This window comes from Lepisma saccharinum, chromosome 18, assembly GCF_977018435.1.
Source record: "Lepisma saccharinum chromosome 18, izLepSacc3.1, whole genome shotgun sequence".
Lineage (NCBI taxonomy): Eukaryota > Metazoa > Arthropoda > Insecta > Zygentoma > Lepismatidae > Lepisma > Lepisma saccharinum.
In genome coordinates, this window is record NC_139246.1 from 17,614,046 (window position 1) to 17,681,715 (window position 67,670).

Consider the following 67,670-nt stretch of genomic DNA (forward strand, 5'->3'; position numbering starts at 1 on the left):
GATGTCACGTGGTCAACGGCTCAGGAAAAAGAATTCACCGTCGCTGCGAGACTTTGAAGGAGATAGAAGAGAGGAAAAGAAGAGGTGACGAGAGAACAGGATTTCCGAGTCACCGGTGTATCTGCGAACTACGTCGCAGAAAGGAAGAGTTGGGCGAAGCTTTGAAGAAGAGAGTGAAAGAGTGGCTTTCTTTGTTGGCAGACAGAAATTCCGTGTGGTGTTCTGGCTGTGATCGTCCATTGTTACTTAACTTAGAAGGTCATCCTTGTTTCCCTGTGGTTCCTCCCGAAGGTTTCGATTTTCGCAGACGGCTGTTCCCCGACGATCCTGAGGATATTCTGGCTGAACCTTTATCGCCGATACCGAGGACCCCGTCACCTACAGTATCTGATTTTGAGACTATTCTGGCTGAACCTTCATACCCGATGCCAAGGACCCTGTCACCTACAGAACCCGATTTAATTCGTTTTTACCTCGTATGAGAGTGTTTACTCACCACGATTGCTGGACTCGCACCGAGCCGTATGTTATCGATTACCTATCAGTGAATTCGAGATACAGAACATACAGAAAGTGGCCTATAGGATTATGCCAGACTCCGGAAGAATTAGTGACTGCAGGATTTTACTATTCAGGCTTTAGCGACAGGGTATTATGTTTTCATTGTTCGTACGGACTTTGCGATTGGACATCCAAAGATTGTCTTATTCTAGGACATTACATGTTGATACCCCAGTGTCCTTACATACAGAGTGTTGCGGCGTTACATCGTAACTCCAAGAGCTGCAAGTATTGTGACAGTATAGAGACTGTTGAGAAAACATCCGATAAACCTAGTGTGGATTCCGTGACAGTGTGCAAAATATGTTTTGAGAATCCATGCAGTGTTGTAATTCTTCCGTGTCGACATTTTGTTTCCTGCGGATTCTGTGTTTCCCAATTGGACAAGTGTGCCGTATGCCGGGGCAGCATTGAAGATACCTTAACTGTTTTCACCTGTTGAACAAAATGGAAGCTTGTTTTTTGGACGTTCAAGGTCTTCGCGGAGCAGGAGGAGAATTTGTGTGGAAAGAAGTGGGGATTTTAAAATTTCCTTTCGACAGCGCATTTGACTGTTTAGTGAAATCTCCATATGGTTTTCACTTGTTGAGTGAAAAGTATCGCCGGGTGAATTACTGGCTCCGTACCAACAAACACGGTCTGAACTGGGGAGATGGATGGCTACCGTATGAGAAATTAGGAGACGTTTTATATTTTATGCTTGTGAATCAGGAAGTGTACGTCAAAGGTATGGAGAAAATAAAATGGTTGGAAAAATTACTTGGAGAAAAACGTATGGGTAAAATATCTGTGCGTAACATCGAAGAACTTGAATGTCCAAAATTGGATAGTGTGAAAAAGACTACAGGAAAATGCAGAGAACATAGTAAATGTGAGAACGTGAAAAAAAATTGTGCAGTTGAAAATGTCTGGAAGATGTACAGTTTCTATTGTAATAAGTACGAGAAATAAAAGATTTTTTGAACATTTACAAATGTTTTATTTATAATTGTAGATATAGGTTAACAATATGATTCCATCACAATGTGAAATATATTTACATATGGACAATGGTAATTTTACACAATACATAAAAGTAACAATGGTTTATTTACAATATGAAATACAATGGATAGTTTACAACAGCAAATATATAACAGATGTTATTTACAATACCAATGTGTGTCCAAGATTGTTCTCAAGATATATTTCAATCATCAGTTCGTTGTACCAAAGTACATAAAAATAGTTCAATACATCGGGTACTTCTTTTTTTTCTGAAACCATATTCTTTTTTATACAATATACAAAAGCCTCCATTTCGGGTTGTAATTTATGATAACGTTCGTTCATTAATTTTTGCAGAGGTCTGAAAAGATTACACATAAATAAATGTAGTTCAGAGGCTGTGAAAATAAAAGCATCCGGTGAATGATGTTGATACATCGAGATGCAACGTTTCCCGAAAAAATTTACACCGCTAACGGTGATATTTCCAGTAACCAAATAATTGAATCGTCGACCAGTGTCGACGTAATTCAGTAAATCAGATTTTAAAGCGCACAGTTCTCTAATCTGTTTAGAATCGATGCGTACGGGTGATCTCCCCTGTTGCGAAAACTCCCACACCAAATTGAAAGGGGATTCCTTTTCGAATCCTATGGCTACGTACTTGTTTTTTTCCTTGTTTAGAAAATATGTGTTTGCAAGATAGAGATCTAAACATGCATCTACGTCATGTAGTTTAGGACACTCGATTTTGTCTGTGGAAAAACCAATTTCCCTACGTCTCTTTATGAAATCACAGTCCGTAGTCACATCCATTCCCTCGTCAGCCGTCTCGTTCTTGATAGTAACGGTTTCTAATTTAATAGGTTGCACACGTTTGCGAGGTTTACGTTTGGAAACATCATCCTTATGGGTCATGCGTGTCACAAGTTTGTAGTGTTTCTCCATTATAGAAGCCGCAGTAGGTTCCATGGTGTGTTCACTAGAACTGTCTCGATGGCACTGAGAGAAAGATACAGCAGCACACATTTTAAATAGATTTCTTCATGACACGAGCCTGGATCGTGTGGATAGAGCAACACGTTTGTTCCCCTCGGGGACACTTGGAATGTAGTAAACATTTGAAGATCTGACGAAAACGGTGCAGGATATATCCATCTTTACTGATACCTGGTGGAAATGTCTGGATGAAATCCTTGGTTGTAACGTGACGTGCTTTGTAATAAGCATACACGCAACAGTAATGACCGCATGTTGTGGCCAATATCCCCTGTAAGGGTATGTTGTTGTAAGTCCAGACCGAGGAATGACGGTTCAGGAAAGTTACGAATTCTGGATAGAAAGGATGAAATCCGTATGAATCGAAATATTCAGCCGTATTGTTTTTGCCAAAATAGAAGGCCACCCAGTGTGTACCCTGGAAGTTGGAAGTATCGGTGTTTGCGATTATCAAGGCAGGGGTAGGAAACGTCCGAGGTAAAAGATCTCTCGAGTAAACACCGTAGAAAATGTTCTTGGTGGAACAGTTTCGAGATAGAATCTCCCTGATCTGCGACGTGTTCATGCTGCCTTTGTTTTCGAAAACGGAAAATGAGAGTACAGCGTTCTGTTATTTCTATACTCTCAAGACGATATTCTTCTAATATTTGGGGGGACGGTTGCGTGTCAACAGGTTTGGCAGACAGTACTTCCAAAGAATCACTATTATAAATATCATCACAGGTTATCAGTTCGATGAGTTTTCCCATCTCACGTTACATATGTTTTCATATGTTTATAATAATATTTCTGTCTTTGGTTATTTCTATGCTTCCAGGGTTGTTGTCAAGTAGTTCGGGAAACGATTGTATGTTCACAGGTTTCGAAGTTGTCACTTTCGAAGAAACACTACTATGCTTGATAGTACGGGTTATCACTTTGGTGGGTTTTTCCATCACAAGCAGTATAATGTTTACATAAGAACTGTTTCGGTAACACTGTGAGTCAGAAACACAGGCAGACATATTTATGGAAAATTTTGTCTCACTGATGGAGGATGACACTTCTGTCTTTAGGTATATCCACTGCAGATTCAAATTCAGCATACAAAAGGCATGTTATATTTTCCGACAGCGGGGGAGAAAATTGCATCTCGGCTCCGATGATGCCTTGTTCCTGGAGACTGGTGTGCGTGTCGTTTCCTGAAGAGTCAGGCGTTATGTCGTAAATCAGAAAAAAAAACCGTTCTCGAACATTTTCCGTGTGATCTGGTGTCCGTAATTGGCGTGGTGAATGCCTGTACCGGAAAATAGAGTTTGATAGGCACGTGTTATCAATCCGCTGTTTCCTCCTGTGGTGATCCGTAAAGGTTCGGAAGGTACGAGTTCTCCATTTTTCACAAGATGGAAAGAAGATAGGTTAAAACTTCTAAAGTCGAACGGATTTTTCTTACTGTCTCCGAGAAAGCTGGCGGTGGATACCATAGCAAAAAGAACAACATTCGGAAAAGGACCTTGAAAAGCATTATCGATCGAAATCTGCTGCGTTCCGGCGACGTAAGAATAAGCTTTGATGACGCTTCTGGTGAACGGATAATGAGCAGGAGCGTAAGTGAGTGCTCTGTCTATGGCCAAACTGGTGGTGGGAGTAGGAATGATGTGATTTATTTCGAGAACAGCCTTTAAAATTTTTATTCTGACTGTAGGTGATGTCTGGTCTCCCCAGATGTAAAAAGCGTCACGTGATCTAGCTAGATCTATGCGTACTTCAACACCGTTGAGCAGGTATTTAGACTGGTGGAAGAAATCTATGTGAAGTTTTCCCATAAGGTCGACCACGGCTGTCACTTCCGTAGGATTTCCGGTCGTCGGAACATACTGGAAACATTTTTTCCTTGTGGTGAAACCTGTGTTGTCGGCAGTGATTTCATCTTGATGTTCAGGTGTGTCCAAATACCACAGGGCATTCGTGAGATGCGTGTTTGCGGCATCGCTTCCGTAATTGATAGCTGCTTCGAAGATCGCTTTATATGCGTAATTGTTATCGGCGGTTGTTACAGCAATGCCGTTGAGAGTCACTGTACATTGGGAAAAAAGTGAATGGAGAAGATAATTCACGACCCCGCAGTTTTTTGTGAGGGCATTTTCTGTTTCGGAAGCACTCATGGGACTTCCATCCTGTTTAACCATTTGCGTTTGCAGACGGAGATAGGCAGATGAAAGATCGAGAAAATCAGTTCCTGCCCCCGGTATGACAAATTGAATTATATTCTGATTATCGATGGAAGCGATAGGTTTGTAGGTGGCTGTGTACGTTTTTTCCACATTTTGCTGAATAGGTTTTTTCCGGAAGAGGTCGAACTGCGAGATCATGCACATGTTATCCTCCATCATTATCCAAAAATATCTTTTCCTGCGACCTTCTGTTTGATTTTTCTTTTACGTGTTCTCCTAGATTTTGCTGATGTTTTCCTTTGTTTTTTGGATGCTCGTTTTTTACGGATCGTAGATGTTCTAATACGGGTGGCTGAACGTTTTAACATCAACTGAGCAATTCTTGTTGCAGGTTTTGTTCTTATACCGGAACCTACCAGAGAGTCGATTTTCCGTTGTGCTTTACTTTGAAGATTTTGACCCGCTTCACGTACCCGTTGACGAACAATAGTTTTCGGAGTTTGTTGGGTTGTTGCAATATCAGTGATAATGTTAGCTCCTGCTTTTAAAGCTTCTCTTCCGATCGTTTTTGCACCGCTCCAGAGTAGAGGTTTCACCATTCTAAACAGTCCTGCGAAAAGTGACCCCAATCCTCTGCCTTTTTGATTTCTAGTTGAACGGTAGATGGGGCCAATTCCTCCACGGATTTGGTTACTGTAATATTCGGTCTGCGAATTCATGGTGATTCATTCGCTTTTCGACAAAGACTGAGAGAAATAGCTGTCTACTGTTTTTTAAAAGGACTTTGCTTTTCTACGAAAATGTAAAACAGCGATTGTGGGTACGGACCCAGTTCTCAAAGGTAAGAAATTTCCTTTTCTATCGTACAAAGCAATTTCTATTGTTTCGAAAGAGGCTTTATCCAGAGGAACGTAATGAATCGGGTCGAATGTTTGATGGGCTACGGGTACTGTGCAAGACGTAGTTGTGTCCGAACACTGTTTTCGGGTAAGACGCAAGAGACGTACCATTTCTCCCCCGACCAATTGTTGTTTCACCAGATCGGAGTAAATAAATATATATGGGTTTTTATCTACAACGCTATTGGACTGTGCGTGCGTAGAATAAATAGATTTCAATATGTCATATCGAAATTTAGCATAGTCATCAGTTTCGTTTATGGGTGTAACGGTATTTGTTGGAGCATCGTCAGGTTCAGGTTTCGGAACCCCTATCACGGATAGATGTTTGTACACGGCCTGTTTGAAGAAAAACCTGAGATGAGTAGGAACAGCTACATTAGCAGGGTCTGTTTTCAGGAAATAAATCAGATCCTCTATCGTATATGTTGTTGCAGGAAAATAAAATGGTTGTTCGTTAATATAGAGTGTGTTATCCGCACAAACAGTAGATCCAAATGTTCCCCATTGCGGTTCCGTCAAAAAATGCCAGAATTTCTCGAGAACGGATCTCCTTATTTCCAGGTCGTCGGGGAGAGATTCGATGATGGTAGAGATCAGGTCCTCAGCACTTGCATATGTTCGAACAGGAAGAGTTAACATTCCAGAATCAGTTTCCAAAACATTGTCGTATAGAGTTGAATAATGTAGTTCTGCCAATCCGACTTCCCACAATTCTGGAGACAGATCGATCCGTTTAGCAAGTTTTACTGTGAAATGGGTGAGTGTGTTGTCTGGAAAATATTCCTCCGATGCAGATGATAGGAGGTAAACGTAGAAATTATCGTCCATTCTCGCCGAACACAGAGGACTCACTGGATCGCAGTAACGTCATATTTTGATATAAATATGTTTTGGAAATTATTTTTCCGATAACTGTTTTACGGAAGATGCCTTGATCCATGAATCGAAACTAGGTGGATATCCGAGCCAACGAACCAGGTATTCCAATTTTTTTCCTTTTCCCCGGGTGTTCAAAATCTTATCAATTTTATACTCTTCTTCAGGATCCGAATAAACTTTCTGCAGTTCGTGTTTGTAAAATGTGCCTTTTACAGGTTCTTCATTTAAATCGTCTAATATGTATACAGGTACAGGTGTTCGCTGAACAAGGGCATGGATTTTGAAAAGTTCTCGTGACCACGATTGTTCGTATCCTTTCTCGAAATGTCCTTTGACGACAGAAATTCGTACAATATCACCTACATTAAGATCTGAAGACGGTTGCGAGACATGTTTGTCAGCTTTGTTAAGACGTTTCCACACAATGTAAACATTTGTCTCGTTGACATCTCGAGGGGCCATTCCTATGGAACTGTGGATTGCTGTATTGTAACCTTCGAGAAGTTGCGGCAAAATATCTACATAACGTCTTGTCTGTTTTGAGGTGAAATATTTCCACATCCGTTCTTTTAATGTTCTGTTGAAACGTTCCACTACACTCGCTTTCACAGGATAATTTGTTGCTGTCGAGAATTGTACATGTTCATTTTTTAAAAATTTCTGGAATGTAGAATTTGTAAATTCCGTTCCTTGGTCGGTCTGTAGTGTAACAGGTTTCCGTCTGTTTTCTTCGAAAATAGTTTTGAAAGCTTCGGTTACCGAATTGCTTGTTTTATTTTTTAGCGGTAATGCAAAGGCATATTTTGAAAATACGTCGATCACTGTCAGAAGATATTTGTATCCGTCGTTATGTTTTTGTATCGATGTCATGTCGTTGAGATCAGCTTCCCAAAGCATGTCTATGTTCCATACATTGTAATGATTTCGAGGAAACCTTTTTCTCGCAGATTTGTGGAGAGTGTAGGTTTCCTGATGCATCAGCCATTTTTTCACCGTATCGCGGGATATATTTTTATCCCGTACCGCTTTCCACAGACGATCTACAGATGAGAATGAAGCATGGTGTCGGGGATCGTAATATATTTTGGTGAGAATTTTATTGTGTTTCAACTTAGAGACTCCCATGACCGATCTCTCTGTCTACGGCTTTTTCTCAGAGGAACCAGTTTGTAAGCGTCAGGTGTTCTCAGAAAAGGTGTAGTTTTCCTGGAAACACGGACGGTCACTTTCTTTTTCTTCTTCTTCTGTCGATGAGACGGTCCAGGGCTTTCCGTTGGCGACGATGAGAAGTTCAACGTTTTCGGATCCGGAAGTGTTTTTTCCTGACGTTCGTCTATCAAATGTTGTGCCGTGGATTGGTACTCATCGATGATATTCTGTAACTGATGACGTGTATTACGGGGTAATGTCTCTGCCAGGTTCTGAGGAAAATACGTCGATTCTGGTGAAATAGTAGAAGAAGAACCGTCGTTATCTTGAACAATAGGAATCTGTAATGGTTCTTTGGATTTTCGACTCAGCCATAAATACTCGTCCAGTTCCTTTCTGTAAAGACGCCATTTTTGATCGTCTGATATATTTTTCATTTTTAGAATATCATTCATCTTCTTATCTAGAACGGATAATTTTTGAGTCACAGACAATTCGGAACCACGAATACGTGCTAACTGTTCCGGTGAAAGGACGATCATTTTTTTGTAAGAAGATGTCATTTCTCAATGAGGAATGAGAGTACCGAGAAGACCCGATAACAAGGAGCCTAGGAGTAAAGGTAGAAATCCTCCTTTCTGAACAAGAAGCTTTCTGCGTTTCTCGATGTTCACTTTCGGTTTCACTAGATTGCGTATGACCGACTTGTAAGGTGTCAGACGACGTTTTGCGGACGGTTTAATTTTCACGTTTCCTTTTAAAACGTTCAGGCAGCATTCGCTGATGAAACGTATTGTTTTTTTCGGAGCACTTTTCAATAATGATTTACGGATTTTGGGCGGCGAATTTTTCAACACGTGCAAGAAAGGTGAATGTTTCTTGAAAGAAGTCGAATGTCTATTCCTGTTAGAACGTGAGTTGGTACGTGTCTTCCTCGTTTTCCTCATCTCGATGTTTTAAACATTCCTGAGGAAGATATACAGTTGAGTAATTCTGGTTGAAAACGTCTGTCTGATAACGTAAAGGATCCGGTGTTGACTGTGAGAGATCGATATACAAATAACTGTAAGGTTGTGTGGTAGCATCTATATATACTTTTTCGAGTTCCTTCATGCGATGAGGATGAAGTTGTCGTGCAAAAACAGTGAATTGGTTCATATCTCGAGGATTTTTAAAAATAACAAAGTGCTTCACGTTCAACGAAATGTCCCTGCAATTTTTTCCTTGGTGGAAAAGATTCTGTGTTATAAACACCACCGAAATGTTTTTGTGATGGCTGCCTTTTGTGAAAAGGTCGGCGACTTTTTCCCCTTGTGCAACCATCATAAGATCATCCAGGATTATGAGTGTAGGAGTTTTTCCGTTCCACGACTGCCAATCGACGATACCTTTATGATATTGCACATCTCGAAGACTTTGTGGAATACTGTTCTCCTGATCGTAACACCATATGATTTTCTTGACGGATCCTTCTACAAGATGAACGATGGAATCGACCATATTTGTCACAAAAGTAGTTTTTCCGCTTCCTGATGCTCCGCAAACCATCATGGTGAAAGGATGAGAAAGTTTAGGAATCATGTTGAAGAAACGTCTTACAGATTCTGAAGAAAAATGAAGGTCTGGCAGTCTGCGAACACGTTTTATATCAGCCTACGAAGGGTTCGAACTCTGGACCGTTACAGACATATCTTAGTCTGCACAGTATCCGAAAGGAAACGATAAATGTTCATGGTCGAATTGGCGTTTCAACAATACTGGCTGAAACAGCTTTTTTTCATTTGTACTGATGACTTGGAACTGTTTTGTTCTTCTGATTCGGAAAATATTTTCGAGCATAACTTCAGGTTTCTCATTGTTTATCATGTCGCACATGGTATCGAAATTAATCAATTCTGATGTGGAAGTATTCAATGTAATCCCTTTGACTTTACAGATATACTGTGCTTCGGAGAACGGTTTTGTTATTTTCATGCTGTAACTTTTCGGTCCCGTTGAAACAAACTGTTCACAAACCGCATCGGTGCCGAAATCTGCCAATTCATCGGTGAGTTCTCCTAGTGCGTCACCTGTCTGGGGATGGTATTCCATTTCAGGACTATCTATGTAAATTACTGAATCTGTATCGCAATAACATACCCTGTCACCCAATTTTTCTAGAAGTTCATAAAGTTTCAGACGAGCATGACATGTTGTGAAGGCAGCGATAGGAACGTTTACTTTCCTGTTCTGACTGACAGCCTCTTCAACATATTTCCAGTTCACTAAAACGGTGTCCTGATTGATGAATACGACTCCTCCGATTACGATATTGGGGTCAGTCATTTTATCGAGGAAATCCTTCGATTCCTTGATGATGGTTGTCTGGGAAAGATTGTCCCGTTGGCAGAACTTGCCCCATAAAGAATTAAGGCAGAGTTTAGCCAGAGTACGTTTCCCGGGATTGACTTCGATACTGTTTTCTTCCAACAGAATACCCTCCTTATCGAAATATTCCTGTATGTATTTCTGCTTATCCTCGTCGTTCTGACACCATGAAGGCCACCCGCTCGCTTCCTGTTTTATTTTCAAGAAGGTGTTGACATAACCAGAAAAAAGTCCTCCAGTCTTTGTGACAGGGTCGTACATCGATGTTTCATACTTCCACACTTCCGACACTGACTGTACTTTGTAGCCTAAACTGCAAGCTTTACGCACCTCGGCTATGACCCAAGTTCCTGAAAGTATACGCTGATCATCGGAATGGCTGCATGTACCTTCACATTTTAATCTAAAAGCACATTCCTTGCACAATACAAACATCAGTTTTCCGTGCATTTTTGTAGGTAAAACAGGATGTAAAAGGGTTTTCGGTGGCAGAATAGTACATTTGATGAGACCCTCCATGTTCAAAACCTCATTTACCGGAGGAATAGAATTTCCTAGAAATATTGTAGGATGTCCGACAGGATAGGCACAGTATTTGTTCACATAAGGGTACAAACTTGTAAAATCGTTGTACTGCAATTTCTCGTTTTCCTTGATCTTGTAATAAGTCCTGACTGTTTCAACTCTTCCTCCATATAAGGCGTCTCGTGGATTTAAAGGAATGCAGCAGACAATAGGATGTGTCGATAGATATCTATTCAGTTCAGGATCTGCTTTCAATATTTTGTTGAAATCGCATTCCCACATAGTGACGACATGGTATTCTTCAGAACGTAAAGCCGCAAGTTTACGACATGTTGTCTCGTATCTGAAGGCTGCAGTGTTCAACATGTCACTGTGTTTCTGACTGTTACTATCCTGATCGGTTTCATCGTCATCTTTCGGATACATATCCCTGTTAACGGATATGCAACGTTGACAACCATGCCAGTAACAGCCCAGGGCCTCATACACTGTTTTCGTCTCCTCGTGATAACCGTCCACTCTGTAACGTCCTCCTATGACATATTTTTCACGAGTACGTCCGCCGTGAAGAAGTATTACATCATTCTGTTCTTCAACGTAGGTTAGCCATTTCAATGCAAACTTCGACATCTGATCTGCATGATGGTAACCTCCTTTAGGAATTATTCCTATAGTGTTAGCAGGCATAAATTTCTGTCTGTAAATTAGTGAACAGGCAGATGCTATTGTGAGGCAATCCTTGAAAATGTCTATTTTGCATATGTCTAGGAAATTCTGTCTCAGCTTTAGACATCCTTGTCTCAACAGGGTAACATCCTTGATGCAGTATTGGAGAAGTTGGTTTCTGTTGTTGAAAGGTATATTTCGCATGCATTCGACGTCATACCAAGACATGAAACGGTGTTGATCTTCAACTGTTTTCATGTATTCATAACCGTATGCAGAAGGAGGAGGCATCGGTCCAATGTAATTTCTGTTTTTGTAGGTGTTCCACAAATGCGGATAATATCCTTTCTGAACAGGCAAACCGAAAAGTTTCGAAAAGCCTGCAAGATTTGTCTGAACGTAGTTGAGGCTGTCCACAAAATGAAGATTTTGGTATGTCATGCTGATGATTTTGGTACCATCTAAGATGACACGAGGTTTCATTTCTCTCTCCAACATTCTCCGTAATAAAAATGTACAATCGTAACCTCGTGCATTATGTGCACAGATGGTTATGTCGGAAAACTTATGCTGCAATTCCAAATAGGATAGGAATGTGTCTACAGGGTCATCCCAGAATATAAACTCTCTTGTTCCACAAACAGAACACTGAACTGTTAAATCTTCTTTTTTGTAACATGCGTGACAGGCCGTCTGCACCACAATAAGATTTGGAACGTGAAGAAAAGTTTTTTCTTTCTCAAGATAAGGAATGTCAGTGTAGCATTCAAAGTCGTAAAACACAAATAGAAATTTTGAGTTCTGTTTAGGTTTTGGTATAGACATGTAACAAAAATGATTTACAGGTTTCACACAATTGCATACCGTACAATATTTCATGTTGCATCTATGTACTTTCTCATATCTATTGTTCGTGAGAATAATTCTGAAACATCGGGGACACTGTTGGATTTCGCTGCAGACAGTACCGTTTCGGAACGGTGTAGAAACATGATTTGTGAAGCAGTTCTCATTTTTGAAAATTCTGTTACATGTTTGACATTCTACGAACACCCTGTTCAGGCACACACGGTGGAGTTGAACGGCACATAGAACATAACTGTTTACACAGATGGTTATGAGCTTTTTGAAATATGAGTTCGTTACACCCGCGACATTCTTGTTTTGCCGCAAATGCTCCAACACGGTTCACTATCACATCATAATGCTGTCTCAGGTTATCGTAGAGAAGATATATAAATTTGGAAGCGTTTTCAACCTGTCCTTCAAACAAAACATCTTTAACGTCACGAAGATTGTTGTATACAATAATTTTATATTCTGGGAGAACTTGCTGAAATTTTCTCAGTTCGGGAATTCCACTTCCGACACACGTATTGTCTGTCAGATCTACATCTGCTTTTCGCATAATTTCGAAAACAGGTTTGAGAAGATTTCTGTTTTTTCTGTATTGAGTATAGGAAGGATCGTTATCAGCATAGGCTTTCCCTATGACCAGCGCTTCAGCTAAACAGAGTGGTTTTTTTCTATTTGGCACACCGACGATACTTCTTTTTCGAGTGCTTAACATATAATTAGGTAAACAATATGTTCGATTACCCCCACCACCTCCAACAGGTATATTGACATGGTCTGCTCGTAAAATTAAACGATCTGTAGCAGTGAAGGTTTTCGCACTTTGTAGTATTTTGTACATAATCTTCCACACCATATCACTATGCAACTGATCACATCTATGCCACCCGATGTAAATATCTTTCACAGTTGGGTCAGATATGTTAGACAAAGTTAAACCTATTTTGTCTTCATTCTTGGTGTCTTTTTTAACGTAGATGAGAAGATTTTCAACACCTTCGCGAATCCAAGTGTGAGGATCGACATTTTCTGGTGGGTGTGAGAAACTGAATTCAACACGTCGTCCCTTGGAACGGAATTTAGGATATTCACGTTCTTGAATGTTATGTAATGTTATATTCCCTATCTGTTCACGAGACACTGAAGCACGTTTCCTTTTCTTACCTTTCCCATTTGATGGCTGTTCTGCTGGGGGGTCCGGTCTCCATGACGGTCCTGGCAAAGGCTCCGGGTGTGATCTGGATGCAGCGTTTGTAGAAGTTCCTGTGTCGGATGCCTGCGTCTCATTGGTGACTCGGGATACAGGATCAGGTGTCGACGGGGCTGCTGGGGGGACCGGTCTCCATGACGGTCCTGCCAAAGGCTCCGGGTGTGATCTGGATGCAGCGTTTGTAGAAGTTCCTGTGTCGGATGCCTGCGTCTCATTGGTGACTCGGGATACAGGATCAGGTGTCGACGGGGGGCCTGGGGACTCTTCGGGAATACCTGTCCATCCTCCTCCTGAAAGATCGGGTGCGGATGTTGTCACTGTCCGTAGTAAGTGGTCATACTCCTCGACCAATGAGATACTTTCTCCCGCGATGATTTTGTGCGCAATGATCGCCAACACTTCCCGTAATTGTGCAGATGTTGTGTAATATCCGTCACGATATAGCACTAACAGATCGTCAGCGGATAACTGTACGTCCATGATCGTACAATGATTATTTCACGAAGACTGTCTTGTGGAGAGAACGCCGTTCTTTATATATGCAAGCATGACGCAACAGTTATCTCCGATCCTAACGGTTCTACTGACCCTATGTAATTATCCCGAAAATGGTTAACAGGCTTCACCACATGTTTTCCTCTTTGATATCACTATGTAACGGTTTCTATGTTTATCTGAAAACGCGGGATACAGGATGTAGATAAATGCTTAACGAAGGAACGTCTGAAATGTTTATCTATCGACAAAGGAAGAAGGACGGAGATAAGGAAATAGCTCGGCTCCTAATTGAACTAGACCGGAAGTGATGACATATTCTCTTCACCACATGTTTTCCTTGTAGATATCGCTATGTAACGGTTTTCATGTTTATCTGTAAACACAGGACACAGGATGCAGATAAATTCTTAACGAAGGAAAGTCTGAAATGTTTATCTATCGGTAAAGGAAGAAGGACGTAGATAAGGAAATAGCTCGGCTCCTAATTGAGCTAGACCGGAAGTGATGACAAATTCGTAATCTGCACGTCGAGACCTTTCATTAGAGTGGTCGGAAGGGGGGTCTACGATTGAAAATAAAGAAAGTAGAAAACCGCTGGTCCTAGAACAATGAAACCTGGATCATCGGAAAGAGGACTTCACTCCGAGTAAAACAAGCTATCAATCATCCTCCTAGCTCAATTAGGAGGCGAGTTACAGCGATTTTAAGTTTTCGCAAAAAAAAAAAAAAAAAAAAAAAAAAAAAAAAAAAAAAACGAAATTTTTCAAAAGGCTCTAGCTCCTCCCCTAATTGTCGTAGAGCGAATCTGATTATATATTCGTAATCTACACGTCGAGACCTTTCATTAGAGTGGTCGGAAGGGGGGGTCTACGATTGAAAATAAAGAAAGTAGAAAACCGCTGGTCCTAGAACAATGAAACCTGGATCATCGGAAAGAGGACTTCACTCCGAGTAAAACAAGCTATCAATCATCCTCCTAGCTCAATTAGGAGGCGAGTTACAGCGATTTTAAGTTTTCGCAAAAAAAAAAAAAAAAAAAAAAAAAAAAAACGAAATTTTTCAAAAGGCTCTAGCTCCTCCCCTAATTGTCGTAGAGCGAATCTGATTATATATTCGTAATCTACACGTCGAGACCTTTCATTAGAGTGGTCGGAAGGGGGGGTCTACGATTGAAAATAAAGAAAGTAGGAAACCGCTGGTCCTAGAACAATGAAACCTGGATCATCGGAAAGAGGACTTCACTCCGAGTAAAACAAGCTATCAATCATCCTCCTAGCTCAATTAGGAGGCGAGTTACAGCGATTTTAAGTTTTCGCAAAAAAAAAAAAAAAAAAAAAAAAAAAAAAAAAAAAAAAAAAAAAAAAAAAAAAACGAAATTTTTCAAAAGGCTCTAGCTCCTCCCCTAATTGTAGAGCGAATCTGATTATATATTCGTAATCTACACGTCGAGACCTTTCATTAGAGTGGTCGGAAGGGGGGGTCTACGATTGAAAATAAAGAAAGTAGGAAACCGCTGGTCCTAGAACAATGAAACCTGGATCATCGGAAAGAGGACTTCACTCCGAGTAAAACAAGCTATCAATCATCCTCCTAGCTCAATTAGGAGCCGAGTTACAGCGATTTTAAGTTGATATCATACTGCAATCCAAATTTACCGGATATACCAATTAGCCAGCAATCAGTTTATCTCGCAAGTGTTGACACCAATTTGATATGATACTACAATCAAAGTTTACCGGATATACCAATTCGCCAGATTCAGCAATTAACTTACTATCTTGAAAAGCGATATGATACTGGAATCTTTGCTGATAGTGTTTGCAGCAGCTGCATGTGTTTCTCTACAATCATTTCACACTTAGATATTGTGAACGAAGGATCAGAATGGAGAACGGGGACGATGTAAATACCTTATTTAAATTTCATTTTGTCAAATAATAAGTTCATATTTATACATCGCAAACTTTATTGGTGCCTATCATCAGTTTACAAAAAATATATACACAGAAATTCTTTCACATACTGAAACAGGTGAGTAATTATATAATATTAGTGTTGCAACAAATCAATAGTGCCGATCATCAGTTTACAAAATATATACACAGAAATTCATACATATAATGAAACTCTACAGGTGAATAATTGTATTGCAACAAAGCAATAAACTTCCCATCTATCTCTTCGAATGCAACTGCAGAAAATTGAACAGTGTGTTAGTAATGTTAGTTCTAGCTGTTCAATTTTCTCTTTTTCAAAAGCTCCACCATTTTCTTCTCCATTCCTTTCTCCTCGTCCCCCATTTTCTCCTCTTCTTTCTGCTGTCTGACACCTTTAAATAACTCCATCAATTCAAAGCACACTCGAAGAGATAGATGGGATGGTACATACTGCCCACGTTTTATATTTTCGACGAAATCCCCGAATACCGCAGATTTTTCTTTTTTCCCGATTATACATGAAAACATTTTTATCAGATTGTCGATTCTTACTTCCATATCTTTGCACACTTCTTCCAGATTTTTTAACAGATCTTCCGCTAAGTTGTTTTCTTCGCAAAAGTCGACGTAACACGCAATATGTTTCTCCGCATGCTTAGCCTGGTTCTTATTCCATAGGCTTCTTCTTTCTCCCTTCTGATTCTCGTTCTTAAGGTCAGCATACAAAAGGTCGAAATCAAAAGGTAACAATGCCATCTGAAAATAAAAGAAAAACTGTTATTTATGCACACGTCAGTATTATAAGCATAGGTTCTATTCACATTTTACTCATGTATAGGCGTACGTGATGAATCCGCAAACAGATTGTTTCTAAGTTTTACCGTTTCCAAGATAACCCCACTTCCGGTCGCCATTTTGGATTTCCGAACATAGGTTCTATTTACATTTTACTCACATATAGGCGTACGTGATGAATCCGCAAACAGATTTTTGCTAAGTCTTACCATTTCCAAGATAACCCCATTTCCGGTCGCCATTTTGGCTTTCCGAGCATAGGTTCTATTTACATTTTACTCACATATAGGCGTACGTGATGAATCCGCAAACAGATTGTTTCTAAGTTTTACCGTTTCCAAGATAACCCCACTTCCGGTCGCCATTTTGGATTTCCGAACATAGGTTCTATTTACATTTTACTCACATATAGGCGTACGTGATGAATCCGCAAACAGATTTTTGCTAAGTCTTACCATTTCCAAGATAAACCCATTTCCGGTCGCCATTTTGGCTTTCCGAGCATAGGTTCTATTTACATTTTACTCACATATAGGCGTACATGATGAATCCGCAAACAGATTTTTCCTAAGTTTTACCGTTTCCAAGATAACCCCACTTCCGGTCGCCATTTTGGATTTCCGAACATAGGTTCTATTTACATTTTACTCACATATAGGCGTACGTGATGAATCCGCAAATAGATTTTTCCTAAGTCTTACCGTTTCCAAATTAACCCCACTTCCGGTTGCCATTTTGGATTTCCGAGCATAGGTTCTATTTACATTTTACTCACATATAGGCGTACATGATGAATCCGCAAACAGATTTTTCCTAAGTCTTACCGTTTCCAAGATAACCCCACTTCCGGTAGCCATTTTGGATTTCCGAACATAGGTTCTATTTACATTTTACTCACATATAGGCGTATGTGATGAATCCGCAAACAGATTTTTGCTAAGTCTTACCATTTCCAAGATAACCCCACTTCCGGTCGCCATTTTGGATTTCCGAGCATAGGTTCTATTTACATTTTACTCACATATAGGCGTACGTGATGAATCCGCAAACAGATTTTTCCTAAGTCTTACCGTTTCCAAGATAACCCCACTTCCGGTAGCCATTTTGGATTTCCGAACATAGGTTCTATTTACATTTTACTCACATATAGGCGTACGAAACCCATAGTACTCACCTCGGAATACAGATTTTATACCTAGCCCAGGAACAAGTGTCAGCAAGGGTGTCCAGGAACAAGTGTCAGCAAGGTCGCAGATGATTACTACCTGATAGCTTACAGTCTGCCGAACTGTGTAAGTGAAACACGGCAAAACTTCTTATATACCTACCTACCCCTCCTCTGTAACAATTCCCTGATATTCTCTGCGCATCCTCTCGCGCAAGGCATCCAACGCCCACGTGCCTCGTCGGTCCTCCTCTTTTCCCGGTATACTATGAATCACCACCTCCTCCGAGAACACAACTTTTTTTATTCTATTCATGTGCTGCCTCTCGGAAACTTTTTTTCTTTTTTGCCCGCTCTCCATTCCGCCGCCTACTAACGTATCCTGCACACAGTCATACCTTATCAACGTTCCCACGAACTTCTACACGCCCATTCCAAGAAACACCCGACATGTCCCGACACGTGTTCCACAATCTCTCCATATCGCTTCAACATCCCAACACATTTCCTTTCCAACTCCTTTATCTTCTCAACCGTCAACGCTTATCAACTTCAACAGTCATTTACGCCCCCCCAACGGAAACCCATATCACCATTCCCAGAAAACCGTCACCTCATCATTAACAACAGGAAACCATCTTATCAATTCCCCAACCGCCACTTTTCCTCCTCCCCAACCAATCAAAACACTCCTCACAAATTAATCACAACCCATTCAATGACGTCACACCAATCAAATCCCTCCTAACAAAATAAACTCCACCCATTTATGACGTCATCACCCAAAATCCCCACCCTTGCTTGCCCACACTGCTTGGTCATCAATTGATCTTTGATCGATCTTTTCCAATCAATTGGTTTATCGGACTCTACGCGGGTGCATAACTACTGAGGGTGAGGAAAGTGGGCTCTACCACTGCATGGGGTGCATCTACGTACAAGGGACTCTACTACATAACTACGTGGGAGCATAGAGATGATTTGCATCGCCTCTATAAATAAGCGAGACTGTGAATATGTAAAGAGCCACCACCACCCACCTACCAATACGCCTTCAAAACACATTGCATAATGCAGGTGGGTGGCTTTACCAATATCTTTCAAATACAAGTAGCTAATTATAGTAACAAAACATATGTTTATACATAATTGGATTTTTCAAAACTACAATAAAATAACAAAGCAACCAATTTTGTTGTAATTCTATAAAGAATAAGTTAACGTAGGCCAGAATCGGTGAACTTCCCGTTCGGACAAATGTCGCAGTTGAAGTAGTGGTCTAAACAGGTAAAAACTGCTTACTGGCACGTAATCTGACTTAAATTTGGCATAAAGCAGTCTATTTTTTTTTAGTTTGAAAGACCTTGTGACATTTGTCGAGCCGGGATGAAGTTCTTCATAACTAATGGGATAAAGAAAAAGGAAAATTTAATTCGTAACACTACTAACGGACTTATTACGCCATTCGCATGATGTAATTAATAAATACAATAATTCTAATTACATGATTATTAAAAAGCAAACATTTCTTTGTAAATAATAATGTAAAATGCCCGTTTTTTAACAATCCCTCCCCTGTTGTAGGTTTGTTATCCATGAAATATCAATCTGGAAATTTTGTTTCACAGGTACCTGTCATAGAGTAATCCTTACGCTGTAAATATAATTTTTTTAGCTCCCCATCGGAGGCATCTGGGCTCAAAATTTTGAAAAGAGAATCAAGAAACGTTCAAAGAGCTATAACAGTAATTCAGTCGAAATACTCTGATATTACATAACTTCCCTAAAAAAAGGTCCTAAACTTTGAATTTTGGTCAAAATCAATATGTTGAAAAAATACACGAAACATACAATGTAGCTTGAAATGAACTGAAAACAATGTTTTCTTTACCCAAGCTAGATGAGTTATCATAATTACCGCAACTGTCTACAAAGGCTAAAAATGCCGCAAATCATAAGTCAAACATGACTGCAGTTTTTAAACTAAATCAAGTTTAGGAAAATACTACCGTTGCATTGGGGTTACAACAACAAAAATATATATAAATAGAAAAAGTTGACCATTTTGTTAATTATTATCTTTTTGGAAAACATGGCATTAAATAACCATATTTTGCTTTAGACCTAATATTAATTAAAATATGCAAGTTTGATTAAATTAGTGCATATATTGCGTATCAGTGAAAGTTTTATAAAAATAGATCAAATACATTCACAGTGTTGGTTTTATGCAAGGATAATGTTGGAAAATTTTCCGCTTGAAATCATTCACACTGATAATCGAACCTGGGTTTTCTACGTGGCAGTCCGATGTCATATTTTATTTATTTATTTATTTATTTATTCAAAGTTTCAGATACAGCACTTTTAAGGCCATTTTACACTGAAAACTCTAACAAATAACAAGAACAAGTCAAGGTGGTTTAAGGTAAAAACAAGAAAAGTTAAATATAAACATAAGGCATAAACAAGGAAACAAAGATTTACATATTCATTTTTAGGGAAGATCGGAAAATGCTTTCAGGGGCAAAAATGTCTATGTTTATGGGTAAATTATTGTAGAACTGGGGCAGCCTGTGGAATAGAGCGCGCTGTATAAGAGAAAGCCTAGCTGTGGAGGTGTGGAACAATTCAGTGTTTCGGGTCGATCGAGAGGGAACTCTGAAGTTGAATTCTGTAAGAAGAGATTCAGATCTTAATTTCCCATTGATGATTTTATAGAAAAAATTCATATCGGCCATATCGCGTCGGGTCTGCAGTAACTGAATGTTCAAAGTAGTCAGGATGTCAGGTTTCTGAAGATGCCGCAAAGAAGGAATTCTATGACGAACAATGGCGGTAAAGAAGCTGAGGACGGAATCCATGCTAGAAAGATTTGTATTGGAAGCCATGGCCCAGACTGGAGAACAGTATTCGAGAATCGGAGAAATGAATGACTTGAAAAACAGGCTAAGAGAAGTTGGAGTATCAATTTCAGTGAATCTGTACAGGAGGCCTAAGAGGCGCATTGCACTTTTAGTTGTAGCTGCTTTTCTCATATATCAGTTTTTACTCAGTTCCACATTTTTTCACATTCACATTCAGAACATAAACATCCATGTCTTACTCGGGATTCGAACCCGGGACCCCTGCTGTCGAAGCGCGCTGCGCTAACTACCTCGCCCCGGAGGTCAATAAAAGACTACTGGGACTCATTCGTTGAAGAGAAGAAGCTTTCACAATTATGTATGTTACAAGCCACATATTGTTGCTGCAGGACTCTATATTATCGTCTGGAATTTTGACACGAAATGGTAAGATCAGCTTTTGGCAGTGAAGACCTGAACAGCAAAACCTAGGACATGTCTGAGGAAAGAAATGACAAGGGTTTTACGACCTGTCAATCACTAACTGCCCGTGTACCGGAGGAGGCGTGTTCTTGAGGAGCCTCGCGAAGCGGGCCTGGACAAAACATCTGGCGGTGTAAACGCTGTGCGCACTCTATCGGCAGAAGGAAGGCGAATTCGGAAAAGGCCTTTCCATGATATACAGTCTTAATAATCAAGTCCTTACCTGCAACACTGCAAATCGATGGCTCGTCTGGTATGTCAACCATGGCGGAAATTTTCAATGTAGAATCATACTTTTACATCAGGTACAAGAACACTACACGAAGAACAGAAAAACACAGCACAATATCACAGTAAAAAACAACACGCATCCCAGCACCCACGCTTCTTCCGTTTCACCCTACCTGCAGTTGCAGTGTTACATACCCTCCATATTTCCGAGTAACTGACTACATGACGGATATGTTCAAGTACCGGCTGTGATTTTATTTCTTATAAATAGCACACGACTGGTGATCACTGGCTAGCTTCATAATGTAATTTGTTAATTACTATAGAGTTTCAAACATGAAAATCGTATCGCGTGAGGTGGTGCTACAGATGCGCAGAAAATTCTGGAAGTTAGCAACACTTGTGGCCCGTGTGGACGAATTCTTTCCAACACCCTTGCCAAAGACAGATGCGGTCTTGGTGTTGCTTGCCCTCGGCCTTTTTTCTTCGTGAACGGGAATGGACAGTGACCATGCAAGAACTGCATAAGTCACTCGAAAAGCGGGGAGAAAGGCGAGCAGTCCTCTTCCTCTAACGCGGTCAGTCGTACCGCATCGCCCAACGTCGTCAAGGGTGCAGCCGGTTTATGTTTCAAGCCAATAGAACAGGAAATAGGGGAAATGAAAATTCTGTAACGTAAATATCTTATAGTAAATAAATTCCATTCTAAGGTATATAAAGGCATTGAAAAACACGGACTTAAGATATCAACGCAAGCGGCGCTTGCCCCGCCTTTCCTTACCGCACGCTTCTGAATAGTACATCTCATGTAAAAAAGTATCCATAACCCGCCATGGGCACTCCACGCGAAGGCAATCTTTCTCAAAGTATTGGTTATTGATTGTCCTCGCTACTCTTTCATAATCAAGCCATAATTCACCCTTTAGCATATTTCGAATTGCTTATATTTCAGTAAGAAATGGTTAAGGAAAGTCGTCTAGGAAATGGGACATGAAAGGGCAAATGGTAATATCAGAGCTTGAAAATCAGTAATATTAACGTGGGAATTGGCAACATTGCAAAATTAGCCCAGGAACCACATGGATTCTGCAAAGTGTCCTACATCAAATAAAAACATTTCTCACTGGAATATTTGCATTTTCTCTAATTTAGGATAGACTAAAGCCCAATTTTATTCTCATCATAATTTTCGTATGCACCAAATGTGTGAAATAAATTGCATACAGTATAATTTTATTTAGTTTATGTTATCATCCTCCTACACTATGGAGAGGGTAAAATTGTATAACCCAACATTGATATTAACTTGTTTTGTTTTCATTTCTCATTGAGGAAGGTACATTTCTTATTATTATCTGATTAAATTAGTAATTAGGGTGAGTTTTGAACATTGTAACAATATGATATAGTTTTAAGTATCAAATATTTTATCCATCGTTCCTTTAAGGAGAACCATAAAGTTAATATACACCAGAATACAAATAGAGAAAAATCCAGATCTCTGATATTGAGTAACAGTAGTATAAGCCGGAGACACATTAAACTCGTTTGTTATCAAATAAAAATCATTGCTACTTACCTCATATGCATAGCGGAAGATTTTTCAAGCTGGGGATCACTTTTTTTCCATGAAAAAAGCGTTATTTTTAACATTATAATAATTTATTGGTCGTTCCTAATTCGGCGGGCAAATTTTGACTCACGTTGTCTATCGTCAGCTGATGTGGAGTGTTTCCAAACTTATGAACCGATAAATGCCGCACAAACTATTCACAAAAGGTTTTTAAGCGAAAATTGAGGCTAGACTCTACCTTACGTAGAGTGCGCGATCGTGGTGCGGCACCCGGCATCTCTTCGGGTAAGTACCTTTTTCTTTTTACACTTTCTGTTCACGATAGCCCCACTATCCATTCACGGGGTCGAGGTATGCGTACGAGGTTAGGTTAGGCCTGTTAGGTTAGGTTCCATTAGCACTCATTTCACCCCTAAATATGGGCTTCATCATCTAAAAAATTCCTCATTACGTTCAATTGCGCATATCAGGACAACATCGGTTTTTCTCGATTTACTCCTTCAGGAAATTTTTGCTCGCTTTGGGATTTACGTTGTTGAATTCCTTATAAAATAAGCTTTCCAACGATATATGACACGTATTCCTTAGGAAAAGGACGTAAACTAGAGTCTTACCTTACATTGAAAAAAAAAACTGCTCACACGTCATCTTGTCAAACCCGCATGGTTGCTACACTGTGAGGGGATTACATAACCGAACGCACGGAACATTTGATTCACGTAGTCGACGGTAATGGCGGCACGAGCTATTGTACAACGGAGATGCATGATTCACGAAAAATACCTTATTTACAGTCAAAATACGTTGCACGATTCTAAAAAACAATTTCCCCGGCTTCAGAAAGTCCTCAAGAACACAATTCCATAAGTACTTTCTCGTCTTTTCTCCTGTAAATTTTAATAAATCCGTCTCCGGCTTATACTATCGTTACCTGATATTGCCTTAAGATACATGATATATCTGTCCACCCTCAATTTTGCGACACTTTTCAATTTGTTGTTGATGAATGAATGTTGGAAAGCGGCTATCACAAATTTTTAGAACGCAGAATCTCTGTTTACAGCGTTACTGAGGGGAATGTTCAATATTTTTTGCAAGCGCTTTAGCGTCAAGGATTCCGCGTTGGAATCCCAACCTGTGCATGGATCAGTGCCAGATCTACAAGACGCAAAACCCCGCAGTGCGGGACCCCAGAGGCAAGTAAGCCTTTAGGGGGGCCCTCAGCCATTGGCATAGTAGAGGGTTCATATATGCATATGTCAAAAATAAGCGTAGTTATACAGGGGTACAGAAAGGAATACAATATACAGGTAAAGATAAAGTTCCCTGTGCATATAGTGCCATGCCATGAAGGCACGTTTAGGGTATGTGGGCCCCACATTTTTTCGATATCAACCATCTTGGAGATGATGTGATAAGCACCATGCTAGTGCTGCCTTTACTATCCTTCGGACACCTATAACTTCTTAGTTTCATCAATTTTTGACATTCGTACTCACCTATCTGCTTCGCGGAACATTCCGTTTTTGGGGATATCCTTCCCGAAATCGGTGGGAAATTTAAAGTAAAAAATTATTTTCGTTTGAAATTTTTGAGTCCAAATTTCCCACCGATTCTGGGCTCCACTCCTGGGGTAATTGACCTACCGCCCCCAACCGCTAACGTGGCCCTGCCTCCGCTCCGGCTCCACTCCAGCTCCCCGGCTCCACTCCGGCTCCCCGGCTTTTTCTATAGACTCCATGTTCAAGGCATGTTAGAAATTGGCCAGAGTCACCTGCTCCCAAATGAGCCCCAAACTTTTAAATTTGAAGAAATCCGTTTCCAGGATACGGAAAACTTACCTGAATTTCACACAATACACCTTCCCGATGTTAGACAATACTACAGGAACTTATTATGGTAAGTAGTTTCTTCTGTAGAAATGAAGAAATTTGTCCGAAGGATAGTAAACTAGTACCCCTATCTTTGATCAGGTAAAAGTTACGACTGCATGATTGTAACAAATGTATCATTGTTGCGAAATCCGGTCCGTTGAGGACCATTTTTATGAACGATGAATCTGTTCCGGTAGGACCATTTATGATTGATGATCCTAGTCGGCAGGATTTAAATGTAAGCAAAATTGTAGGTTACTACTTACACCTCTCTGGAATGGATTGTGTCAATTATAGGGCTAACTTCACCGCAATCTTCTTGGGAGTTGTAAAGAAAAATACAGGTACACACTGATAACCATAACTATGTATTATAATTTATACACACAACACGAAATCACACTTCCCTGCACTCCTGTCTAGGCAAAACTGTTTTACACAAAGTTTGCAGCTGGTGTCACGATAACACGCCACTAAAAACATAGCCACGTTAGGCTTACGATATCCGTAACTGTCTGCGACGGTTTCCAGTTGTTTCCCGAGTGGCTTCTCCGCGCACACTGAAACTGTAGAGAGCGAAGATATGGCAGTAACAAGACACCGTGCTCAGAATGAATTAGCCAATGGGAGTGCAGATTTCTTATGGCATTTGATATACACAAAGAAACAATTGAAGCTATATGCAGACATAAAGAAAGAATAAACATGGTTAGTTTTATAGATTAATCTCCAACGAGTGTCCCATTTAAGAAAATTGAGTTTAATTCAATATGGGGGTCACTAATATCTTCACTCATCCTCATCTTCACGATTAACCAAAAGTGTTGTGGAATCAAATTTGACGCTTGAAGGAACTAATTAGCACAGCTTCAGTGAGTATTATTTGCCAAGTCCTTTCGCACCTCACATCATATGACAAGAGTAGCACCAGCAGTCTGCATCCAAAACAACAGTGAGTGTATGGCTGCTTGCAAAGAGCTATGCATATTGGAGCATATGAAAAGGTAAAAATTCTTCTCCAACAAAAACACACAGTAAGTGTTCAGTATGCCAGTCAAGTATGGGGTAAAACAATGCTAGAAGTACATGTGTACACTGATTAGTTCAGCATTAAATAATCAGAACGTAGGCATTACCAAGGGTTGAAAATATGTGGGCCCCAAGTTCTGATTATTTAATTCTTATTTCATCATGGTACACAAGCATTTTTTTACGTGGTTTAATTTCTATTTATATCTTTTATCACATACTTTGGTGTTTTATTGATTACTTACTGTGTGTGTGCTTTAGAATGACTTTTCCAATTCCATGTACGGAGCAAATACAGAATACCGGAAGTATCTTCAGTTGCTTTTAAATTCGGCATACTCCCTAATTTTGACCTCGTAATCACGAATCTGCAGTTAAAATTTGCCGGTCGCGTCTAGAAATTGCGAAATAAGTCGAAAAAAGTGGGTCCGTGAACGGAGTGAACACCATTGATTTATGAAGAAAACAACTATTTTTTGCAATGATTAGCTTTTCAAAACTATGTTTATGATCACCCTTAATTTTTACTATGCTTGCTAACTTTACCGTATATTTTTCAACTTTACGCAAGATGACATTTTCTCACATGCAAATGAATACTCCATGCAGTGGGTCTCAATTATTGCACAACACTTGAGCAACGTTGTGTAATGACTACGGTAGCAAGACCGTTGTGCGGAAAGGAAGACGTCTTCATATCAGAAACATGGTTTCCATGTTATTGCATAGCGGTAATTGACAAGCTTATTTTGCAAATTCTAGACTTGACCGCCAGTTTTTAACTGCAGATTCGTGATTACGAGGCCAAAATTAATGAGTATGCCGAATTTGAAAGTAATCGGAGATACTTCCGGTATTCTGAATAAATACCCCATGCACTCCTACGGGATTCTTTTCTTGCCACTAACCATTCGTTTATAATCATCTTGGTTATGCGCTGCTGTTGCCATCTAGGTCATATGTGTGTGGTGCATAGGAGTTTGTGAATAGGCCTGTTTACTGTGTAGTGCGTTATTGTGTCGTTTTCATTACATTGTGAAAATGTTTGAAGAGATCGGAGATATGAGGAGTAGATACAGGCTGTGTGGAACTTTTCCAGATGAGCAAGCAGCATTGCAGTAGTGCATGGATAATGGTTTCCTACCTACATATTGTGGGAACCACAGTGGTCTAATTGGTAGGGCATCTGGCTGCCACGTGGGAGATCTGGGTTCAATTCCCAGGGTGGATGGTCTAAGGGAATTTTTCCAACCTTGTTCCAGCATAAAGCAGTGGTACGAGTTTCATAGATCGGAGACACATTAAAATCAGATAATTTGTGTTTTGCATGGTTCGTACTTACCAATTGTGTATTGCGGAACATAGTTCAAGGTGCCATTTTGCTTTTTACACGAAAACAAACACTTTTATCTAAGTGCTACTGAACGCATGTAACGGTGCGATATCGCTTACTTTGCGAATGATAGTGCTTCTTTTGTTTAGGAATATCAGTGTTTTCCAACCTTCTTCACCGAAAAATACCTAGTATCGTGTTTGTCACGTGTGCAAATTGTACATTATGCATGGGTAACTGAAGGATAGCCCCATGAACCATTCTGATAAGGTTAGGTTTGGTTAGGTTAGGCAAGCATAGTTAAAAAAAGGGGGGTTGGAAACACTGACATGGTTTCCCGGTCAAATAGATACCACGATGAAAGAAAATACCTCGACTAACGTTGGAAACCTTAGAGAAACTCATTTCTGTAAGTAGTTTCTTCTGTAAAAATGAAGAAATGTGTCTCCAATGTATGAAACTGTTACCTAAACAAGCTTTAGGGCTCACCCAGCCTCAAATGAATAAGCACTTTGTGTGAGGGTGAAGGTGACAAGAGCATGGAGCTGATCACCTCACCTTCAAAAATGGCCAAGATTGAAAAACGTGTTGGGCCCTATGACCACATCCCCTTATAATGCCTCACGGCATGGTATGAAGTGCACGGGGAACTTTACCTTACCCACATATCATACATATCCCTAAATGCTTTCACAGTTTAAGGTTCAGCCGGATCTTTGGCTGATGCCAGAGCATCTGTTTTCGAATTTTCCTCTCCTTTTGAAAAACAACTATGATGTTCCAAAATCTGGAAAAATACATTCCTAGAATTCCTTCTAGTGTATTCATGTAAATCTTCCCATGGTTTGCTTTCACTGTTGATAATAACTATTGATATTGAAAATGTTCAGTTAGGCTGCAAATAAACAGTCATTGTCAGGAAAATTAAGGCAACTCTTGAAGTGTATGTGTTCCTATTCAATAATTACAAAGAAATATTTTTATTTTCAGATGTCTGAACTACAAGGGAAAGTATTTTTAATTACAGGTAATGCATAAATAATCAATTTTTCATTATTGCTACACTGTGTCATGCATGTTTTGTTCACAGATTCAGTCTCATTGGTCTTCTTGATAGTGTAGTGTTTACACTCTTGCCTTGTAATCAAGAGGTCCCAGGTGTGATCCCTTGTGGAGCAACTTTGCACAGTGGCTTGAATTCCACTTTCAACTGTAGGTTTGGTGGACTTGTAGATTTAATTGTTGCTGTTGAACTGAGTTTGCCTTCAGATTTCATCACTGATATTGCTGCATTGTTTTGTGAAGTCTGCTTATCCTGGAAATTATTTAAAATGTATAATTTTTATTAATTTTCCACACAATGATATGTTACGAAAGTGGAATTTGTGATTAAAATTGATCCAGTTGTCTCTTACGCATTTCTGTAAAATTTCTGAAATACTGATATTTTTTAATGATGTTTAAGCCAGGACCATTAAAAGTCCAGGAACCCATACATTCTTTTGGGTTCCATAACTGAACCGGAACCTTTTTTCTCGCACAATTTAAATTTGATGTAAGTTGCGAATTGTTTCATTTCAACACTGAACTTGACCCGTATTTAAATTGATCTGGAAATAGGTTCCGGGACTGAATTGAAATACATTAAAGATGATAAAAGATCTTTATGGTCCATAATCCATTTATGCTTGTTGATTTTCTCTCCTGGACCGGAATTGAATTTATTTATAATTCCTGGACCTTTAACAACTGTGATTATATATCGTATTGGCCCGAATGTAAGCCGCATCATAAAATTTGAAGAAATGGAAAAAAAAAAGATGATACCTAAATATAAGCCGAGGGAAGAAAAGAAAATACCAGTAACCATTTACCGGCAGGTTCAGGGAAATAATTAGGTGGGTACATATTTTATTTTATCATAAATACAGTATCATTATTAGTGGCCGCGGTGTCTCAGTCGGTAACATGTCTGACTACCATGCTAAAGGTCCTGGGTTCGATCCCCCGGCCGGTTCAAATCCGGGAACTTTTCTAACGTTGGAAGCGGCCCTGGCACCCACCCAGCGTCGAATGACATGGGTACCTGGGGGAAACCCTGGGGGGTAAAGGCGGTCAGGGGCGTGATGCTGATCACATCACCCCCCACTCACGACCGGATCAAGAAAGTGTGGGGCATTACCTCCACACCCTCTATACGCCTTCATGGCGTGGTGCTATGCACAGGGGAGCACTTAACTTTTTTACTGTATTATTATTGAATAATTTAGGTTACAATTGTGTGCTTTACCTACTTCAAAGGTAGCTTTCTGTTAACTACTGGCACAGTACTTATTAAGCAAAAAAATTTGCCTATTTACTGCCATTACTATTGTCACTACTGACTTCACTTCATACCTGTATAAGCTTAGAGAAGAACGAACACAATCTTAATGAAATCAAAGAGTACGTTATTAAGAATGCCAACATTTTTTATGCCCAGTTAGAAACAACAATGCGATTGTTGGATAACATTATGGCATCTACAATGCTATTGTTGCATTATCCTTATTTCAAATGAGATTTGACGAAATGTCATATTTTTTTTTACGGTTGCGAATACAAGATGCATCCTAATTTTTCACAATTGAAATTTAGATAATATGTGCGGCTTATATTCGGCCCAATACGGTATATATAGGGTTTCCCATTAAAATGTATACACACTTTAAACGATTATAACGTCACTTCTTATTAAGATATAGTTTATTTTTAAAATTGAAAATAATCTGCAAACATGAATAATTGTCTGTGCCAAATGGTTATTTTCAAAGCTGATGACATTTCTGGCCCAGGCGCTGCTGGAAACCCGAAGGAATTGAATCGCAAACATCAAGAATAATTTCGTTCGGTATTTGGAAGCATTCGCATTCAATGGCTGCCTTCAGTTCGTCAACTCTCACTGGTTTTATACTGTAAACCTAACTTTTTATGCATTCCTATACAAAAACTCGAGTGGTGTGTGATCTTCTAAACCTCTGCATTAAATTCATCTGTTTGGCACATTTTCCAAAGTACCACTCACAAAACTACACTCTTCGGTCCGGAACATCTACACTGAGAGCATGGACTCTTCTTGTAATGTACCTCTTCCAATTCCAGTGCCTTAAAATGCAATGGAAACTTGATTTTGATATTCCTGTTAATGTGTGTATACATTTTTATGGGACACCCTGTATATATGATGGGGATATGGGTATTAAAAGGATTTGTGGACAGCTGTTCTGTCTTCCTCCGTGTTACCCTTGGTAGGTAACAACCTGCAGGCTATTCATATGCACTACACCATGCCATAAAGGCACAGAGTTGCCATACATTCTCAATCTTTTGTTGATGTTGAGAATTGAACCTATTTGGAAGTGTGAAGAAACAGTTCTAGATCATTTATAATTATATGATAATCACAAATTTTAGGCACCTAGGCAGGGAGCAATTTAAACCTTTTCCTCCCCTTGATTTACTTATCTGACAGTATAACTACGTGTATTTGAACACATTTTGCATGTGAAAAGCAAATGCAGTAGTAATCCTATCTTTGTTTATATGCCATGATGCATGTACTTTACAATGCAGGAGCCAGCTCAGGGATTGGTGCTGGAACAGCAGTGCATCTGTCAACACTGGGATGTCATCTGTCGTTGTGTGGTCGAAATGTCACAAATCTGAAAAATGTTGCTGATCAGTGTTTCAAGAAAGGTCTTCATAAAGATAAGGTAAGGGCAATATATTCTCCAAGGGTTTGAAGTATGACTAACTCTCATAAAGCCTAGATCAGAGATGGCCATACTCTCCGTGTGATTGGGCTGGGCTTGTTCCTAGATTTGGAAATACATGGTGAGCTACCAAGGGTGAATTTTTTTAATGATAATTTCTTGGTATATAAAAAGTTGTAAAAAGTTATGATAATTGTTCTTGTTAGTAGACAGATGCACAGGATAATCAGAATAATTTATATCATGTTACAGTAGTGCCTCGCATTATGGACACAATCTGTCCCATGATGATGTTCATTCTGCGGGACATTGTTTCCCATAGGAATAATTTCAATCCATTATCAACTTCGGTCAAAAATGGCAAATCATCATGAAAAAATTGCAGAGAATATAAAAAATACCACCAACTTTGGAAGTGCTAGGAATTTACTAATTTATACGTTGTACAAAATACAGTATGTACACTTGCCTCAATTAGTACTTCTGCAGTTTGTTTTTTATACAGCATATTTGCAGAAGATACAATTCAACATAGAAGTGTTTCCATATACGCTGTATGAAACACAACTTAATACTAACTTCATTGACCCTGTACAATACAGTTGAGCCATTCCATGTGAAAGTGGACAAACAAGGTTAATTTATTTTTATTGAAAGTATCACTTATTATATTTAAAATTAAGGGGGAAACTATGGAGAATTTAGAATGATTCATACAAATATTATTTTCATGGCTTTTAAATAACATATTGTTTCAAACCTATTACTTTTTGTAGTAGAGATGGGATTTTATGAGTGGTGTTTCCAGTTAATTTAGTTTCCTTATGAGACAGCATTACACCATAAGAAAACTAAATTAATTCTAATTTCATTCTAATTGTCTCATTTATTGTTTCAATATTTTAAGCTTTGAAGTATCCTATTTCATTTCTGAAACAAACCGTAGTTTGAAGAACATATTTGTGATAATTTTCATAACCTTTGCATTGTTCCATAATCCTACATGTGCATGATGTCACACCTGTTTACAGGCAAAAAATGTTTATAAAAAAAATATGTAGTAACATTTTTAGAAACTAAAAGCATCTAAATGACAAGTAAAGCTTGCTTTGTAAAAATTGTTTCAGTAAACCCGTATATCTCACAAGAGTTTTCTGAAAGACTGAGGAAGGTCCTAAAGTCTCAGAAGTATCACACCTGTCACTACTACAAAAAATATATTTTCTGTAGCTGAAAATGGAGATGGGGTGGAATATTCTGAAATTAAATAACTTTCATCAAGAAAAATGAATTTAGGAGTGGCGTACTATAATGATTTACACTTTAATTTTTTTTCAGGTCCCATGGTCCGCCATTCGAGAAGTGCGAACTGGGATATGAAGCTACAAGTCTAGTCTACCGATTGCAGGTAGCAGTGCCCAAAAAGGATTCCCGGTGTTCACACAGCAGCACGTTCCGTACATCATTGTCAGCGGACTATTGGACAACATGGAAAGCGATTATAATGGTCTGCGTTGGTCAAGTTGGTTTCTATGGAGAGAGGGTTTGACCACAGCAGAGATTTAGAGACGAGACTATGTGGGGTGTGGCAGGACCTTGAACCCCATTTCAGCAATGGCCGTGGTTGATTCCCGACTGGTGTGGGGGCGTGCGTTGTCGTGTTGCAGGAGCATTCCTTTTGCCCATTTTCCTGGTCATTTTTTCTGAACCTATCTGGCGCACACTTTCCTCATATTAAGGTGATCGTACACGATTCGCTGCAGGGTGTTTCTGGACAGGCTCGTGGTCACCTCCATTTCAGAAAACGTGATGCACCTGTTCTCAAGAATAAGTTGCTCAACCCGTGTAATGTTTGTTGGTGTTGTCACAGTCACATTTCTTCCAGAACTTGTGCCTTTTTCTGTTGACATGCATCCTGTTTTCCAGCCTTCCACTCAATTGTAAACGGTTTTCCGTGAAGGTGCATGTTCACCACACACTGCCACCAATCGTCTGTAAATCTCTGCTGTGGTCACACCCTCTTTACATAGAAACCAACTTGTCCATGTTGTCCAATAGTCCCCTGACAATGATGTACGGAACGTGCTGATGTGTGAACACCGGGAATCCTGCTGCTGCAATCGGTAGACTATACTCGTAGCTTCATATGCCAGTCCTCACTTCTCGAATGTTGGACCATGGAACCTGAAAAAAATAAAGTGTAAATCATTATAGTATGCCCCTCGTACATAGAGATACATATTTGAAGGTGCTAAGAAAATAAATAAACAATGAATGTAAATTTGTCTGAATGTCACACCCGTCATAATGGAATTGCCGTTATAAAAAATACACTACAGTATGTGTGTACATATATACAGATTCTCTTGTTCATTGTTATTTAGGCTTTTGGCACTTTGTTTGGTCTTTTTTTAGTGCATTTATAACAAACTTTTTTTTTTTTTTACATGAATTGTATATGAGTGTGCTTGTGTATGAAGACAGTTCCCCAAGTGCCTGACCATGGGTGACGATTTGTGTGACTAGGTTCATTATGCAGAACATTTTTCGGCCTGTGCGCACATTTGTTATGTGGGACATTTGTTGTGCAAGGCTCCACTGTATTTTCAGTATTTTTAACTTTAGATATTCTTACGACTATGAGAGAACATGTATATTGGAAATTTTCTGCAGGGTGTCAGTTTTCTAGTAGAGGGATTCAAAAGCAGACTCTGTTGTTTTTTGGAAGATGTTATCCTAAACCTTTGCCCATGTTACTGAAATGTCCTAGTTTGCAAATGCCGGCTTATATTTTTGATATTTATTTCAGGTTCTATGCCTCGAAGGTGATTTGTGCCAAATGGAAGATTGTGAAAAAATAATTAATGACACAATAAAGCATTTTGGACATTTAGATGTGTTGGTAAGCTGTTCTAATTATTATTATTATTATTTGTGTGGCAACTATTATAATGTTTACGCAAGTATCCTTGTTAGCTAATTTCTTGCACTACGATGACAGGGGTCCCATGTTGAAATTGCTGACCACCATGGCAGAGTGTGGTTGGTTAGTACAGCATGCTACAATGCTAGGGGTCTAGCGAAACTACCCAAGTAAAATAAACTAAATCAGTCTATCAACATGTGTTCAAATTCTGGGTAAGACATGGATGTGTCATTGTGTTTGTCCGTTATCTATTTATTTAATTTACATACACATTCTCTTCATTGTGATTAATGTATAGAAGTAGCATAGTGATATAAAATAAACCAAATACAAGTAGCTCATTTCTTCAATTAGGACTTGACTATATCTTAAAACGTCTGATCTAAATGCTTAACGTCTGAATAAATGTTAAAAATTTTAATTCAAATTTGTGTTCGTTTCTTTGCCTAAGTAAAATTAATCTCCCTGTAATTGCTTATATGTGTTAATTTATTCACTTCTGTCACATTTTAATGCTTAAACAATATCAGCTTAATGCATTCCTAATTATCAAATAAGGATGCAACAGATCAATTGGCCATATAGGCATATCAGTATATTGATTAAATTGTTGATAATTTTACCAGCGTAATGTTTTTATTAACATGAAATTGAGAGCACAATTGTGACATTTTTCTTACTGTTTTTGTGCATATGAAGTCCAAATATGATGTATAATGAAGAAAGTGACTGAACTATTCAGGTTTTTCACAGAATGTTTTATATTTATTGAATCACTGGAATATTGATTAGACCAGATTTTAAAGGAAAAAAAAAAACCTCTAAAAAGGACAAAAAAGGGAAAATTATTGCCAAAAAAAGGGGGGAAAAGAACTATTGATGAAGGAATTGGGAGCATGAAAATCAAAATATCCATTTTATTGAAACATCACTCTGAAGCTCGCCAGTTGAATGATCATTCACCCCAACTTTTACCGGATGCAGAGCCGAGCAACAAGAATTTTCCATTCGGCTCTGTACAGTCAGCATTGCAATGGCCCTCGCCAGCGGTGAGTGCACCTCCACTGTAACTTTCCACCAGCACCAAGGGATACCCCAGGTGAACAATTGGAGGTGCAAAGGTACATGGAGATGGTAAATCGACACCCTATCGTGTACGACACGATCGACGCTGATTGACAAGACCACTCCGAGAGAATGCAACATCACAAGGTGGCAACAAGCTGGCAATACGGTTGCAGCAGTCTGGACTACAGAGATCCAGAAGCCAAAAAGCCAGCCTGAGTCAGGAGAACTAGTGCTCCAACGACAAAGCCGCTGAATTTCCAGCCTCCTCTTATCGCCAACAACATCTAGGCCAGCGGTCTCTCCTGCGTCTCCCGCTCTCTCCAGGGCACCCATCTCCGTCCAACCATCGCTGGCACCAAGGGCCAGATCATCGAGCAAGGCTCCCAACATCCTTCATCCACACCATTCAGGGTAGAGATGCCCCAGTGAAACCCAAACTGAAACTTCAACTTTATTTAACTGATCTACATTCTGGCGTATAGTTTTTTACACTTCACTAAAAATACTATTTTAAATGAAAGCGCAATATCGTGTAATGGATGAAATGAAAATAATTAACAATGTAATATATATATATATATATATATATATATATATATATATATATAAGTAGAAATTTGCATTTCATCCATTACACGATATTGCGCTTTCATTTAAAAAAAAACAACAACAGAGATCGGTAACAGTTTCATACATTGGAGACACATTTCTTAATTTTTACAGAAGAAACTACTTACGGAAATGAGTTTCTCTGAGGTTTCCAACGTTAGTCGAGGTATTTTCTTTCATCGTGGTATCTATTTGACCGGAAAATCATGTCAGTGTTTTTTCGAACCCCTCCCCCCCCCCTATGCTTGCCTAACCTAACCAAACCTAACCTAACCTTATCGGAATGGTTCGTGGGGCTATCCGTCAGCTACTCCTGCATGTACAATTTGCACACGTGACGAACACGATAGTAGGTATTTTTCGGTGAAGAAGGTTGGAAACACTGATATTCGAAAACAAAAGAAGCGATATCATTCGCAAAGTAAGCGATATCGCACCGTTACATGCGTTCGGTAGCACTTAGAAAAATGCATTATTTTAGTAGAAAAAGTGTTTGTTTTCATGTAAAAAATGCAATACACAATTGGTAAGTACGAACCATGCAAAATACAAAATATCCGATTTTATTGTGTCTCCGATATATGAAACTGGTACCCAGAGATCCACATCAAAACTACCTGTCTGAAATTTAAAATTGAAATTTTGTAGTTAGGTAAAGTTCTAGTAGTATGCTATTTATGATATTAGATTGTGATTTCTTTGTAGGTCAACTCAGCAGGATGTTTGGTTAGTGGTGGAATTGAACAGCTAAGTGTAGAAGATTTCGACAAACAGATGAACATCAACACAAGGGCACTATTCATAATCACCAAGCTAGCCATTCCTCACCTAATAGAGTCAAAAGGGAACATTGTCAATGTGTCCAGTGTTACGGGATTGAGAGCTGTAGGTATAATATATGTGTCAATTTTTAGTTGGTTGTACATATATACAGCTTATATTTGTATCGGTCGGTAGCAGGTTGAAGTCTCTTCCTGGTATGTTTTTAAATTACTTGTGTCAAGAACTTATTTGTCCAATTCATGACCCTCCATTGTGTCCTACTTGTAACGATGTTTTAAGTGTCCGGCACATTCTTCTCGAATGTACTGATTTTAATAACCTCAGACAGAGTTTTAAACTTCCCAATACAACATCAGTAGTTTTCTAAATATTCTTGTGTTTTTAATGTGTTTGTCCTATGCAGGTCTATTTAAAACCTACATTTTTAACTTCTTTTAAAGGGGCTTTTTACACCCCTCTTTTATTTTTTTTAAATTTAAGGTAAGTATTTTATAACTTGACAAGTTTAAAAACAAGACGCTGCAATCCATTGTTTGCGCACCTCACATCACATTTCCCCACTCCATTGTCTGGGGCGACGTTCGTTCGCAGTGTTGCAACATGGAGGGAGCGGAAATCGTCTGAGAATTTTCAATGAAATTTTAATGTGAAAGGCATGAATTAGTATCCCGTCACCTACGCTACCTATTGATTACGCTAAATTCTAAATACATTTTGATATTTTCCCTTTAAACCTTAAATGAATTAAGTTATATTAGGGATATTTCTTACCAGCATAAGAAATGTATGAAATAAAACGATATAAAAATGAAAAATATATAAACGATAGAACTGAGCTCGCCTTCTAAATGTTTTCCAGTTCTCCTTTTTCAGTTTCACTCTCCCACTCATCCGAGTCTGTGTCTAACGATGAATCTGTGTCTGTGTATGAATCGGCTTCACCAAGTCTAATTATAAGTTCATCTACACGCTCGTCCATAAGTCCATCTCTTTCAAAGTAAGAATCTTGCATCCAAGAGTAAGGAGCATGAACATTTCAATGCTTTAGAAAAGAACACAGGCAAGCGTGTTATCAGATTGCTTTCTCGTAGTGATTGTTGTATTATAAACAAACGAAAAAAAAAAAAAAACTGGCCACTGCTCGATGTCGCATTCAGAAAATGAAGTCATTCGCCCTGTAGTTTCTCTTCCTTATAAACCTTAACGCACGTGTGTAATACTACAGTTTACGATCGGCGCACTGCACGCATTTTCAAAGGCCGGATTAAATAAAATGAACCACCGATATAATAGGAGCCTGCATGCACCGTCACGCTAAACAGTGAAAATTGTTTGTCATATTTGTTTTAGCTTAATTTTGCTGAGTTGGCACCACTGGTACTCTCAACACCAGACCAGTGAGTAGAAGAGTGGTGGGGAGGATGACGTAATAGGAAGTGCTCTGCAGCGATCTGCACATATCGGGACTTAACTTGTCAGGCTATAGATAAGGGGAGCTTTCCTGCATACAATGAAGGGTGCAAAATGGCCTGATGTGCCGACGCAACCAAAAATTTTAATTCATTCATAAAATAATAGTTATGTTTTACTTGTGCAAAAAATATTTTATTGCCTATCAATTTCAGTGACCCACTGCCTTCATTCGCAAAAGACTGTGTTTTTTGGCTAGTGTGAAGATCACAATCTATCCGCAATGTATTATGGGGCAAATATATGGTGTATTTCAGAATATTTAGTCATTTGTCACTTAGGTTCCAATTCATATTTAATCATCTGCGTACCTACATGATGGAGTGGTGCCACGGGTTTGGGATTTAAATCCTGGCCTGGGCATAGGTGTTCCTTATGAGAGCCCCTTCATTAATTTCATCGTGTCATCCTCATAGTCGCAATTAGCCAAAAGCGGGGTAAAAGTGACACTAAATAGTAACAAAAATAAAAAGAATCGTATTTAATCATTTTCTAGCTCAAAAGCTAACAGCTGTTTGTGAATGGTGTTCGCAAGTCAGCAAGAACAATATCAAAATATTCTTTCATAAGATGCACAGAATTATTATATTGTTCAAACTGCTTTTGTCAAGAATATAAACTTATTAAAAGATAATAATAATAGACCTATTTGCTCATGTTATAATTTCTAAATGTGTAACTGTTTTTGGTGATAAAAGTAAGGACTGCACATTTATTTTTTTCTTTATAAATTTTTTGTAAATTGATTGTATTAGAAAGCTGTGGTGGTCCAGTTGGTTGGGTGTCGGACTGCCACATGGGAGATCAAGGTTTAGTTCCCCAAGTGGGTGATTTCAGGTGCAAATTATTCCAGAGATGTGCATGCATGGACCAGCTCTGGGGTTTAGCCAGCCTCTTAATAGATTTGTACCTGACACGACCTTGGGGAATAAAGTGGCTGGTGTATCGCCTCATCAAATTGAGGGGGAATGCTTTCATGGCATGTTGCACAGTGCAGAGAGTACCTCTACCTTTCAAATTTATATTATTGCCAAGTAGTCATATTTTGCAGATAATCTGAAAGAATATTACTACCAACTCATGTTTAGGCCACATGCTAAGGTATGATGAAAGCAAGAGACCAAACAGAACTATGGTGCACGTACCAAGTTGAGAATTAGCAACTGTACACATTTTTTTTGCCGCAAGTCTTCCAAGGGAAAATAAGTAGGCTTTAAAGCCCTTAAAGGGCTATTGCACCACTCAGTTTAACTTGGTTGTTATCACTAACGGAGTGACCTCTGTGGTGAAGTGGTTAGCACAGTATGCTACTCCACCAGGGGTCCGAGTTTGAATCCCAGATTGGGCATAAGTGTTCTTTGTGAGTGACCTTTTAGTAATTTCATCATATCATCACTCATAATCAGCTTCACAATTAGTGTTCTATGTTCCATAGACTGCTCAACCAATATAATAATCTAACAATTCAAATATACATTTTTGAAAATCTGGCACGCTTTAGAAGAACGTTAACTAAAAGTATGTAATTTTATGTTACGTTATTATTTTTGTTGTTTATGTTATTATTATTTTTTCGATATTTTTCGTTGTTAATACATTCCAAGCTGTATTTGGAATCTTCTGTTAAATAAATAAATAAATAAAAGTGGCAGAAAAGCTAAGTAAAATAAACCAATTCTATCAATGAATCACTGATGGGTTATTGAAAGTGTCACATTTTGAAGAAATTATCAATAAAAGTATATTTCATTATTGGTTGTTAAAGTGAAGTTGGAAAGTTTAGCATCTTTCCATATTTTAACAATTGTTTTTAAAATTTGTAAATGTTACTAAAAAGAAGGGATATGTATGCTCTTATTCATTATATTGCAGTTTTAACATACACAGTGTGTCCCATAATTTTCCGGACTAGTATGAGAAAACAGGAACCACACACGCAATGACACTCTTGGGTGTATACTATTCAAAATACATTCCTTGTGCTTCAATATACTGAATGCAACGCTCATACAACTTGTTAAAACACTTATGGAAGTCTTTGATGGGAATAGTGTTGAGATACTCTGTCGAAGCTCTTTGAATGTCTGTAACAGCAACAAACTGGGTCCCTTTCAGCTGCAATTTCAGTTTCAGGGAAAAGGAAGTAGTCAGGAGGAGACAGATCAGGAGAATAGGGAGGCTGATCAACCAGAACAATCCCTTTGAACCCAAAAACTGAGGAGCAACCACAGATTGGTGACTTGGTGCATTGTCAGTCAAAAGGGAACATGTGCCCTGTTGTCGGTATTGTGGGCAAACCCGTCAAATTTGTGGCCATAGACACTTGAAAACCTCAAGGTAGAAATTTCCTGTGACAGACTGCCCATTGGAAACAAATTCTCTGTGAATGATACCCATGGAGTCAAAGAATGTGATGAGCATCGTATCGATGACTACGGGACTTCTGCAGGAGAACTTTCTTGGGTTCTGGGGACCCTTGGCTCTTTCACACTGAACTCTGGTACTTTGTTAATGGGTCATATTAAAAACATCGCATTTCGTCACGGGTCACGACAGTTTTCAGGAAATTGGAATCCCTATCCACAGTCCTAATCAGGTCTTGGTAATGTTGAACCCTTTGGTTTTCCTGGTCATTTCCGACATGGTGACCTAGGGTGGCGTGCTTGGGTTACTGTAACTTTTAAGAGGATCCTTCCCGCAACATTCAAATTTACCAGCAAGGGATAGAAAACATCAGGGTAATTGGAGAATGGGTGTTTTTCCAAATCATGCACTGTGACATCCATCCGGAAAATTATGGGACACACTGTGTATAATGACAAGAGAGGAAGATTGTGCTGCAGAATGACTTTGGACATTTTAAAAATTATTTTGGCTATTTCAGATGTGTTTTTCACTTTATAATGTCACAATTTTTAATTGAAAAAAATGTGACCTCAAAATAATAAAGGTTCTCAGCATTTGTTTGATCCAGTAGAAGTTGTACTTAAATATTTGTACTAACAGGTGCACGCTTAGTTTCCAGGTGTTCTGGCTTATAACATGAGCAAAGCAGCAGTGGACCAGCTGACAGCGACTGTTGCTTTGGAGTTGGCAGACAGAGGGGTCAGAGTAAATTCAGTGAATCCTGGTGTGATAATCACTGAAGTTCATAAGCGTGCAGGCATGTCGGATGAGCAGTATGAAAAGGTGTGTATTACAACAATTATGAAGGGTAGTGCGTGAGATGTCAGACTATCATGTGGGAGAAGCAAGTTCGATTACCAGGGTGGGTTATTTTAGGTGGGCAATGAAAAGTGTATCTGGGGGCATGTGCAAGTAAGGTTGGAGCATGGTGCTGGTCACATCACTAGACAGCCAGTACTGAACTGAGATGCAATAAACAGGGCATGATTATGCAGAAAAGGGAATTCTGACGCTCTCATATATTTGAAGGAAATCTCCATCACATTATTAATCCAGTATTACAATGTAATTCGATAAGTTTCATTTGCATGTTACCTGGAGCATTTGTAACGTCTACACTGAAAGGGCTGGAGAATGTCTTGAACATGCTAATGTGACGTGAGGTCTTGAAATGTTCTGGCAAATTCAAATCTTAATGCTGAGACAGCTTCAGCATATTTCTCACTTTTTTGAACACCACTTACAGTATAATGTAACCACATTTAAACAGTTTGTCACTGGATCATATTGTTTTCATTTATTTCATTAAAGGCTGTAGTTGGCCACATGCGGCCTATGGGCTGATGGCCACTGGTCTAGGGAGTATATTCCCAATTCGAAACATTATCTCTGAAGGTGCTACTTCTATTTACAATTATTCCACAGGTGCATTATTCAAAATCCAATAAATTCTCTATCTATCAAATTCTCACCTATAGCTTCCAGTATTGGAACTTCCATTAATCTTTACAACTTGGTATAGCAACAGGCATTTCCGTGAAATACAGCATATGTACCAAGACTCATTTTTGACTTTTGGAACACACTATGGTTCAGATATACATGTGCTTATTGCTACATGAGTCTTGAAGTGTGTTTTGGTAATTAGTAGATAGTATTTTTGAGTTTGTTTTTAATTCATCTTTATCCTCAAAGACCAGCTGGCATGCAAAGCTTACAGGCACTGGTTCCAAGTAGGACCAGCTTGTGGTTAAACTATGTAACTGGAATTCACCCTGTGTGAAAATAAAAACTAAAATTCAAAAGTATCTACAATTCGCTACTTGAGGAATTACCTAGTCATATCATAAATACTGTCACAACTTTGGTGGAGGCTGGCTGAACATCTTCAGGGCAAGGGCAGCACCTGCCCATGGGGAGGTGTAAGACCTGAGTCACTGTATGGTGAGCTGCAGGTGGGAGAAGGTGATTGTGATACAGATCAAGATGGGAATTAAAATAGAGTGGCTGTCATTGCACTACAAAAGGTAGGGAAAGAAGCCTCAAAGAGGTTCGTGTATTGCACTATCCAACAATACACTGAAGCTGAAACTGAACGACCAGCCCAGGGCAGGGCAGCCTCAAACAGTACGGATACCAGAGGTTGTGAAAGCAATGGCGGTGTGTGTGCGACGAAATCCTGTCAGGAGACAGTCAGTACTGCCTCAGGACCACAAGATGTCAAAAATGTCCATGTCTCGTGTGTTATGTTGTGACCTAGGACTGCAAATTCACAAACGACGTCATATCCTCACTGATGCATTAAAGCGGAAGAGGTAGATCAAAGCAAAGCACCTACCCACGCGGGACGCAGCAAATGGGCACAGACGAATCCTCTTCACCGATAAAAAAACTGTTCAATGTTGAAGCATTCAATGCCCAAAACGACAAGGTATATGCGAGGAGTTCACGAGAAACTGCTGACAAGCTTCGAGGTTCCAGAGGGGCCATCATCCAGTGTCAGTTATGGTGTGTGGGGGGGGGGGGGGGGCTACGAGGGCACCACTGAGCTGCATTTCTGTGAGCAAGGCGTCAAAACATCGGCGAAGGTGTACCAAGAGATGGTCCTTGAGGGTGTGGTCAAGGATCTCATGAACACTCTCTTTTGCAGTCAGGCCGGAGGTTCCAGCAGGATTTGGCACCAGCCCATAAGGCTAAGACAACCCAGCAGTGGCTCCAGACTATTGTGCCAGACTTCATTTCCACTTCTGATTGGTCCTTTGGTATCTGGACTACAAATTGTGCACTGTTCTTCAGGATATGGTGTGCAAGAAAAGATACCCCAACATCGCCAGTTTGAAGCATGCTAATGTGAAGGCAGTGGCGAACTTCCCTGTAGATATCGTGCATAATGCAATTGATGTGTGGCCACAAAGACTGAAGGACTACATGCATGCTAAAGGTGGTCATTTTGAGTAGCTATAGGTGTTTTGTGTTCTTCACATATTCATGTACCACATATTCTATGGATATTAGGGGTGTAAGGGGTGACCTTCCACGTAGTACACCCAAATGTCAACCTCACTTCCACGTTAGTGCACCCTGGACTGAAGACTAACGAGGCTCTGGCGACTGGCCCCATGGCAAGTATAATTTTGTGTGTCCTGTTCTGTTTTTTGTCCTTATGTGTGCTGAGTGCCCCTTTACAGCCTCAGTTTTTAACAGAAGTCAGAACATTTTACATTTTTTAGTTATGCAACGTTAGAGTTATTATTTGTAATGGTAAGGGGCTGGCCCCCGTATAATGTGACGGGAGCAAAATAGCCTAAGTGCTGATGCTCCCAAAATTTTAAATTCAAATCAATCAAATCAAATCTATGGATATTACACTATCCCTAACCATCTTGTGTCTATTTCCTGCAAACCTTGTGACAGCATTTATGATATGACTAGGTACTTCTAGCTGCCATTTCAACTAAACATTGAAATAAACTAATTGTTTCATTAGTAAGATTAATGTAGGATTGTGATATTTGCTTCATATTGACTTGGCTCAAGATGACAAAGGTAGCTAGGGATCAAACATATTAAAAGAACACTAAATGCTTCATCAGTCACAGTTAAAAATCCACCCAGCTCATGTGTACACTGCTGAATTTAACAACAGGTAGTTGTATTATAGCTCCAGGTCGGTAAGTCGTTTTTAGTTCCTTTGCATCATGAATATCTGAGGAATGTACATAGTCAGCAAGTTTTAACACATGAAAATAGGAATTGGACTCTGTAGTGTGATTCTTAGCATCACTTGCTGTGAATTCTGAGGTTCTTTATTTGAATTTTGTTGATTTGTCATTCAACGTCATCATTGTGATAAAGTGTTACCTGGGTAATTTCAAAGTGGCAAGTGTATTACACCTGGTTAATTTTCACAGAATTTCTACATTACCTAAGAAAATTGCATTCTGCACAGAGTGCTGCAGCAATAGCTTTTCACTTTAGCATCTAATAGTTCGCATGAATGACACTACATCAGAATTGAGAGTTCTTCGCTCACCATGATGTCACAAGCAAATTACGCTCAAACAGGTAAATCTACCAACATATACTCGAAGCCTGATAGTACAGGCATAACCGTGATTTGTCTATGTCAGTGGGCCCTCAAATATGAATCATGAGGTGAAAGATGTGCATGTTAAAATGTAGTTTAGTCAATCTTACCAATACACAGTGATGTATGAAAATGAAATAGATTAGTGTGGGCTGAAATTACCAGGGAGAATAATAATAATAACCCGTGGTGCAACAGCCTGTGAGCGCCAGGGCCTACCTACCGACTGCCGGCCTCACTCCCACCTGCCAAGGTGGGAGAACATCCAATCAGTTACGGGGTGACGTGTGGTCATCACAACAAAGCCCCAGCCGTTGTTGTAGATTTCCATACCGGTTTATGCTACTCCTTCGTAGGACCCCAATTTCCTCATGGTGGGTGGCCACCAGCCTAATACACAGGCCAAAATCTCAGGAGAAAAGTTGTTAGCTTCCCCCAGGAGACTCGAACCTGCATGCGTTCCGTAGTCGGAACCCAAAGCATGATGCCTTAGACCGCACGGCCATGGTGCGGGATGGGACTACCAGGGAGAATATTTTACATTTACGTTCCTATGATTATTGTCACATTAAAGTGATATTACTGCACATGCTCTAGTGTAGAACACTCGAGAGTGGGAGACTGGAACAATTACAAGCAAGCGAAAGTGGTCCCATGCAGTACTCTAGTTCTGCCAATATGAACTTTATTACATTACATATTTAAACCACAAAATAATTGTTAATGTTGTAATTTTGCTTTTTGTAAGAGGTAAGAGGATTGCATTACAACAACAACAAATTAATTGAAATAAACAAGGAGGAAGAAGACCCTGATACAGGGTAGAAACATTGTGTATAGTAGGGATGGCCAAACGGATACGGATCCGAAAAATCCGGACCCATTCGGATCTGGATCTGAAAATTCCGGATCCGGTTCTGAAAGTTTCGGATCTGGATCTGGATCTGAAAGTTCCAGATCCAAGAGTTCCGGATCCGAAAATTTCAGATCCGGATCCGGGTCTGAAAGTTCCGGATCTGAAAGTTCCAGATCTGGATCCAGATCCGAAAGTTCCGGATATAGATCCAGATCTGAGAGTTCCAGATCTGGATCCAGATCCAAGAGTTTCGTATCTCAATCCCATTATAATATTACCACACCTTAAAAGGTATTATGATCTTCGATTACAAAGAATTTTTTCACTTATGCACAAAAATAAACTTACTTGTTCCACATAAAATGTCGGAGGTGATTTTGTTAATGCCATTGAAACGAATATGTATTCATTCGAATGTATTGGAAATGAAAAGATACATAAATGTGAGACATTCAATTCCAGGATGAAACCTTTAACACATATAACAAGATAGAAATGTTATACAAAAATTATACAATTGTTCTACAGTTACAGTTTTACAAATTAAAATAAAACATTATAATATATGCAGTGTTATATAATTACAAGTGTAAGACTAACAAGCGAGGTTATCTAAGTGTCCACCTCCGATTTCCATGAAACTTGGCAGGCGTATAGTGGGGCCCAAAGGAAGAAATACGTGTTTTTTTGTTTCAGCTAAAAAACGGTTTTAGGGGGCAAGACCCCCTCAAATGTCAAGATGAGGACAAATTGAAGTGAGGATCTGACCCCTGTGTCCCCCTCCGATTTCCATGATACTTGGCAGGCGTATAGTGGGGCCCAAAGGAAGAAATACGTGTTTTTTTTGTTTCAGCTAAAAAACGGTTTTAAGGGGCAAGACCCCCTCAAATGTCAAGATGAGGACAAATTGAAGTGAGGATCTGACCCCTGTGTCCCCCTCCGATTTCCATGATACTTGGCAGGTGTGTGTATAAACGGGCCCAAAGAAAGAAATACGTGTTTTTTTTGCTTCAGCTAAAAAACTGTTTTAGGGGGCAAAACCCCCTCAAATGTCAAGATGAGGACAAATTGAAGTGAGGATCTGACCCCTGTGTCCCCCTCCGATTTCCATGATACTTGGCAGGTGTGTATAAACGGGCCCAAATGAAGAAATGCGTGTTTTTTTCTTTCGGCTAAAAAACTGTTTTAGGGGCAACCCCCCTCTCAAATGTCAATATGAGGACAAATTTAAGTGTGCATTTGATGTATGTGTCCCCCTCCGATTTCCATGAAACGTGGTAGGTGTATAGAGGGGTCCAAAGGAAGAAATACGTGTTTTTTTTTCAGCTAAAAACTATTTTAGGGGGCAAAATCCCCTCAAATGAAAAGATGAAGACAAATTGAAGTAAGGTTCTGACCCCTGTGTCCCCCTCGGATTTTCATGAAACTTTGCAGGTGTATAGAGGGCCCCAAAGGAAGAAATACGTGTTTTTTTTGTTTCGGCTAAAAAACTGTTTTAGGGGGCAAAACCCGCCTCAAATATCAAAATGAGTACAAATTGACGTGGGGATCATCTGACCCCTGTGTCCCGCTCCGATTTCCATGGAATTTGACAGGTGTATAGAGAGGCCCTATGCCCCCAGTTTCTTCCTATGCCATATTTACGTGGTTTCGGGGTCAGATCCCCACTTCAATTTCTCCTCATCTTGACATTTGAGGGGGGGCCCTCTATACATCTGCCAAGTTTCATGGAAATGGGAGGGGAGACTTAGACCTCCCTTGTAAGTGTATTAATTAATTACAAATCGCGCACGCGCGTACACACACTATATATATGTGTGTATGTATGTATATTATATATATATGTATATTAGCAGGTAACAATATGTTATAAGCACATTCTTACTTTCCAAAGAAGCGCATGTGGGATGGCAAAACGGATCCGGATCTGAAAATTCCGGATCCGAAAAATTTTAGGATCCGGAACCAACCGGATCCGGATCTGGCCATCCCTAGTGTATAGTATTTTTTCTATGTAGGGGAAGGAGGGTAAAGTGGCCACTCTAAGGTTTGATGAATTCTTATCATACCTTTTTAATTAGCAAGGTTATAGAAACATAGACCAGTAGTAAGTATAATAACTTTACTTCCAATTTGTATTTATTCTTTTAATTCTTGTTTAGAAATGTACACGTTACTTTTTTTAGAAGAAGTATGAAGTGGCCACTTTGCCTGCCTAGGGTGGGTAAAGTGGCCAGCCCCTTCCCATTTTACCTGCATAGGTAAATGAACAGATCACATTGATTCAGAATGTGTATTTAATCAACACAAGCTGAAGTAATACACATTTAGAATAAGTATTATGTTTTTTAAGTATTATCTTAAGTATGAAATCTTTACAAGATAAAGTAAATAGTAATTCGTAATCAATAGTCTATCAATAAAGGATTAGGCGTAGGCTTATTTGCAAAATTCGCACTCAAACTCATCATCTTCTTCGTCACAACTGGTGTACTCTTCATGTGTCCACTTCTTACATTTTAAACATCTAATCCATCCTTCATTTCCTTTTGAGTCTGTCTATTTCGTGGCAACTTTGCCTGGTCTGTTTCGTGGCCACTTTGCCTGGAATGACGCCATTACAAAAACTGTGGTCTGACGTCTAACCTACATGACTTAGTGTTTTCAAACACAAATCATTAAAAGGTTATTTCACGCTGATCAAACAGCACAAGAGCATATAATTATAACACTTACTATTATTTAGCTATAATCAACAATTTGTACCACTTAGCTAAAATCAGACTTTTGAAAAAAACAATAAAATGAATTCACATCTAGAAAAGTGCAGCATCGCGCTTCAAAGTCATAGACAACACTGACAGCATCTGTGGCGACTGTTTCGCCCGGCTCCCGCATGGCGGAAGCACTATACAGCGAAGAAAACTCACATGGCTACTTTGCCCGCACTGGCCAATTTACCCTTCCTTCCCCTAAATAAAATTGCCTTGGACAGGTACTTTAGTGTTTTTGTAACGTGGAAAGAAGGTTTAATTGTGTTATCTTTATTTCTAGTTTCTGGATCACAGTAAAACAACACACGCGATGGGAAGAGTGGGGACAGTGGAAGAAGTGGCTAAGAGCATAGCATTCCTTGCATCTGATGAAGCTTCGTTTGTGACTGGGACTACTCTACCTATTGATGGAGGTCGAAGCGTTATGTGTCCACGCTGATGAGAAGTGGTCGGCCATTCTAATATTCCAGTAGAAACCTACAAGGTAGTGAAATTTAAAATTTCACAAAACAACTTGTGCAAGAATGTTAATTTGATATGATGATAAGGAAGTATTTTTTCAAATAAGCTTGTAACTAAGAATAACTAACTATGAGAATTAACTCACTGTATTGGGGAATGTATTATAATACCTTAGGGTATAGGATAGATTTAAATAAAAAGTGTTTTTTTTTTTGTGGATGCCTGTACTTGACAAGTAAAAATTCTATTTTTGTATGAAAATAAAGAACAAAAATGTAGTAATGATTTACAATAAATCAATATTACATTTTATTTGTTGTTACAATAAAGACCACCAGTTTCTATTTATAGAAACAAATACACTGCATGTTAATGTAATGAATCAGTACAATAAATATATATATTGTTAAGAATAATTATATTGTGTTTTTTTAATGCAAGTTCCTCCCTGCTTATTTCTTAGCGTATTGGGTGATTTATAATCAATTCACAGATTAAGAAAACACACACACGTACAACTAGATTATACCTATATAGCTTCAGATATCTGTGTTTATTTAATGGCCAAATCAATTATGCTTTTCGACAAACAGAAAGCGAATAAGCCACTCTTCTTATTGGTCTTTGCTGTTTGTCTTCAAATCCTGGACAACTAATCGTGAAGGTGGCCACACTTTTCCAAGCCAATTCACAGTGAGATGAGCTTCACATATGTTACAGTATTCTAGAGCTCAAGGTGACAATTTTTGGAAAGAAAAGCATAAACACTTAGGTATTTTAAAAGCATTTATTTGACATGTCGTTGTCTTGACAAGTACATCACACTTCTTGTTGTCTTGATAAGAACATCTTCAGCACCTGATGAGTTTAAGTCCAGATTTCGGCTTTCGAGGACGACTTCTGTTGTGAGAAAGAATTCTGAAAGAATAACAATTGAAGTGTATTAAATTACATCCAGCGTGTATTGAAATCAGCAATCAACTGTAAGGAAGTAGTTTCTAATCACAAAATAGGATTCTAGGGCATAGTGGCTAGAGATATCTACAATCGTACATATCTATAGTAAAAAAATATATTTCCTTTGATGCTGGGTACAAGCTAAGTTTCCATAGGTTTACTACTTGGCTCGCCTACTAAGTATGTGTGTGTAATTCTGGCAAAAGGTTAGGAAACTTGATAACTGCAATACTGCCGGACCCTGTGGCCGAGTGGAGTGTAGTCTAGCTGCACACGCGGCCGTGTGCAGATCGTGTTTTCGCGTTCGCTGTTTTCCGTGTGGCAGGTAAGGCAAAATACTCTTGAGTAGAATTGAGTAAGCACTGTTTTGGAGTACGTACATGCTAATTGAGAAAGACTAGAAGGAATACAAACATGCCGGTACAGAGACAAAATACGCTGACATTTATTTTTTGTAGTGTAAAATCTAGACCTACTTCGCTGGATTTACATAAGTGGCTTCATAACACGTACGGTGTGACATCGAACCAAGTTCAAAGCTTTGAAATTGATTACTATCAAAACTGTGTATTTGTGAAATTTGTAACGAGAGTTGTGGGTGAGCGATTATTAAATGATTATGGAGCTGAAGTGCCCTATTATGATGCAGACGGACGGCATAAAATAGATGTGGAATAGGCAGACCAGCAGAGTGTTTTTGTAAGTGTGCATGTAGTGCCAGACGAATGAAGCCACGATGCGATTCATAATGTAATTAGTGAATACGGTGAAGTGCTGAACGTAAAGGAAGAGAAGTATTCAGAAGAACATATCTATAGAACACGATCGGGGCGCATTGTGTTTAAAATGGCCCTGCGGAAAGCAATCCCTTTGTACATTACCATACAAGGAGACAGGTACTGGGTAACTTATTCTGGTTAAGTATGTACATGCAGCAGGTGTGATTTGGAGGGACACAACTTCTCAGAATGCCCCTCGCGACGACCCCGCATCAATAGAACTGGAAGAGTCCCTGTTAATTTGACCACTGGAACAACCCCTATGGTATACCAAACAACCTACAGTACTTCAAGTACTGACAAGACCCCAAAACTCGAATACAGTTAATATCAAACGACCCAAGCCAAAAGAAGAGCACCAACAAAGACAAACACAACGAACAACAAGGTGAAAGTGTAGGTGAAAATGAAGAGAGTAGCCAACTTTCCAGCTCCAACTCCAACCCCTTAACAACACTAGACAGACCTGACAAGGTACAACACACCTCAGGAATTCCCTCACAACTCGGAAATGAAGCAGACAAGAAGATAGAATTCCAGAAAGTAGAAACCTACAGAAGATGGATCCGGGGATGAATCGAAAACAAAGGATTAATTTCCGGCAATTAACACGGATAAAGGACAACGACACTCTTCAAGACACAAGCGATCCAGACCACGATTCGTCCCGCCAATAAGCAAGAAGAAAAAACCCGGGGGAGCTGTGCCTCAACATCCACAGGTACCTGGGGAGGCCTGAGTCAACATCCATGGGTATCTGCACTAACAGAAGAAAGGAAGGAGTGACCACCCCTAGTGTAGGATCCAAAGTTATTTGTCGTGTGCGTCATAGAAAAAAGAAGAAAAATACTGCAGGTGTACATTCTACAATATTTCCTCGACAGAGTGGAGTAGATACTGACAACACTAATCTAGATTATAAACAGGTTAGTTAGAAACAAATTTAGGCAATGTACCTAAAGGTAACAGTGCTAATAGTACTAAACTTTCCCCAAACTGATTTTGTGGACAGAGTAGTAATGTTGAGGAGGTTAAGTAATTTTTGTAAGAGTGGAATGATTGTGGATATACGAAGGGCTTTTGATAGGGGACTGATAGGTATGATAGAGTGATCGAGTCTTTTTTTATATATAAGTTCCTTTTTTTGTAAAGAAGGTCAACGATTTGTACCACTCTGTTCCATTTCCTTGATGTGGTACATTTTTCATCTATGGGTCGTATTGTATTGTGGTGAAAATGTCGGGTATAATGGTTACAAGGAGAGCCTTGGCAATAAGGGGGATACAGCGTCCCTGATAACATGTAGGACGATTGCAATAGATATGTTTACAACACTCCGAATAGGCAAGATTAACTTTAACAAACTCCAAAACATGAATAAACAAGAGGCGCTGGGTGACTTTATCCAGTCGTCTCTCGATATAGCGCTCCTCCAGGAAGTTCAAGTGACAAATTTTGAGCTGCCCCCATCTATAGTACTGTATAATAATGCAAATTGTCAGGCAACGGGGACTGCCCTTCTAATGAAAAACATTGTGCCGATCACTAACGTTGTGTGTCACCCTAACGGGAGAATTATATGTGCGAAAGTGGCAAATGTTTGGATTATGCAATATATATGCCCCATCAAGTACAAATCAGAGACCACAGATGAACAATTGTTTTGCGACAGATTTGGCGGCTGAACTACAAGGTGTAAAGAAACATATAATTTATGGCGGCGACTTCAATTGCGTCTTGCTTCCACAAGATCAACGTCCTGGTTATGCCACATCTAATTCCCTCCAAAAATTGGTGTCTGGTTTTAAATTGGTGGACGTTTGGACAGAGAAATATTTTGATAAGCAGGAGTACACTTATATTAGAGACAATTGTACGTCCCGCCTGGACCGCCTGGCAGTGATAATGGAAATTAACATTGATCTTCCCTTAGTGCCTAGGGGATATGGGTATTGGAAACTGAATACGTCCATCCTGTCTGATGATGAATTTAAACGAGCATTTCATGAGCAATGGAGACTTTGGGAGGCGCTTCGCCTTCGACATACTGACATCCTTCGTTGGTGGAATGAAATTCTAAAATCGACAGTTAAACGTTTCTGTATATCATTCTGTAAAGAGAGGTCTCGTGACTGGAATAATAAAGATCACTTTTATTATCGTGTGTTGCGTGAATTAATAGAAGAAGCATCGGCAGGACGACCGGTTCATACGGAAATTAAACGTATACAAGCAATACTCTTAAACATGACCGCCCACAAACGTATGGGTGCAAAAATTCGAAGTAGACTCCCTCAGTTTGACCCTGAAGAAGCTGTATCGATTAGTCACGTGATACAAGAATGACCAAATGCACAACGGAAACTCGTTACTGAACTTGCAGATGGAGCGGGTAATAAAATCATAGCACCTAAGGACATACAATGTACAATATATGATGATAGAACTAAGCTTGATGAGGATTTCACATTCGAAGAAGTATATAAAGCGGTGAAAGCGGCAAAGCCTTTCTCCGCCCCTGGTGTGGATTGGCTTCCTACATGCTTCTTTCAAACATTTTGGACGCTAGTGGGGATATCCCTTATCCATGTTGGCTTTTTGTATTTCCCTAAGTCCCCTGCTTGCCTCTTTGGAAGCACGGTTACAAGGAATAACTATTCTGTCAAAGTCGCTAAAAGTTTTAGCTTATGCGGATGATGTCAGCATTTTAGTTCAGTCACCTGTTGATGTGGACACGGTTCATAAACTAACGACGGAATTTGGGGTGTATTTTTTACGCCTTCTTTGCAAGGAATGATACAAGTAAATTATGATCGAGTGATTGGGAGTGTAAAAGCAGTGCTACAAATTAATAAGTTTCGAAACATTAGCTTGCAATCACGAGTCACGTTTGTTAATGTATATGCTCTTTCGAAAGTGTGGTTTATAGCCAAAATACTTCCGATGCGAATGCTTGATGTAACAAAGCTGAAAAGTGCAGTGAACTGGTTTGTGTGGAATGGGCAGCTGTTACGTGTCAATCACGAGACCTTGTGTTTACATAATGCTGGGGGAGGCTTGAATCTTGCACACGTGCACCACAATAGCCAGGTGCTCCGCATTGAAGCGGACATAGAGACGATGATTCAGAGTCCTGATAGCCTTACTAGTCATGTTCTTCGAGACTGCTTGGTCCATATACAGTTGGATTCCCCCATAAACGTGATTAACCTCCCCCACAACCTTAGGTACCTCCGTGATACCTTAGTAGAGATCTGCTATGGCTTATTACAAACTCCTACCCTGCCTGTTCCAGTGGCGTCGCAAATGTACAGAGCAATGCGTGTAGCGTCTCAACAGGCGGTTAAAATAGTTGCAAGACACCCGGAAGCTCGTTGGCCTGTGGTGTGGAAAAATATACAGGCGAGGCATCTCTCAACAAGAATACGATCGTCGTGGTTCGTTATAGTGCATCAAATACTGCTGACTCGAGTGAAACTCTATGATCTGCATATGGCAGATTCATCACTATGTTTAATACGTAACGTGCCTGATAGTTTAGTGCATAAGCTCAGTGAATGCCTAATAACCTTTACGTCATGGAAATATGTTGCGAAACTCGTAAGTGTCATCTGTCGTACTAATGAGAAGAATATTACAATTGATCATCTTCTGTTTCACAATTTTAGTTATTACCCAAAAAATAAACAAAACAGTGTATTGTGGTTACTGGGGCACTATGCTTGGTTTGCTTCTACTTATCAGCAACTTGACTTTCATGAACAGTTTGTACATTACTTAAGGCACACATCTCAAAATATGTCGGCAAACAAAAAGAACAATGTCTATGCAAATTTCCTAAATGTAATATATTCTAGTTTGTATTAACCTGTATAGTAATCATGTAAAGTTTGTTATAATCAGATGTAAATAGTATACAGGGTGGCTCAATAAGTCACTTAACACCCCCAGTACAACGCCACTGCGGCATGGAACTTGAAAATGGCGGTGACCAATCGTTATCAGGCCAAGGGGGAACCACATTGACGTCACCCGCATGGTCGGCAGCCATCTTGATGTCCGCCATCTTGAATTGAACTTCAGAAATTTAAATGGGAAGGGGGTCGTGCGACATATCAAAATGGGCTAGAATTTCACCAGGAAAACAACTGTGACATTTGTTTTCACCTAACTTTAATTGTTGCAGAGTTAACAATACCACAAAGTTATGGCTCAATAAGTCACTTAACACCCCCAGTACAAGGCCACTGCGGCATGGAACGTGAAAATGGCGATGACCAATCGTTGCCTGGTCAAGGGGGAACCACACTGACGTCACCCGCATGGTCAGCAGCCATCTTGAAGCCCGCCATCTTGAATTCAACTTCAGAAATTTAAATGGGAAGGGGGTCGTGCGACATATCAAAATGGGCTAGAATGTCACCAGGAAAACAACTGCGACATCTGTTTTCACCTAATTTTAAATTTAAGGGCGATTTCCGCATGGGAGAGTGACAAGTCCTTTCCTTTTTGCTTAAATGTTTATTGTTCAAATAATCGTTAGTATGTGATTATGTGGTATTTATTGTTAGACCAATCACTGAAAATGTCCGGATATTGACTTACCGGTATGTACATATCTTGTAGTATTGGTTGGCATGGGAATTACGATTGTGTTTTGTCTTTACATAAAAGTTTAAAAGAGTGATGATGTGAATTGATCGTGTCAAGAGTAGCATATTTCCTTTTTCACTGATCTCAACGAAAATGCCACTAACACGTGAGGAACGGATTGCCATCATATTAATGTCAGGGGAGAGAAGTACGCGTGACATTGCCGCAGACTTCAATAACCGCAATCCTGCAAGACAACCGGTGTCACATGTGGCCGTCAGCCAGTTGCTGGCAAAGTTCCAAGATACTGGATCTGTGGATGACAAGCCGCGACATGGACGTCCGAAAACAGCCACGGATGAGGGTACTGCTGTAGCGGTATTGGCATCATTTGCAAAGTCCCCAACCCGTAGCACACGGAGACTGGCGCTGGAAAACGGTGTCAGCAGGGGTTCAATTCAAAGGATTGTACGTGACCACCACTGGCATCCGTATAAGATACAGCTGCAGCAGCACCTTAGTGAGGACGATGCAGACAGGCGTTTGCAGTTTTGTGAGTGGGCTATAGCACAACTGCAACGTGACCCTGCCGTCGGTAGCAAGATTCTGTTCAGTGATGAGGCTAATTTTTATGTGTCGGGAGAGGTGAATAAGCAAAATCTGCGGTACTGGTCACCCGAAAATCCACATTGGACAGATCCCAGCAAGGTGACGGGAGGCGGGAAGCTAATGGTGTGGTGTGGTACTTGGGGTTCCAGACTTGTTGGTCCATTTTTCATTGAGGGCAACTTAAATGCAGAGGGCTACTTGCTTCTGCTACGGGAGCAGATCTTACCATCCTTACTGTCCAAGGATGGGAGCTATCCTGAATGGTTCCAGCAAGATGGTGCTCCACCGCACTATGGGATGATAGTCCGTCAGTACCTGGATCAACAATTCCCTCACCACTGGATTGGTCGCCGAGGGACTGTGGAATGGCCTGCACGCTCACCTGACCTGACACCATTGGACTTTTACCTCTGGGGACACCTGAAAGCCATGGTGTATGCTACGAAAATCAGGGATCTGGCCCACTTGCGCACACGCATTGTGGATGCCTGTACTGCAATAACTCCTGAGGTTCTTCAGAATGTGGTAAGGTCATGGGAGAGACGATTACACGTGTGTGTTGCGCAAGAGGGACGTCATATTGAGCATGTGTTATAACTTTGTGGTATTATTAACTCTGCAACAATTAAAGTTAGGTGAAAACAAATGTCACAGTTGTTTTCCTGGTGAAATTCTAGCCCATTTTGATATGTCGCACGACCCCCTTCCCATTTAAATTTCTGAAGTTGAATTCAAGATGGCGGACATCAAGATGGCTGCCGACCATGCGGGTGACGTCAATGTGGTTCCCCCATGCCGCAGTGGCCTTGTACTGGGGGTGTTAAGTGACTTATTGAGCCACCAGGTATATAAAAAAGTGGTTAGCACAACGCGGTGCGACGCCAAGGGTCCCGGGTTCGAATCCCGCCGGGCTTGGTTGTTTGTGAATGTATATTCACCGTTTTCATCATTTCATCACTCATCCCCATCTTCGCAAATTAGCCAAGAGGCACAAAACGCGAAGTAAAATAAACTAATTCAATCAATAACTGCAATACTACTAAGTAAAATGTTTTTTCGTGGCTGCACAAAATAGGTTGTCAAAGTGAATGCCAATGTTACTACACGATATAAATGAATCGTGTGTTTCAAAACTCAAGGAATATTAATAGTGCTTCTATTTCTAAGTTTGAACCATTTTACTTCTATTGAATTTTTACTCGTTTGTTAAAATTCTACATAAAACAACAAGACTTACTTGCACATGCTGCTTCTTGACCCTGGCTGGCTTCAGATTTGACGCAGATCGTTCTCTAAATTTTTCTTTTTTGTTTTTTTCTTTCTTTTTCATTTTTTTCTTTTTTGGGTATACCATCACGAACTGGAGTAGCACTCCTTAAGAGGTGGACTGACCATACCTCCCATCCTGGGCTTTTTGAGCCCCCTACGGATCTCGAGGGCCTCATGGGTTCTGTAGGGCCCAATTTGGCCTTTTAGGTTCCTTTTTGCCCCTTTCAGGGCCCCACAGGGTCCTTTTGAGGACCCCCGGTACCCCTTAGAGCCCCCAAATGCCCCTAGGGAGAAAGTCAGCACTGCAGAAGAGATCCTGGACAATGGGGGAGTCCAGGTCGGAGGGGGGCGTGGGGTACCTTCATGCCTTCCGCCCTCCTTCCTGCCAAATCCCCCCTCCACGTAGGAATGAACCCCCCAGAGTTCCCGGACGCCGTAGTGATGGTGCAGCAGAAGAGGATCTAGGGATTAACCCGCCGTAGTGAGCGCAGAAAGGGACGAGAGAGGCACACACACACGCACATGCACGCACGCACACACATACAGGCACACAAAAAAGAAAATACTACGAGTTATTAAACTAAGAACTGAGGGGGCAATTGGAGGGTGAACTACGGTGACTGCGGCCGCCATACAGCAGCCAGAGATCACCCTTATATACTAATGGTGTCTCCGGCTGCCATACAGCAGCCAGAGATCACCCCTATATACTAATGGTGTCTCCGGCCGCCATACAGCAGCCACAGATCACCCTTATATACTAATGGTGTCTCCGGCCGCCATACAGCAGTCAAAGATCACCCTTATACACTAATGGTGTCTCCGGCTGCCATACAGCAGCCAGAGATCACCCCTATATACTAATGGTGTCTCCGGCTGCCATACAGCAGCCACAGATCACCCCTATATACTAATGGTGTCTCCGGCCGCCATACAGCAGCCACAGATCACCCTTATATACTAATGGTGTCTCCGGCCGCCATACAGCAGCCAGAGATCACCCTTATATACTAATGGTATCTCCGGCTGCCATACAGCAGCCAGAGATCACCCCTATATACTAATGGTGTCTCCGGCCGCCATACAGCAGCCAGAGATCACCCTTATATACTAATGGTGACTCCGGCCGCCATGTAGCAGTCAGAGATCACCCTTATACACTAATGGTGTCTCATGCCGCTCTGACAGCCGGAGATCACCCTTAAATATAACACAGGCATAAAAACCCACGTACTTAGCAATAGCGGTAACACGGAAACCCTATGAGTGGAGATAGTCTTTCTGTAACAGCATGTTTAGGCCAGCCTTGTCACCGTTCTCCCTTCTCTCTCGTTGCCAGGTGAAACTCATGTAATCATAAAGATGAGTGATTGTGGTGGATAATCCCGGCCTGGGTTACATCCCCCACGGACCATTCACCCCTCTGCAGTGCTGGTTCCTCGCCCCCTTTAACCCTCCCCACCATACCCCTTTCTCCTAACCGCTAGTCGACCCTTAAGAAATGTACTCCAATTTTTCCTTATCCCAATAACTGGCCTCTTGTCGGGGGAGGGTTTTCAAAATTTAGACATCGTGTGTGCCAGTTTTTTTTTTTGTGGAACCTGCAAGAGATAGATAGCATTCATTTTATCCATGTTTGTGGAATACTGAAAAATAATGTAAATGAGCAGTTTGAAATTTGAGAATTTCCTAAAACTATCCATTTGGCCACCTCTCCTGAAAATTAAAGGAGATGCCCCACACAATTATTCTTTTACAGTAAATTAGAAACAAAATAAGTTGGGACATCTTTTCCCACATGAAATTAATGGGGCACGACTCCATTCTCTCAAAAGAGGCATTTGTCCCTTTGTCTAAGGAGAGATGCCTCGCTCTGTCGTGCTCGTTGAAACGACGACATGCGTTGATATCGTAGGAAGAAATTTCAAAATGAAGCTAAATTAACCATTACTTTAGAAGTGTAACTGTAAATAAAACGTTCATCTTTTACTCTTGAGGTAGAAAAGTGATGCAACTTATCTTTTGCCTCAGTAATTTAAAAAGATAAAAGATGCGCCAACACAGATTCCACACGCGATAACGTTCAGGCTGCACTCGAGATCAACGATTAACTTTTAGTTTAAAAAACCCAAAATTTCAAAAACAAATTATTCAAGGATCCATTTAAATATCTGTGACTGTTCTCACTCGTACTCAAGCTGTACTTGGAACACAGTTTGCGATAAATGAAGATATTTCGAAAGAAAACCACACAACCATTCAATTGAATGCTCTACAATGAATTCTAAACAGATTTTTTTTATACCATTTGGTATATCGTAGATATCGTAGCAGGTTTTCAAAATTAGAGGAATTTGCATGACTGATTCCTTAAGTCAAGGGATGTCTCAACAAAAAATTCTCTATAACATTAAATGAGAAATTTGTGGGGTCATTGTATTAAAATTTTGCATTTCGTACATAAACGTTTAAAATATAGCGAAGAGAATTACTTGCCAACGAAACAAATGCAAGCAATAAATAAATTTTCTGTTCATGTCCTCAGCGTGTCTTTTAATCTTTTAAGATACTTACACCATATCTAATCTGCTATATTTCACAAAATTATTGAACATGTTAACACTAAGCTTGCTGCAAAATCAACAGTAAACTAAATTTGCAATTTTAGAGAGAATATGGAATAAATTGTACTTACCAACCATTTATGACTTTTCTTCTCGCAACATGCAACACTTGGGAGTCTGACTGTCTTCACAGTGCCAACTGACTGTCACGGTGCCCACTGACTGTCGTCACAGTGTCCATTGACTGTCGTTCATGAGTCGTCCATGCCTCTGAAAAGTACAAGGTGAAACACATAGAACCAAATACTGCAATGTTATTTAGTAACAACTGAAGCTAAATGTATATAGAAGTTAACATCCGTGAGACCAGAGGGGCAACTGAGGCACTCCTCCGAGGTCCCGCGCTACAGTGAACCCCGCTTTAGATATAGGGTAAGCAGGGGGAATTGGGAGGTATGTTCTTATAATGAAGCGGTGATACTTGTTTTAAGACGTTGGACCCAATTTATTATCTTGAGAACCTTCAATTACCATCCCATAAACACACTAATTTCTTTACCTCCTTATTTTATGCATTAAAAAATTAAAAAAGGAATTTACAACCCAATTACCCCCCTGGGCGTAATTTGGAGGTATACCTAAGAACTAACAAGATATTAGTGCTACAGTCTGTGGAAAAAAGGGTGTTAAAAAAGAAAGTAAAAACTACATTTTACACTCAGTTTTAATAGGAGAAAAAAAATATTTTTAAATTACAAATGTTTTTAAGAAAACTTTGCAATTTTCTTAAAACTAAATAAAACAATATTATCCCAGTATTCTAGGGCTTTGAAAAACCTACTGCTTACAGTTTATATATGTAGGTAAATGATAATACATACAGTAAATTTTTTGGTACAACTTAGAATTTTTTAGAGTATCTCAAAACTTTAAAAAAAAACATGTGGGTAATTGGGAGGTAGTTTGCTCCCCTCCTTAAACCCCTCCTTTAAAGTTCATGTATTAAGATTTTTAAAAATGCTTCATACTCCTTGGAGTATAATTACTTGTTTTAAGGCTAAAAATCAAACAATTCCCACTTGACAAAAGATTAGTGTTACATTTAGTTAAGGCAGGACAAACATAGTTTTTCACTTTTAAAGTCAGAAAAGTGCAGTATTGGAATCAATTCTTTTTTACTCGCTGGAGAACTGAAGCAAAATGCTGAAAAAATACAATTAGTGCCCAGTGAATAAGGCTATCATTCTATGTACTAGTTATTGTTTTATGACAATACAGGAAATTAATAAAAATAAAATAACATGATACCACCCAATTCCCCACGCTTACCCTAAAAGTTAATTGTTTGTGTGCGATTTATCAGGAATTTAGAGGAGGCTAGTGCTTTCACCTTGGTGTCATATCTAGATCTTTATTTTCATAGCTAGAAGCACCATTCTACCTTTGAGACCATCATGCATTCGTAGTAATGCAAGTGAACATTCGCACCCAAAAGTATCTCGGGAATCCCTGGTGCGTGAGAGAACGAAAGCAAATCTCTGTGCAAGTAGTAACTCAAGATGGCTCGATCAATAAACGCGTGAGAGGGAAAGGGATTGCGTGGAGGAGAAGAGCGACTGCAGCTAACATTTTCATTGATATCATAGTTTACCTGCTTCTAACAAGGCACTTCTCTTGGCAGGTTCTGTCACTGGGACATCTTATTTCGGATAGGAAGTCGAATTTAGTTGCATCATCCAGCATTTCTCGGTTGGTGAAGTGTGACAATGCCTGTGAAATAGAAATGGAATTTCGTGTACAATTCAATTCGTTCCCTGAACTTCCAATAACAACTGATATGTAAATCTAAATAAAAGTTTGTTTCTTTATCATCAAATACGCTAGTTGAACTGTGAAGTAAGGATCGAACCAATGCACTGTGTCTTCACCAAGAATCGAATCCGTTGTCTTGATTACAGGGGACATCTTTTTACTACTATGTTGAAATTCATCCTTTGTTACGATAATTGATAGGCTAAATGTATTTGTGAAACTACCTTCTGTAATAGGAGTTTATCTCTGTTGATGGCAGCAACTAATTAAATAAATATTTTAATATTCATTTCATCAAAAGTTTGTCTTGTTTTTATGTGTAAGTAATGTTAATAGATTTGACGTCATTGTCAAAATTAACGAAGCTTAAAGGAAACAGTAGTAAAAACCAGCCCTGGCCCAAAACCATGGTAACGGTTGAAGTTTTTGCGTGCGATGACGTGTGACCGGCCAAGTGAATGCATCACTTCAATGTGAAGTCACGTGAAATGACAAAACGACAGTGTTGCAGTATGCAGATATTAAACACCAGAACAAGAACAATATCTAGATGAGGATGTGTATTACAGGCTGTGGAAAAGGAGATGCGATAACCACTAACGCCGTCAAACAGTTTGGCGGGAACTTTACGTCACATACGATGAAGAAGTAATAGGATCTGAGCTGATTATGTCCTTTGCGATTAGTCCACTCAGAATTAGTTCACTTCATCAAATGATTTACTAAATCTCATGAATTTACGTTGTCGAATTCATTATTTGAGTTTTTTTTTTTTTGTTTAGGTTCAACATCTTCACCGAAGAGAAAATTATGCTCATTTCTTTGTTTTCCTTGACCCTGTACATCCAGGGTCAAGGAAGTCAGTAATAAGGTGTGTTATATACAGTGCACGTACAACTATAGATTGAATTATATCTTCTCCAAATATGATGTATAAAGAAACAAACTGCCGGAGAACTAAGTGAGGTGAGTGTACAATTTTATATTACTATTATAGTGGAACCACAAGCAAAGAAACCTGCGCAGACTCGCGACTCCTGTGCACCGTACTCCAGTGTGGAGGGGAGGGGAAGAGTGGAGCATGCTCTCTTATAGTCCGAGTTGAACGGAAGAGGAGGAAGGTTCTTTTTCTTGTGGTCGCTCTTGTAAGTAAGGGTAACTGTGATTGGCCATTCATCTATTTTATCACTTCTTCATCATCTCAATTGACTTAAATGGCCGGAAGAGCAAAGTAAATTTATCAAATATAAATACAAACACGTACCGTTTAATAAATAACCAAAATGGAATGAAAAGTTAGCAGTTTGTATTTTTATTGCTTTATGTGAATATGTAGGGGAAAAGCGAGAGAGAATTGTACACCAATGGCAAAGAAATGGTAGGCGAAGTATTTACCAGGATTATACTCCCTACATTCCTGCTCATAATAAGGAGTCGAAGGCATCTTGCTTAAGGATCTTTCTTCGATGTAAACCTAAAAGTTGACTTTTCAGATTACGTACATAATCTTCTGGGCAGAAATGCGCACTGCAGATTCTAGCATTAGCATGATTCACGTTAGCGTTTCCACCCGAATCCAAAGCTCGGTGACCGAAGAATCCTTTTGAAACACGTATATATTATGTTCAACGTACTTGGAAGATGTATCTTGTGCTGAACTAAAATAAATAATAATAACAACTGGTGTGCGGTATCTCGAAAAGTCGGGACCGGGATCGGAAAGAAAAATTCCGTCCCTATCCCGACTTCAGCAAATGACTTCCCTACTTTTCTGGATCCCGAGCAGTCGGGAAATACCGAATGGTCATTTTAAAACGGTATTAATTCTTGACGTTTTCTACATTGCAAGTGTCTGGAACTTATCGGAAATTGTTAGTTTTCATTAAGAAATGCAAAGAAAATCACTTAAGGTGAAAATGAGAATTTGAGATTTCCCGACTAGTCGAGAAATTGCGAATATTTCCCGTCCCGAATGTCGGGATTTAAAAAAAAATCCCGTTCCGATCAATAATATTCTGTCCCGCATAACAATAAGTACCTATCTATATTTATTTTCAATTTGTCTGAAGCCACAAAATGTAAATGGGTGGAAATGCTCATTTGTGTACTCGATTTTGTGTGTTCAGTTTCTGGCATGGTTTCCTATCTGCATAGTGCAACACTAGCGCATAGATTTGGAATTCATTTCATGGATAAATTCACCTCTTACCGTCGTTTCGTCATAACGAGTAAACAACAGATTGGCCCAACCTATACTTCTAATAACCTTGGTAAAAACGTACTTTCACACAGTATACAGTGCTCGAAAAATTTGTGTAATAAGTTTATGTTCTTCCTTTACAAGCCTAACAAACATGTCTTAATTTAAATCTTTATGGAAATATTCATGGAGGTACTAATATTTTGTGTTGCTATTAAAGAAAATGAAAATCAACAGATATTTAGTTCATCACTAATTAGCTCAGTCAAGTGGCTGTTCATTATTAATAATAATATGTATTGAATAGTGATTGAACTTTATAGTCGTGTCATGTTTCTGTGACGGCATTTACCATGCACCCCCTCATTATAACAAAATAAAATTCCTGATGCAAATGAAATTTCGAATTCTTGAAGTTTGCTGAGCGAACAAAAAACAAACATGTTCAATTTCTATTATTATTATATAACCCTTACTTACATGTATTTTTCGTTGATTGAATTTTGAGATCTATTTTTTTTTTAGTTTCATGACAAAACAGCTTTCATTTTAAGATGATAAGTTCTATAGAAACAACATGCAAGTATTGTTGCCTTCTAAGAAGAACAGAGTTCAGATCAATCCCGACCTATCTCCAAGGGAACCAAGAATTAGTGACACTCTGTTTGTTGTGAGAAATGACGTGCAGTGGGCTGCATAAGCATTACCAAGCAAATTGTCCATTACCATGCTTATTTTATGTTTTAGCCAATGAAAGCTTCTAGAATTTAAACAAAGTATCAGACAAGCTGCTGACAACCTACACCAGTATACATAAACATCTATTCCTTAAAAACTCATAGGATTCAAGCGAAATTAATAAAAATAGCCATGGACAATTTACCAAGTAATACTTCTGCATCCCTACGTACTCTTCGCGACACCTTATTGTCCACCCTGAAAAAATTCAGTCCTGAATTCGTAAATTTTGGCAACATAGCACTTCAGAGCCAACTTGCAAAAGTTCTTCTTTCTAAATAAAAAAGGCTCTTGTGAATTTTCATTCTTTCCCATTCCATGATGGTAGAAACCCTAAACTAGTAATACAATACATAATTAATTAAACAAAACTCGTAAGTAGATATGAGAGTGCTGAATTTCTTTTTACGGTTCTGCGTTCTGAAATTGAAAGTAGGGAAATTCATGTGTAGTTTGAAACACTGAACGAGTTCTCTTCCACCTGGAGGAAATTATAGACATGACATCATGTATGTATTGGCTTCTTTAAACTGGTAGCTAAGTTTATCGTGATCTACTTGGAGTAGAGATAGCGTGATTGTTCATAAAGAGGGTGGGGTACCGGGTTCGATACCCGGTGGAGGCACATAGTGGTTCGGATCCCACTTTAAACTGTACGTCCAGTCCCGATTAGCCTTACTATGCATAAAGTGGACTTAAAACACCAAATCAACAAATCAACCAACCATAAAGAGGGTGATCTTTTTCAAGAGTATAGCGTTGGGTGTAAAGTTTATCCACCGTGCTTGGAAATTAACTTTGGTCTGTGTATTTCACGAGGTGAAAGGAAACAGTAAGAGGTGCAGCATTTCCTGAAGCTATTTCGATGGTAGGAGGCAATCATGTGTCACGTGGAATGCGCAGAATCAAGATAGGTAGAGCTAAGTCTGAGGGGGGTGGTTCTGAATATTGCGAATTTAGTGGAAAGATTGTTAATTCAAATACTTCGTTGAAATAGAAAAGTATTTTGGATACAAAGCAGTGGCGAATTAACGATCATTCTCTGCTTTGCATATCGCATGAGTCTTGGTCGCAATAGGCATTTCCTTACGTGAATTGGTGATTTGCTATTAGTTTTAGACACATCGGAAGATGGAGGTGAGAGTATTAACATCAGTCAGAAGGAACATAACCAATCTTAAGCCCCTATCACACGGTACTGGATTTCTAGTAGGAATGCCCTAGTTGGCGCTGAACTAACTTTCTAGGTAGCAATCATGGCCGCCTGGCTGACTGCTTGACTGGTTTGGAGGAATAGGACATGTTCTAATTGCTACTTGCTTTCCTCGACTGGATTCCGTGGAACAGCCAATCAGAGCAAAGTTTCGCCATGTGAAGATAATCTGTGAGTGTGCAAAGGAGCGCTTTTGTCTGTGGTTTCCGAGTGTTACTCCAGCAATGTATAACGTATACAGAATGAAAGGCGCGTTGAGTTACACCATCTATGCTGAGTGCATGGTGTTTACATTTGAAACAACTAAAATATCCTTCCATACGTGTACAGTAAACGTTGTAAAGTATGTATTTAAGCAGCGCCATTGTTTTGTACCTAATAACGTTTTATACGAAACGTCATTCCTCTCGGTTGAATAGTTAACGGCTTTTAAAAATGTGAAGTGATACATTGTTTACATCTCACGATATATGCCTTTTTTCAATATTTTAGTATGAAGATTGATCGCACTTTAGCTATTCAAGCAAGGGTAGGAAAGGTAGGATTTCTGAGAATTTGTTACAGGATTTTGTTGTCCAAGTATTAGATGAACTGAGCTGGAGACTGTTTTGAGCCTTTTCACGAGAGTTGCATGTGAACTGTATGCAAATTGAGCACAATTTGACTGTGCATGCTTCTAAGTTTTGCTGTTATTGTACATCAACTCTGTGAGACTATAGAGAGTTTTCCCTTTTCAAGTAGTTTTTTTATTGATTGTATTTGTATATGTTTTGGGGAGTTAGCAGTTTTATGTTATGAGGCAGTTTGTTGTAGAATATTTTTATCTGTGATTGTTTTGAGATATTAAGTGTCTGCTGTTCTATAGTTATAATTATATTTCCTTTTTGTGTAGTGTATTTGACTATATTTTGCCCAAGTTAGTAGTATTTAGAATAATTGTTATTGAATTGTAGATGTAGGGAGTAATAATCCTTTGCAAGATGCCCTATACTTTAGTCTGAACATTATTCTTAGTGTTCACTTTTGAAGCCTTAGTATTCTGGTAGTATTATTAATGCAGGGGTAAATTAATCTGTAATATATGCATTTTTCTGATAAATTATACTGACTTAGTTGTTTCAGCAGGTATAATTTGCATGATGGTTTGCTGCTGATGATGCTAATTTGCTCTTCTTATGTACTACGTATGATGTAGCTTACTTGAGTAATTGGAATTTTGTACTGAAAATAGGATTGGCTGTCTATTTTATTTCTATGTTGTTGAGTTTGTACATAAGCAAGCCATGTTTTTACTATATTCTATGCCTTGGAAGGATCTAGATATATTGTGTTTGCAGTTTTATGTTTCTCTAAGGTTTCAGCTATGTATAATATTAACTGTACTATGGGTGTGACTATTGATTTCTCTTTCTGGATTCTATGTTGGTTTCTGCTTATTCTTTTTGCTGCTTGAATTATCTGAATTAGGTTGTTTGCTTTTTTGTTTATCTTTAGATCTTTTTTTTGTTTGTTTGTTTTGTATTTTTTACTTTCTTTAATATTCTTTTTACATAAAAATTTCAAAGTACATGGATAAAATCAAAATGTTAAAATTCAATTTTTTGAAGTTAAAGTTTTATAAGTTATAAAAGTATATTTTTTGTTAGTTGTCTTAGTATTGTTTGTTAGTAATTTGTTTGTTTGTTGTTAATGTAAAATATGTTAGTTAATGTAAAATTAAAGTAAGTTTACGTAAGTTAAAAAAATCAAAATTTAAAAATAGTGGAATTATTATAAAATAGCACTTAAAATATCAATAAAGTTAAACCTTGATTGACCGCACATCCCCCAAATTCCTTTCTCGTCTACCTCCGCGGAGTTCACATTTCGAGACAGTCTTCTGTCTGGCATCAGACTCAGCTCAGACGTTATACATAGTTCGTGCCCACTCATTGTCTTACATGCCATTTATTATTATTCCTTAGTACACTATAATTATTACCATTACATATCGTAGGTTCGAGTACCAAGACCGTCTTAATTCGTAAAGACACCTTTACTATTAAGCAATAGTGTTGAATAAACCCTAAACTCTTATTTTCAATATTATAAATATTAATTATTATCGTTTCATACATTACATACTTTACAGTAATTAACATAAAACCATATGCATAACTTTTAGTACCGCTAATTCCCTTCTATTTACATATTTTTCGTAAAATATATAATTAAAAATTCATAAAAGTTATAAATATGCAAAATACATAATGTAAATTATTCTAATGATATGCAAATTTATTCTATATTATGTAAATAAATTCTAAGTACATGCAAATAAATTATGAATATTAAGCACCAACAGCCACTGGCTGGGATGACAACTACTGGCGTGTTTTCAGCTAGGAAAAGAAAGAGGAGAGGGTTGGATTTGAACCCGCGACCTTTCATGCTTGACGAAAAACAAGGATACCACGTTCTAACGAACAGCTCTACAAAAACCTACTGAGAACATGCAATTAAAAACATGTTGACGTGTGTGAAAGCATACACTTTCTTGTGTGCCAAGCACATTTTTCTCCACAAGTCGTGAAAATCATAATTTTTTGAGAACTGTTTGATATCATGCAGGGTATTGTGAATAAAATGTCGCATAAACTCCTCATACATTTGCCTCTTTCTGTTCAAACTTGATGGCAAATTCCTTCAGGTGGAGAAAGTCCTATGCAGTGTTTCAAACTTATCTA

General features: G+C 39.3%; 1 protein-coding gene and 1 long non-coding RNA gene across 2 annotated transcripts; one reads left to right on the top strand and one right to left on the bottom strand.

The window, feature by feature from the left end:
• The first annotated feature begins 22,516 nt into the window (after nucleotides 1–22,516).
• On the top strand, nucleotides 22,517–48,612 carry LOC146001884 (putative oxidoreductase TM_0325). Its single transcript, XM_083139592.1, has 7 exons — nucleotides 22,517–22,584; nucleotides 28,008–28,044; nucleotides 30,630–30,769; nucleotides 33,579–33,671; nucleotides 36,078–36,257; nucleotides 40,644–40,814; nucleotides 48,029–48,612. The coding sequence occupies exons 2-7, from the start codon at nucleotides 28,008–28,010 to the stop codon at nucleotides 48,185–48,187; spliced, it is 780 nt and encodes a 259-aa protein (XP_082995718.1). The 5' UTR covers nucleotides 22,517–22,584; the 3' UTR covers nucleotides 48,188–48,612.
• Nucleotides 48,613–57,897: 9,285 nt separating this feature from the next.
• On the bottom strand, nucleotides 57,898–60,683 carry LOC146002320 (uncharacterized). The gene is made up of 3 exons (XR_014443694.1): nucleotides 60,633–60,683; nucleotides 59,113–59,251; nucleotides 57,898–58,018 (listed from the first exon to the last, which is right to left on the bottom strand). It is a non-coding gene; the product is annotated as an uncharacterized LOC146002320 (long non-coding RNA).
• Nucleotides 60,684–67,670: the final 6,987 nt, after the last annotated feature.

What these genes read in the sequence shown, in the direction of transcription:
- LOC146001884 (XM_083139592.1), top strand. Translation starts at nt 28,008, where the DNA reads ATGTCTGAACTACAAGGGAAAGTATTTTTAATTACAG. An exon ending in AAGGTCTTCATAAAGATAAG is followed by an intron (nt 30,770 to 33,578) that starts GTAAGGGCAATA and finishes TATTTATTTCAG; the next exon opens with GTTCTATGCCTCGAAGGTGA. An exon ending in TTGGACATTTAGATGTGTTG is followed by an intron (nt 33,672 to 36,077) that starts GTAAGCTGTTCT and finishes ATTTCTTTGTAG; the next exon opens with GTCAACTCAGCAGGATGTTT.